The 55,993-nt window shown below is 47.5% G+C and overlaps 1 protein-coding gene across 4 annotated transcripts; it reads left to right on the top strand.

The window, feature by feature from the left end:
• Positions 1–3,116: 3,116 nt before the first annotated feature.
• Positions 3,117–55,007, top strand: LOC139593868 (protein HEG homolog 1-like). 4 transcript variants are annotated; one of them, XM_071435317.1, is made up of 21 exons: positions 3,118–3,603; positions 21,320–21,586; positions 22,613–22,831; positions 23,211–23,465; positions 24,614–24,922; positions 25,323–25,640; positions 26,192–26,509; positions 27,406–27,717; positions 28,404–28,955; positions 29,282–29,626; positions 30,583–31,941; positions 34,190–34,309; positions 35,928–36,022; positions 36,813–36,871; positions 37,299–37,459; positions 39,137–39,271; positions 43,923–43,965; positions 44,068–44,105; positions 44,601–44,688; positions 46,121–46,295; positions 47,916–55,007. In XM_071435317.1, exons 1-21 carry the CDS (start codon positions 3,432–3,434, stop codon positions 48,063–48,065), a joined length of 5,490 nt encoding a protein of 1,829 aa, XP_071291418.1. In that variant the 5' UTR covers positions 3,118–3,431; the 3' UTR covers positions 48,066–55,007. The 4 variants fall into 4 exon arrangements, with proteins under 4 accessions (XP_071291420.1, XP_071291418.1, XP_071291417.1 ...); XM_071435316.1 differs by having other exon boundaries at positions 28,401–28,955; XM_071435319.1 differs by lacking the exon at positions 46,121–46,295 and having other exon boundaries at positions 3,117–3,603; positions 28,401–28,955.
• The last annotated feature ends 986 nt before the right edge of the window (positions 55,008–55,993 follow it).

Below are 55,993 nucleotides of genomic sequence, written 5' to 3'. Positions count from 1 at the left end.
TTCCTTCTCCCACCACTGAAGCTTCTTTCCCAGCCCCCAAGGAGGGTGTCAAACTCATCACATGGGTGGCAGGGTTGATATCCCCTCCACACTGCCCTCTGCAGCTCCAATGGGTAAAATAGTATTTTTTGAATAAAAACCAACAAAGTGAGGTTTTTTCTCTGTTGTTTTCACGTGGCTGTTGAAACTGAAGCTTAAAAATATCAGTCATAAATTGACTTCTTATATTCCTTATGAAACCCTGAAGATAGGAATAAAAAATAAGATGGCAGGAAAACACAGTAGCTTTAAATTTACAGGCACTAAACCTTGACAAATCAGATACCTGTGGGGGAAGGGACTGCATTTAGGAAGTCTGAAACTGCCTGAATGTCGGTGTTTCCTTGCCAGGTGCTTGTAAATAATATGCTGCTCATGGAACCATGATGGAGAGAGCAGGGAGATTATTTTCTGATGGTGAGTACTGGTTTAGGCCCACGGGTTCACATCTGTGGGGCATTGGCTGGGGCTGGTGAAGGCAGCTCACCACTGCCATGGGCTTCAGAGGCTGCAATGGCATTTCTGTCCCAGCTGTACTAAGCCCTGCCAGGATGTGGCTCATCCAAGGGCACATGGGGTCCTCTGGCCAGCGTTTGCTGCTGCTGGCCCTGCCCTCGGGCACACGCTCCTCATGGTCACAAGTGCCCTGTCTGCTTCGGAAATGCAGCAGGTCAGGCAGGTTTAATGGCAGATTTTGGGACAACATCAGCTGCCCCCTTCCCCCACGCCCAGAGGGGGTTAATTCAGCCTTCCCTGCTTTCCTAGCTGGTGGCACAGCAGGGTGGGCCGTGCTGTGGGGGCACCATGGGGAAGGGTGAGACGGAGCCATTCGATACCATTCCACATGGGCTGCTCCTGCAGAAATGTTTGGTTTGCATTTGCCTGTGTCTGCTATGGCTCTCCATGGGCCTGTTGAATGAAACAGTAGGAAGAATTTATTGAGACCCTTTTGGAAAAGTATTTGATACTGTGCTTCCTGCTTGTTGGATTTACAGCTTGGAAGGATGCAGTAAGAGTGGGGAGCTGCTGTGTGGCTTAGATGTTAGGGAAGTCTCTTGGAAAAGGCAGGGGAAAGGGGGTGAGCTCTAGACTTGGTATTAGGGCCCTCAGGCATGACAGTGAGTGGACAGGAGAGCATCCATTTCATGTCAGGGCAAAGTTTGATTTTCATTTGCCCCCTGCAGCCCTGAGGATGCATCCTTGGCCTCAGAGAGGTTTCTGTGGCCCTGCTGTCTTATGTGTATTGCACAGTTAAAAGTGTCAGATTTGCTGGTCGGAAGGTGTTTCTTTCCAGGGACTAACAAAACTTTCTAAGGAATCACATTTATTACTCACTATCTTAGGAATTGGTAGCGTGGAGTCCTGTATTTTATGTATAAAGATATCCCCAAGTGTTTGAGCTGCTGTATTGCACGACCTGTGCCATCTCCCACAGTATCAAAATACTTCACAGCTCTTCCCCTGAGCTTTAGCTGTGCATTGGTCTCTCTGTCTTATCAAGACAGAAGCTTTGTTTTGCACATCTATTCCATACAGAATGTGTAAATACCTGGGCACAGAATGAAGATGCCTAAAAATGTCCTCTCTAGATGAGGCACCTTGGTGTTGCCTGTGGCTTCTGGGTCACTCCATTTGCCAGGATTGGGGTGCTTACCTGCATGACTAAAGCATAATCATGATTGGTTTGTGCTTCATGTCCAAAACTGAGCAGCTTAACTTGTTCCTTGGGTTTAGGCAAATTTGAAGCAAGAAGATGGCAAAAGCTGTAGGGAGTAGACTAGAGCATGGATTGATAGAGAGATGCCTCAGAGGTGGCCTTTCCCAAGGCTTTCATCCATGATTATTCAAGTACCAGAATGAGGATTTCTGAGTGTGCTTCATGGTGAAGTGGTGTGGGAAGGTGTGGGAAAAAGCATTCGCACATGGAGAGAAAAGCCCAAGGGCAGAGGAAGCGAGTCCTGTGGGGTAAAGCCAAGGCCTTAGAGTGCTGGTGTGGGCTCATCAGTGCCACCTCTTGGGTGGAAAGAGGCTTCCAGGAGAGTTTGTGCGCGTCAGCCACCGACTTCTGCTTTTGGTGCAGAGCAAAGCAGGCAGCGGGGGGCTGGGGACCGGACCCCGGGTTCGCTCGGTGCTGCAGCCGTCCGGACGCGGTGAGTTGTCACCAGCCACCCTCCCCTTCGGAAGGTCGGGTTCTGCTTGCCTTGATGAAATCAGGTCTGGTTCTGAAGCAGCTCGAGGGAAAAGTGCAGGGCCCAGGAGCGACTCGAGGGGAGAGGTGGGCCAGGACGGGTTTGAGCTCAGGGGGACCCTAAACCCGGCACATCGGGATGCCGGCAGCCCCGGCAAAGCCCAGCCCACTGCTCTGCGGCCTGCTCCCTCCCAGAGCTAGGAGCATGAAATTATGAAGGGGAATTTCAGAACAATGAAGGGAAATCCTTTGCCTCCCGTACAGCCCGGCCTGGGAAATTCACCACTGCCAGAAACTGCACCCTCAAACGCTGCTGCTGGCTTTCAGAAGAGAGTCAGCCTTATAACCAAGAAAAAAGCTGAAGTTATTTGTCAAGGACTCGATTTCGATGGGATTTAAGTTCGGGGCAGTGCAGGAGGAGGGGTGACCCTGCCGTAGTGGGGGCGGCCGTGCCCGCCGGGTGCGGGCCCTGCGCGCTGCCCGCGTTTACCCGCGGAACCGAACCGGGGCATTTACCCGCGGAACCGAAGCGGGGCGTTTGCCCGCGGAACCGAACCGGGGCGTTTGCCCGCGGAACCGAACCGGGGCGTTTGCCCGCGGAACCGAACCGGGGCGTTTATTTACCCGCGGAACCGAACCGGGGCAGCTCCGCGACGGCCGCGGCGGCGGGCAGGGGGTCACGCTCGCCCGGCGCGGCTGGGAGATGCAGCAGGAAAAATAAACTAGAAGTAAAAAGGAGCGTTATTATTATTATTATTACTATTGCTAATAGTCCCCGTGCTGCCGCAGCCAGCCGGGTGAGGGAGCGGGCGGCCCGACGGCTGCGCGGGGCGGGAGGGGGCGGCCGCTGGGGGCCGGGCCGGGCCGGGGTGGGGGGGGCCGTGGGGAGTCGGGCCATGCCGAGCCGAGCCGAGCCGCGGCTGGGTGATGTCAGGCTCGAGGAGGAGCCTCCGCCGCCTGCCCTTTTACTTTCGGGCGCCGGCACTTGGCCGCAGGCTGCTGCCGCTGCTGGCCGGGCCCCCCCCTCACCCCCTCCGCTATGGGCACCCCGCACTTTTAAGGCGCCGCCCCGAGGGGGGGGCACGGGGAATTCATTAAAAATCGCTATTTAGGTGGTTATTTATTGCCCCGCTCCGGGTATGTGAACAACCACCCCCCCGCCCCCCCCCCTCCCCCGGCTCCCCTTCCATCCACCCCCAGCGCCATGCCGGCAGCCTGCACCCTGCTGCTGCTGCTGGGCTTGGGGCTGGTCCCGGTCCCGCCGGCCGGCTCGCTGCCCCTCGCTTCCCCACGGCGTCTTCCTCCACCTCCCCCTCCTCCTCCTCCGTCCCGAAACCGTCTCGGCCGCCCTTCCTCGCTTCCCGCCGGCAGCCCGGGTGAGTGCCCCGCCATGGGGATGGGGATAGGGATGGGGAGAAGGGGAGGGACGGGATTTCGTCCCGGCAGCGGCCGGAGAGTGCGGGGGTCCGCATGGTGCGGGTCTCTCGTGGCACCGCGGCTGCGGGCTGCTGAGCATCCCGACATCACCCAGAGCTGGCTCAGCTGGGAAGTGTAACACTCCCCCCCCCCCAGTTCCTTTTCCTTTTTAACCTTGCCCAGCTCATCGTGCTACAGCTGCTTCAGAGGGTGAAGGTTTGGGATGGGAAAGTGTAAACACGTTGTGGCTGTGTGGACTGAGTGGAAGGCGAGCGGTGGAAACTTCACCGAGGAACTTGAGAAAGGTTTTGGGGGGCACCAGGAGTACTGTCCACATGTGTATACCCATCCAGGTGGGAAACGGGGGGCTCCTGTAGGTGGTCTGCAGGGTCTGGGTTGCCTCCTGCTTGTCTCCAGCAATGCTCTCATCTCACCAAAGGTGAGACCCCTATCAGGTGTGGGGACAGATGCTGTCAGCTCTCTGTGAATACCCTCTGTTTCTAGTCGCCTACAGACTGTCAGATTAGTCACGTATAGAGCCAAATCTTTCCTTGCATGCCACCTCTACAGTGCTATTATCACAAGCAATGCCTAGTTTTGTGCTTTACGGATTGTGCTGAATTTGGTTTCAGCACAGGATAAATCCTATTTTTCCCAGAACAAGCAGGGATGTTTCAAGTGTCGTTCAGTAAACTGGCTCACTTACTCACCAAAGAAGGCACATAGCTCTAAGGATGACTAATTCTCAATGAGTTTGGAAAGCACTGAGTGTCTGCAGGTGGTATAAGGAATCCAATATGTCAAATTAATCCTGCGTAGGTTTTAAGTGGGTTTTAGGATTCATTGCCTGCCTGAGCTGGACTGTCAAATTTCATCTTTTAATTTCTGATGAGGAGAGAATATTGTGCTTTGGAACTTGGGGTTAAGTTTAGTTGTATGGAGCTGTAAAATTTCAGGAAATGTGAGAAAGTACATTTATAACCTTTTCATTTTCTTCACAAACCCAAGGCATGCCTTTGTAGGATGTATCCAGACTAGACCAATGTATAACTGGGGGTATCAGCTGGAATGTAGCCTGCAGTGGATTAGAAAGCTCCTAACCAGCAGTGCTTGTGAGAGCAGCTTTGTGACTAGGATACTGCATGGAAATGAAGGAGATTTGGGTCTGTTCCCAGCTCAGCTACTTCTTTGTGCTACTCCAAGTATCGGTTTGCCCTCCAAACTGGGAGAATAATGCTGTCTTACCTGCTACCAACCTTGTGAAGATAAAATCTGCAACTTGCCAGCAAACTGCTCACCTATTATTTGTTGAAAGCTGTGCAGATTCCTCAGCGGACAGAAAAAAAATATTTAATTTCATCTCAGCTTTCAGTCTGGCATCTTTTCCTGTGACCTTGATGACTCCTGAGAGTCAGTAGAGGAATGCATTTCCTTTGTTAAGAGTCTGAAAAGCTCGGACTATCTGTCCACATGCTGGAGAAGCCATTTGTCAGCCTGGCTGGCCGGCTGGGGGGCGCAGGCTTTGCTCCGTGCAGCCAGGGCTCAGCAGCTACAGGTGCTTGTGAATTATGTCAGCCACAGCCAGAAGGAGCAGGGCATGCAGTGAAGGAGTGATAAATAGCCCAGCAGTAGCTCGCTCCCCAGCAAACGGCATCGTGAATTACCCTGGCTCCTGACAGCTGCGATTCACTCGCTGTTAGCAGCAGCTCCGTGCCTGTCAGTCAAGGGAATTGTCTGGTGCTACAGGAGCAGGCTGGGGATCTCCGGAATCACCCTCAGGTCGGGCTGCAGACTCCTGAGCAATCCCTGCTTGTGTCACCACCGCTCCTGCCCCTCGAGGCATGTCCCACCTTTAAAAACACTTGCTTGAAGCCAGGGTACCATTTCTTGTGAACCCATCACCCTGGCACTACCAGGAAATGAAGATTACATCTCCCTTTGCAACAGTCTGGGGCAGGGTGGCAAAAGCCCTTTCTCAGGCAGGGCTTAGTGAGCAGATGGTGAGGCAGTGGGTGTAGAAATGGGGCTTTTGAGTCTCTCACAAAGCGTGGGGCAAGGGAGCAGGGCTGCCCTCGCAGCCTCACTGCCTTCCTGGCTGGCTTGGGCCTCAGCCTGCATCTGCCACCCTCCCTGCCAGACCCTCTGAGGGCTTGTCTGCTGAGACATGAGGACAGATGGCTTTAGCCTGTGTTTATAATACAGTCTGAACCCAAGGAGAGTAACACAAGGAAAAAAAAAAAAAATAGGTGAAGTAGGAAGCAAGAAAGCTGGTGACAGTAAAGTTAAAGCATTATCAAATCTCTTCTGGCACTACCTCACATGGGCACTGAGTGAGCTGAAGGGCTCTGTCTGCCACCAGCCTGGGTCAGGTCAGGGTTTGGTTACAAGCCCTGTCCTCCTGCAGGTCTCAGAATTTCAGGTTTCCCATCTGTGAAATGGGAATAATTCCAGTGACACCACAGGACACCAGAGGTAACACTGAGCCCCTGACAAAGTCACTGTGGCTGGGATCTCCCTGTTCCTGCCATGTCCCTTTTTCTGCTACTTCTGCCCACACAGGTGCCCTGCCACGGTGCCCAGCACAGCATGGAGCCGCTGGCAATGGGCTTTCCCTGAGAAGCTGATCTGCTTTGCTGCCATCTGTGTCTGTCCTTCTGTCCCTGCTCCCTCTCTCCCATGGCAGGTGCCACCTTTCTATGTGGCTTCCCTGGTGGGAGCCCTGGCAATGAGGTGTGAAATTGCCTGAGAAGGAACCAGCTTTAGTTGCAGCAGAGGTTTAGGCTGGCTGCTGGGAGAAACTTTCCAAAACTCTTAGAAGGGATAAACAGTCTGTATTTATTTATGTATATTTTTAACTTTCTGTCCGAAACTTTCTGTGTGAGGAAGAAGTAAAGTTAGGAGCGAGGAAAGAAGATGCTGAGGATATTTGTTTGCACAAAGATACGGTGTTGCTTCCAAACCTGCCTCACATTTTGCAGTATGTATTTTGTGGCTCCTGGGGGCAGAGCCCAGCTCTCCGTGCAGCCACACTGATGCAGAGAGGTGTAAGATGCTGCTCTCTAGCTTTGATGCAGCTTCAGGTGACTGTGGGTGGTGCAGGAAGGATGCTCCCTCCCCCTGTGGTGCAGGGACAAGGAAGAATTGCCTCCTGTGCCTCAGCACTGCTATCAAAAGGCTGCAGGGTTTTCCTGTCTCGGGCATCTTTGCTGCTCCTCTGTGAGCTCTGAGTGGATTTGGTTGGTGGGCTGTGAACATGAACTCCCAGGGGTTGCATGGATTTAGCTCTGCTCCTTTGGGGTACATAATTTAAAGCAAAAAAGAAAAGAGAAGGAAGAAAATGCATTTCAGAAACAGAGGAAGATTGAAGATCAGCTTTCCTGCCTGTTCCCCATCTCAAGCCCTGGAAGGTAGCAGGGGTTGTCCACTGAGCAGCTGGGTTAGCATCAATTTGTGGAAGCACTTGATGTGATGTTAAAGTGCTAAATGAGTAGTGTGAGGGATAGCTGTGTGACCTGGCTGGCAGGGAGCACACAGTGATGAGTATTGATGGACACTGCCATGTGACAGTGTGTGTGGAGACGTCAGCAGGCAGGGGGTGAGGGGAGAGCTGCCCTTTGCTGGGCTCCCCCAAAGTCTCATTTCTCAGTCCCAAACCACCTGTGCCAGCCTGTGCCCATTCAGCAGGTGTTGGCAGCATGTTCTGCTCCAGCAGCCACCACCATTTTGGTCGTGGTGGCTGCTGGAGCAGAATTTAAAGAATTTAAAGTAATTTAAAGAATTTAACTTCCTTCATGTTTTTCTCATGTCTGGGGGGACGAGATGGGCTGTTGCTGCCACGTTTGCAGGGGCTGGTGCCAGCCTTGCTGGTGTGTGGGTGCATTCCTTAGCAAATATTCTTTTCAGTATCAGAAGTTGCAGATACTGATCTGTTTAGGGGAGTGTGGAGTTTCTGGGACAACTTTTTTTCCTTCACCTGCTCTTACAATTAGCAATTTTTGGGCTGCCAGTCAGAAACTCTCCATCACTGAACCCTCAAGCTCCATGTGCTCCATCCTCTCTCCATTCTCCCCATCCTGCTCATCTGCAGGGAGCATGTCAGAGCTGCTGAACCTGACTCCATCACCATCACATCTCTCAGAGGTGGCAGAGGATTTTGCTCATTTAACAGAGGGGTTATGATGCCAGGTTAGAAAGGCTGTTAGTTTTGGTGCTCATAGTGAAAATGAATGGATGCTGCTGACCATAGCTGTTCACCCAAAATGTAAAACATGAAACTTTGTAGCATCAGTCTGGTTGTGTTGGTTTAAATGAAGCATTCATCCATGCTAACAAAATAACCCCAACAGAATACAGAACTATTTCAAATAACAAGCTAATCAAGCCAATAAAACCTGTCAGTACAGCGATAGGGTTTCAGTGCTGTGATGTAGAGATTAAGGCACCACCAACGTCCACAGCACTTCTGGAGCTGCTGCCAGAGAAACCTCCTGGCTGGCACTGTGGGCTCCCCATCCATGGGAGCTGTGTGCCATTTCCAAAATAAGGATAGCTACAGAGTGGCAAGGTTCAGCTGTGGCTGAGCCTGCTGACTTTTTGCAGCACAGAAATACTGTCTTTCTGCCTCTCTCTGTGCCATTCCAGCCAGCTGGGGTGCTCCAGGCAGGGCTGCAACCCCTGAAATACCCCCAGAGAAATAGTCTGGAGCTGCATAGATTGTAGATAGTCAGTGTAAACCCTCTAGATTCTGGCTTTTCTTCCTCACATAGTGTCAAAAGGGTTTCTCTGCTATGGAGGGGTGAGGAGTCTGGGGGTGTCAGGATATTTCTAGGCAGACAAACAGCACTGCTGAAGCCTGGGCTGATCCTCTCAGATGTGCACAGAGCTCCTCTGGAAAGAGGCAGGGCCAGATCCTGGCACCTGCACTGGTGTCTTTCTGCTGTTGAAATGGTGCAAAGCAGCACTGGGGCAGTTTGACCGACTGGAGTGTCAGAAGGAGCTCCAAGTGAATCAAAGGTTGGTGGTTCAGAATATTCCCTTGAAAATGCTCAATGCAAAATCCATAGTCAGTAGCTTGTCATGAGGCCTGAATACCCCGACCACAGCCCCTGTTATTTACATTCAATTAAAGATGTAGGTCATACAATAGGCTTTTTCTCTTTCCTGAATGGCTGAACACAGAAGGCAGAATCCAATTTTCAGTGGCAGCAGACCTGATTGCAAATTCAAATTTTTACTTCTTTGAGCAGTTTTTGCAACATTTGCATTGTAATTTGCTGTTTCTGTAAATATGAGGGGTTCATTTGCTGGGATATTCATCCAGAGGAGATGCAAGAGGGCTACAAGCACAGGCATGGTGAAAGAATGAAGTCTGTGGGTGCCTCTCAGGAGGAAATGGTTTTGTCACATTTGGCACCTCTTCTTTCTCACCATTTTCTGCATACATACAGCTGATGTGTGTGCACCCATCACCATATATTTTTTAATGCCCAGCTGTTATATATATATAACATCCTGCTGCTTCAGCAAGGGGCACAGTTCATGCAGAGTCTGCGTTCATCCTTTCAGGCTGAAATCATTCACATCTGAGGACAAGGAGAGAATTTTCCCACCCAAAAGGGAAATGATGTTGCATTACTGAGCAACCAGCCCAAGTAATAATATAATCTTAGAAAAATGCAGTTCCCTTGAGTAAAGGAAGCTCTGTAAACTTCAGCTCCTCCAAGCTGTTAGTGTAGCTGTTGCCTGTGCTGTAGAAATGCTGCTGTCAGACCTGGTTTACTGAAGTGCTCTGGAGAGAAAAGGGGAAAAAGGGGATAGGAACCAGGTCCTATATAAAATGAGAACCTCTTGTAGGATCTGAGTACTGTGAGGTACATAATACAGATTTTAGGACCTTGGTTATATCCCTTATTTGCTGTTAATTTGTTTTTTGTCTCATCTGGGTGCTGGAGAGGGTGATGGCCACTCATGGTCATGAAGACTTGGAGAAGGGACAGGCAGAGCTGGGCTGAGCACAGGGATCAGCTGGAGGAAGGTAAAATAATGCAAGGTTTCCCCTCACTAGGCTCAAAAGCCTGTGGTTTGTTCTCTTCTGCTTGCCACAGGATGTGTGGCATTGGTGTGTGCTGTGGCTTATCTTGGGTTCTGTGGGTGCTGAGTGTGTGCAGGTTCCAGGGCCAGGGCATGGACTGAGTCATGGGGAGCCCCCTTGGTCTGTGCAGCAGCTCCCCAAGCTGGGCACTCACTGGAGCCTGCTCTGCTGAAGTGCTGGTCTTCACAAAACCTGTAGGAACCTGCTGTCTTGGAGGTGTCTGCCTTCCAGCCTAGTTTATTTTAATGTATGAGAACAAATAAAGCTGTCTCATCCTTTCAGAAACTAGTATGAAATGCATGAGATATAGAAAATATTTAAAAAGTGCCCAAAATGCATAAACAGGGTGTAATAACCTACAAACTGTTGCTGCTCCTGTGCTGCTTCCCCCATCCCTCTATGGCTTTGGATGGAGCTTTTACCAGTTGCCTGTCCTTTGTGCAGGCAGGGCTGTTGAGGAGGGTCATATCTGCTTTTGCATCTGCTGTGCCCTTGACTTGGAGTCATTTGATAAATAGGTTTGCAGTTGGTTACTTCAGCATCTCCCAAGCTGCAGTCAGCATCTCAGCTGTGGGCGAGGGAGCACTGCTGCCAAAAGTCAGGATCTGTGTCAAGAGCCTCCTAAGATTTGGCTGTCTTTCCCTAAAACCCCAACTCCTGGAGTTGTCATTACAGGAGAATCACTTAGAGGGGTAGAAAAAGAGCGTCTGGCTGTTGAGGTGGTAGATAAAAAAGCCTGGAAACTATTAGCTGCAAAGCTAGAAGTCACAGAGGAAGCCCAGGTTGGGTTTATTTAAAAATACCACTAGCTCAAAGCTGGTCTCCAGAAGCTTTTGTGTCCAGACAGAAGGGTTGTTTCAGACACCACTGCATCTGCAGGAGAAGTGCAGCCCTCTGCACTGTCCTGCTCTGCTAGGGAAAGAGAGGGAGCACAGCAGGAATGCCAAGGGCAAACCCAGTTGTTCTCTGTCCAGCTGTTTGAATACCTTGTGCAAGCACCTTGTCCTTGGTGGATTGCCTCTCCACTGGGAAAAACAAGCTTCATGTGCCTTGTCACTCTTTGCACGGCCATGGAGCTGTGCAGCATTCTGACTGTGCACTGGCCGAGGCTGATCGTGCCACTTGCACTGTGACCAAATGCTGCAGGTCCTTCCCTTTGCCTTGCACTGTGGACACCCCATCTTGGGCTTCCAATCTGGTGCTTGGAAAAAGTCCTCTGGAACTGCCATGACCTTTGCAGTTCTTTTGCCAAGGCAAACATGGAGATGTTTGAGGGACCTTTTACACAGCGGTTTGATGGCGACAAGGCTCTTGCCACTGAAGTTTGGGACAAAATAACATTTTCTTTTTAACTCTGAGATAAAGTCAGTGGGAAAGGAGTGAGAAGGAATTTTAAGTGGTTGATAGCAAGGCAGACTATGCACAAAGGGTTAAGTCAGCAGAGTTAGCTGTTGTCCCAGGGGTACAGCCAGGCTGCATTTCCCAGAAGACATCGAGTTGCACACACACATTTGGGGCATTTTTCTCAGCATTTTTCAGCAGGCTGTGATGGCAGAGGTTTTGAAGGCTGTTACAGGATCAGTCTGACCTCTCGCCTCTATAACCAGGCAGACACTGTGGTAATTTCTGCTACCAGAACCACCCTTAGATTCCTGTGAAATCTCCAGAGCATAGAAGAAACCCTGTGCAGGCATTTTGGACTGATGGCCAGGCTGTGTTGGTTACTGGTAGCAAAGGTGGGCTCTCTTTTTCCTTGAAGAGCATGCTAAAAGGCACTTCTGCATCTGGAGTGACAAGAGGAATTTAGATCTATGGAGCACAATTATTCACGTCACTGCTTGTTAGGATGCTGGTGTTAACACCCTTCCTCTTGTGGAAAATCTCTTAAGCCCTGAGGACTGATGTGAAACGTCACGCTCTGGTGAACTTTGCTGAAGCAGGGATGAATCACACTAAGTTTGGCTTCAATATATTGTCCAAAAGATGCCTTCTCTGATAGCCTAGGAGGAGGGTACTGCTGCCCACCCACCCAGGGTGTCAGGATCTGTTTTGGAGGGAGGACAGCACTTTCTGGAGTATGCATAAATTGGGGATTGATGTGGGAGTTTGGATATTTGAGGGGTTATTCATTTGGCTTTGGTTTTGAGTGCTCTATAAAAGCAAAAGGCAGGTCTGTAAGAGATCTCAAGACATTTCCCAAGGGATCTTGATATATCTCCTCCCTATCTTCTGGGATCACCCAGAATGGTAGAAAAATACCACTTTTTTTTTTTTTTTAATGAGAAGGGTTTCACTGCATCTCTGAATAACTGTCCTGCTACATCCATGCCACTATAGGTAAGAAAACACTTTCTTATCAGGGAAACTGAAGCAGCTGGTATTAAACCTTCTGCAAAGAAATATCCCAGACAAGTGTTGGCCAGGTTTGACCCTGCATTACTTGTAAGATCTCCCAAACTGACAAGGTAATTTAGCAATTTGGGGAGGAAATGCAGAAGGTACCCCTGTCTATTGAACTCCTTTCTGTCCAGTGATGGGAATGATTTCCAGGAGTGGAAGCATCCACAGACCAACTGCGCATGATTTGAGCTCCTTGTCAATTGGAATCAAGGACTCTGATTGTGGAGCATAATGCTGCTCTTGTAATTCAGCCTTTATCTTTGTGCTGGAGCTGGGTATAATTGTATCTGTGTCTGGAGGGACAAGGAGAAGGGTTTCAGTGGCTGGTACTCACAAAGGCATCTTTAGAAACCTCCTCATCCCTGGTACAAGCTTGGTAGGGCTTAAATGAAAATACCCCTGAGTAGCTTTAGACATTTGAACAGTCATCATTGTTTGATTCAGATTTGGTTACAGGACTAACATCTAAATGTTAATTCTTTTTAGGACATTATCAGCTCTTTCAGCAAATGCAGAATGGGGATGCAGTATTAGACTGTCAGCCAACCCTGCAGATAAAGGCCCTTTGAAAGGATGTTTCTTAGGAGGGAAACATAATCAGAGAATGCAGAAAATCATGAAGATGATCTCTTCTTAGAAACTTGTAGCAAATGTGATGCATGAAGAAAGCTAAATGAACCAGGAGGCTTTTAAATTGGGGAATGGGAATAACAGGAATTTTGTGGCCTCTGAGGACAGTCCCCAGCATGCAGTCAGAGATCCTCATCATCCTGTCCTGCAAAGTGCTGGTACACCTGGAGATTGGAGGGTGTTGGATAAGCTGTGTCACATGCTGGGTTAAGACTGAAGTTGGTGGTCACATGGATGTGCCAAGGCAGTTGATGTGTGGTGGCTCTGTGCTGGGTAATCTGTGTCTTTGTGTGGGCAGGTTTGGGGCACAGATTTCTGTCCTCTCAGTCTTCTGCACCGCCTTGCTCACCACCCCGTGCCCATATGCATCGAGGTAGGATGTGACCTGACCACGACTCCCTCTGAGCCCTCAGTGACAGCTCAGAGGGTGACAGCCCAGCCCTGCCCTTCTCCAGCACCCATTCCCACTGCTGCCCACATCTGAAAGAAGGTATTTACTTTTCAATCTCCCTGAAACATGTGCAGAGAGGCACTGGAAGTGGTAAATCCCTTCCCCCATTCTCGGAAAGGAAACGTGTGGCTGCAGAGGCACAGTGGTGGCTGTCAGGCAGGACCTCTGTTCCAGCTGCCCCTGGGCAGTGCTGTCCTCTGCTTGTCAGTGGTGACTGCTCTGCCAGTGCCAGGGGGAAGACCTGGCTCATCCCCTGGAAGAAGCAGGGCCGGCGCCATCCTGAGCTGCCACCACTGCTTCCGGGGCAGATCGGCGCGGTGTCATCTAGGAAATGTGATTTAGATCATCATCCTTTGGCAGCAGATGGGGGAAGGGAGGTGGGGCCCCTTGTCTCTTCTGGGGATTCATTTCTCTTTAAGCTGCTGTGTTTATTTTTTTGCCTGTTTGCCTTTTTCTCCATCCCTTCACAAGTCTCAGTGCCCCTTGCTGAAGGGTAGGAGCCACAAGAGCATACATGGTTCCTGCTGCCATGACATCATGCCCTGCATCCAACCTTCAGCTGGGTGTCAGGCTTGGGCTACCTTCAGTTTTCCCTTGGGATGGAGTTGCATTTTGCTGGTCTACATGGAGGGAAGAATCCACTGAGCCTTGTGTCTGCATGTCACCAAATGGCGCCTACCACTTGGCAGTCTGATGATTTTCCAAGAGGGCTCCTTATCCTTCCCACAATGCCCTTGAGAAGTTGCTCAATTCCCAGGCTGGTCATCATCCCTGGAGTGACTGCCAGCCAGCAAAGCTCTTTGGCATGTGCCTAATGTTAAGCACAGGGAATAGTTCCCTGGGGAGCCCTTAAATACATTGCTGGAGTGAGGCTCTGGTCAAGACACCTGGACCGAAGCCCACCTGCGCCACTGAGCAGCATGGCTTGGTCCCCAGGGACTCATGGCAGCCCCTGGCTGCTCCCAGCCTCACCTCTCAGCATTGCAGCAGCCTTTCCCTGCTCCTTCCTCCATCTTCCCAGTATTTATTGTCCCTTCCTGTGTGTGGGAAGCAGGCCCTGGACTCAGACCACTTTGGAGCAGGGACTTACGGTTTTGTTTCCAGAGTGGGATGTGAAAACGCAATCTTGTTTTCACCTGGGTCTGCAAAAGGCTGAGTCCTCAGCCCCTGGGGTAGATGTCTTTTGCCCCACATCTGCTTCATGCTGTCTGGCATAATTTTTTGATAGGCATTGAGGTTTTGTGCAGAAAAATCTGTGCTTCAGCCCATAGTCCTTGTGGTTTTGAGTAAAACCCTAGGTAATTACAAATACCAGTAGTCTGGGTGTTTCTTTCCCCTGCAAGATCTGTTTAAGTCAAATACAAGTCACTGAACTTGTATTGGGAGTAAATAAGCTTCATGGAATGGCTTTGGTTATCATGAGGTCACACAGAATGAGCTAATGCTCCCTTCTGGCCTGGAAATTAGACTTTCCAGACAGCAAAATTTCATCCTGCAGGTTCTAAGCCTCTAGCACCTTTCCTTACAGGGGAGCCCAAGCCCCAGGCCTGTGCAGTGCTCAGCCCATTGTAGAGATGCTCAGCCCTTCTCACCAAAGGCCAGCCCTGCCTGGGGGCAGGTTTCCTGTATTGCCAGTTTCAGTGAGCCTGGGCAGCTGCTGGGGGTGAAAGCCATCCCGTGGGTTGTGGGTCCCAGCTGACAGGCAAAATGCAGTGAATCTCTCTGCAGCACAGTGAACTTGCTGCCCTGGAAATATTGACCCCTGTGAGATTTTCCCAAGCTGCAAACCTTGCAGACAAATTCCAGGTTTCTGGAGGTATTTGTGTGAGAGGTCTGGAGAAAGAGCCACATTAGAAATGAACCTGTGTGCTTGCAGAAGCTGACAGCAGCCTGGTGCTGCTCCCTTCAGCCTCACCAGCCTGTTTCTTACTACTTCACCAGATCTGTGCACACCACCATGGATTTTTCTCTCCCCCCCTCCCATCTTTTTCACAGCCAGGATGTTTTTTCTTGCCTTTTTATTGTTCCAGTGACCTAGCAACTCCACTTTGGTGGAGTCCTGCCAGGAGACTTCCTCCCCAAGCCGTCTGATAGTCTCCAGCAGCACTGCCCTCAGATGGGAGCAGAAGTTAAAATGACACCAGGCTGGGTCCCTGAGTGGCTTTTGCTCTGGCCTCGTGAGTGCTGGTGAGGGCAGCGTTGCCTTCCCAACTAGAAAAGCTTCCAGAGAGCTTTAAAAACCTCAGAAAAAGGAAGGAGAAGCAATGCATGGGTGATACTTTCTGTAATATTTCTACAGGACGTTATAGAAAAGCCTGGGGGATTTCAGAAGTGAATTTACTGATGCTGGGATTTAGCATTTGGGATCTATGGTGCAGGCAGGCTAGCTGGGGACATTTCAGCATTGCAGGGTTGCAGGAAAGGGGATGGAGAGGAGGTGTGAGTGCTCAGAGAGCTGTGCACTTAGGGAGCTTTATTTTGGCTTGGTTTTACTGATGTTTACTAAAAACAGTAGAAAATGAATCCCTTTGGTAAGTGCTTCTGGGGCTGCCTCCACTCTGCCCTGGGCCTGCGGGGGATTTTCCCACATTAACGCTGGAAGGATGCTTCCAGAAACGAGCTGTCAAGCCAGAAAATATGGCTGGGTTTGGCTTGCTGCTCAAGAAAGGCCATCAGGACACAGGGCCTGGGACACTGGAGGTTCAATCTCCACTGCATGGATGGATTGAGATTTTACTGTAGCCTCAGCATGGTTATGGGTTTTTTAGCAGTATAGTAATTCATGGCTTATCCCTGTTGGAAGTGGAATTTATATAAATGTATTTTTGAAAGACTTGATGATAAACCAGGACTTTTTTTTTTTATTATTTTTTTTTTAATAATTCAGTTGCTAAAAGCTGTTAAAAAACCAAAGTGTACGAAAAGAGGTTTGAGGAGCTGCCCTGAACCACAGGCTGGTGGTTTTCGGGCAGCACAGGTGGTCCCATGGATCCATGTGGCCTCAGGGATCTGTGGATTGAACCAAACTGCCCAAGAAAGATAAGTAAGAAGCTTAGGATTTCATGGGCTTGTGCAGGTGATCTGGGAGCCTGCACCTCCCCAGGGAAATGTTTAGGACACCAAAACTAAGAGGCTGGAAACCTCTTGATAAGCAGAACAATATCCTGTCCCTGCACTGTGCAGGTTTTATCCTAGATGTGGGCGCTCCATATGCATATATCCTGTGCTTTTGGAAAGGATCACAGATATCTGTGTTAGGACAACCTGTTTCCTTGCTTTAGGGTACTGCTTTTAAGAGCAATAATTGGATCCTTTTTTTTTTCCTAATGGCATCTCTGAGCATCAGGCTCTGGGATGGTGAAAAAAGGTGTGGGGAGCAAAAATGGCCTTTAGCATCCTCTGAGGTTTTGCAGGTCCCAGAGGGGAGGCTTGAAGTGCAGAATGGTTTTGTGTCACAAAGCAGAAGTGCAAGCAAGGTGCTGTGGCGTGGCACTGGAGCGTCTGAGGATGATGCTGATGTCCCCCCCAGCCCTGCGGGCACCCATGGCTGGAAGTGGCCAGGTGGGCATTAACCATGTGGACCTTGGCATTCAGAGCTTGCAGGGGCTGCTGCTGCAATCAAACCCCCATCACTTTTCTTGAGCCGACATATGAAAGCTCTAGGCACCTCTGGTGCCTGCATAAATCCTTCCTATTATGGTTGAAATGGCTGAAGGTCCTGTGAATTGCTGTCCTGCTCTGCCTGGGGGCCAGTGAGGAGAGGATGAGGAGCAGAAGCACCAGAGCAGGGCACTGCCAGGGAATGTGTCTGTAGGGTACTGTATCCGAACCAACTCCCACAAAAGGGTGAGAGGCTCTGGCAAGCTTCTGCGCCTCCTCTTCTCTTCCCCATACACCCTCTCTTCCCACCTTTCTTAATCCAGACAGAATAAATCCTTGCATAGATATAAAAAAATTAGCAGAACAGGGTTGACTGCATGTGGTTAAAAACCTCTTGCATTTTTCCCGCACTTAGTGCACACGAGGGACCTTCCCCAAGCAGTATTATCAGCGTGTTTACTCTCAATTGACCCATCTCAAGTATGAATTTTTTTTAACCTCCATTTCACCCCCCCTGCTCACCCCCCCGCCTTGAACTTCTTCTTTCAGAGCAAGAACAAGGAAGGAAATTGAAAATCCCAGAGAGCCCTGGACGGTCCAGATTTAGGGCTTTAGCTTTTGTTCGCACAAACTCGCTTGGCTCCTAACCGGCCTCCACCCATGATCCCGACATCCGCAGCAGCAGCCGCTCGTTCAAAACATAGCCCCGAGCCCAGAGCCAGGGCCCGGAGCCCCGAGCCTGGAGCCCGGCAGGGCCCCGAGCCCAGAGCCCGGCCCCGGCACGGACCGGAGCCCCGAGCCTGGAGCCCGGCAGGGCCCGGAGCCCGGAGCCCGGAGCCTGGAGTCCGGCAGGGCCCGGAGCCCTGAGCCTGGAGCCCAGAGCCCGGCCCCGGCAGGGACCGGAGCCCGGAGCCCGGCAGGGACCGGAGCCGCCCCCGGCCCCGCTCTGCTCCCGCTTCTTCTCCCGAGCTGCCCGCCTTCCTTCCCACAGCCAGCCAGGAGTTTTCGAAGTCGGGATGAGTTTTTTCTCCCCTCCGCGAGCCTCGGATGATGTTGAGATTATGCAACGTTAACAGATGTGGGGTTTATAATTAGAGCTGCCTGTCCTCGGGAGGAGCCTCCGCGCACGGGATGCTCCCGCAGCCCTGGCAGGACAGCGGCTCCATGGGCGGCTCCATCCCCATCCCAGCGGGAATGCTCCCCAGGGAATGCCCACCCTCCCCACGAGGGATGCTCCGGGTGAAGGGCTGCTCTCGACAGCCAGTCAGCTGCTCTTGGCTTTCCTTCTGTGCAAACTCAGATCAAATTTGTGTTCCCCTGTCAAGAAAGTATTTTTCTTGCCCTTGAGGGGAAAAAAATCCCATCTTCAGGGGAGCAGTGGGGCTGGGATAGCTCGTGGCTTGCCTTGGCTGGCTGCAATCTCCTGACAAATGCTGCCTGTGGGGATGCTGCTCTCCTGGCAGCAGCAGGATACATCCCACCTCCCTCCCCGCCCTGTGTGTGATCACAGTCACTGCAGAAAACTTGCATTACTGTGCTTTTTGGTGTTGTGCTGACCCATGGTTGAGTTGTGAGCATCACCTAAGCCCTGCCTTGGTAGCAGCAACCTGTGAAACAGGGCAATGCCTGTGCTGTGTCACAGATGGAGACAGAAAATTGTTGGCCCAAAAGGGATTTTTCAGGAGTCTTACAAGGTAGATCTCCAGCTGGGCTGCCAGGGGCAAGCCCAAAGCCTTGAGAAATCAGCTGGAACTTGATCTGTTTGTCCTGGCTGAGCTGTGTAACTCGGCTCACAGCAAGCCTCGGGCTTGTTATGCTTGCAAAGAAAAAGTAACTCCGAGCCTCGACCTGTCTGGTGAGCATCACTGCTAGTTTTCACTGGGAAGGAAAACACCAATCCAGTGGGTGGCAGGGTTTTGTGCTGGAAGTCAAATATTTCTCAGTGGCTGTGGTTATGTGGAGTTAAACCGTGCAAAGCTGTTGGCAGCTTAGGATGTGATGAAATTGTTAGTGACAGATCTGTACCTCAGCTAAAGGGCCACTCTGCTTTAAGCCTTTAATGCATCAGGGGAGGCCAGATGGTCCAGTGGGGAATTTTTGGGAAGAAGTTTGATCTGGTCTGTCTGCTGCAGAGGAGGGTCGTCTTTGAAGTCTTAATTTCTGCAGGCAAATCAAAGAGGATATTGTGGTTTTATCTTGCACTTCTGGTAGGCTTGATGGATGTGAGATTTCATGTCTATTTTGTTGAACAACACGGTTTTTTTGGGGTTTCCTTACTACATGCTGTGGGTTGAATTTTCCAGCGTAGCTTATGCTCTGCACCAATCTGGGGAGCTGACTCTGTGCTAGCATGAGGTTTTCCTCCCTGCAGCAGGACCTGGTATACCTTGCAGGGCAGGGTTAAAAATGCCAGATGACTCTAAAAAGCCTGTGTAAATAATACCTTCTTATTCAGCCCCTCCACTGCCTGGCTGCACTCAAAGCCAGGTTTGCTGGCACCCACAATAAGGAGAAGGGTTTTGCTTCAGTTTATTCCCAGCATCTCTGCAGAGCCAAAAGAAGATAAAGAACACTCTGAGGTGGATTTGCAGGGGAAACTACCACCAGATAAGCAAAAAGCAGTGTTTTACTTTTGAACTGGTCTCATTCAATCAAGGAACATAGCTGAAGGCACTGCTTGCTGGCATTTCCAGGGTTACATTTTAAGAAGTGGCAATGAAATGCCTGCTGAAGTGTGCTGCTGTATATTTTAGCCTGCTTGTCCAGAGCCCTTGTTGACAAATGAGTTGGCAACCTGGGAAAGCAGATTTCCCTCTTCTATCCTCATACCCTAAGGGTTTCTTTAAGCATCTGCTGCTTTGCCTCCTCTCTGTGCAGCAAAACTGGCCACAGGCTTTCTGGTCAGCATGGGCTGCACAGCTGAAAGCTTTTAGTGAGAGGGGGATGGAGAGAAATTCAGTGCACAGCCACGTTTTTTGGGGTTGCTATAAATGGACTTGTGGGCTACGATTACAGGCTGGGTATTGGCTTGGAAATGAACACAGCAAGCATCCCCTGCCACTTCCCATCCCCTTGTCCAGCTGGTGAAGACCAGGAGCTTGTCCCTTGGGACAGGAGGTGGCTCACAGTGGGCTCTGGGTGGCAGTGGCTGCTCGGCATTGCAGCCACTGTGAGGCTGCCAGTGATGGTACCCTGGGGGCTCTGCTCCACCACAGCTCTTGTCTCCTTGGCCCACAGGGGGCTTAGACTCCCAGGATGAGATACAGACTGTCCTACCTACCCCTCTGTTTCTTGGTGAGTTCCCACTGAAGGTATTGCAGGTGTACAGAGGACACTTCTGAAATTGCCACCTCTGTTGTGGCACAGCAACTCCAAGGAAGACATACAAGACAAGTAGGAGGTGTCCCATAGGTGTTTGTTTTGGACACACAGTTTTCTTACAGAAAGTGTTTGGAGGTCTAGAACAGGCTTAACCTTCAAAACCAGAGCTTTGGGGCAGAGACTGACTGCCTTTATGTGCTCCCTGTGGATGTCATGCACATGACAGAGACCGCATTTTGTTGTAAGGAAGATGGACAAAATGGGGACCTTGCCTGTTCAGATTTGGACTTGCTTTTGACTTCAAAGATTGTTGTGGGCTTTGAGGGTCCTCTGAGGCTGCAGTGCCAGCCAAGCCTTGGGACTGTAACATAGATGGTGGCTACTGATTTTTGTGTGAACTGATATGCAGTGAAATCCTCACTAGGTGGTATCATAAGCTGAAGACCCTGATTCCCCGGACCACCACTCATGCACAATCTTCTTCTTGTTTCTCATATTCTGGTAGACATTAATGTTAGAAGTGCTAAAATATCCCATCACCTTGGGGTGCTTTGGCACCTGGGTGGGCCATGTAATCCACACCATGCACTGATCTCCCTGTCCCCAGTGCTGCATGGTGGCTGGGTGGGTTATACTGACCATCCTGGGTGCCCTGCAGTTCTCAGCCAGCTCCCTGCCAGCTCTCTGCAGGTGATGGGGTTTGAGATTGGGTGTCCAGCAAGCACTGGCCAAGTGGAGAAAGGGGGAGAGCTGTGGGGCCCTCTCCCTTCCCATCTTACATTCAGAATGGGGCACATGGGCTGTGCTGGGCTGTGAGCTCTGGAGACCTTCACACTCCTGCCATGGACCCTACACTGCAAGTATTTCCAGTTATTTGTTTAAGACTTTTCTTTTTGCTCTATTCAAAATTTATTTCTCCTAACACAAAAAAAAATCCTGAGGGTGCTGAATTGAATTAGTCTTTTGCACAGAGGTGGATTTTGGTATTTGGTCCCTCAGACCAATCTAGTTTCCACTGGTGCAAATCCAAAAATAAATTTCATGTCTGTGTTTTGATTATGCAAAATTTTTCTCTAGTGTAAGTAAATGAGCTCAGAGCCTGGCCTTGGTGTTACTGCAGTGAGCTGAGCCTGCACATCAGTGCTGATGGGATCTAAGTTTTTTTTCTTGTCTTTCCTTTTAGTCATTGAAAGCAGCCATCAGGAGAGAAGTTCAAGCACAGAGATAAGGACTGCTGGTGCTCCTGTGGAGTTGGTGACGATGCTGGCTGGGAGCAGGGAGTGGGCATCACTGCCTGCCAGGCATGGGGCAGTGCCAGCAGCAAGCAGGGTCCCAGGGCACACTGTGCCCCCTGCCAGTGACGGGGATGTCCCCCCTCCAGGAGCAGGATCCCCAGAGAACCCATCTGCTGGGACAGTGAGCCACCTGCTCACCCACAGCCATCCTCCCGGTGAGTTTTATGGATGTGGGAGTTCCTGTTAGCCATTCCCAGCCCATGGACTGAGCATAGCCAGTGGGCTAGGAAGTATTGCTGCCCCATAGCTAGAAATGCAGATTTTTGAGAGAATTTGAGAGAAATTTAATCTCAGGATTGGAGAAATCCATTCTCAGGAAAGCTGGGCTTTGTTTTTTAACGTTACAACACAGATGATTCTCAGGAGCTGCCGCTGTTTTTCACCACTCAGCAGTACCCAGGGAGTCCTGCCCATCCACTGAGCTCAGGGGCTGTGCAAAGAGCTGAGACCCCTGGGTGTCCCCACAACTTCTCCCATCAGGAACTGAACCCCACTGCAAGCCCAGCCTAGGTTGTAAGAACTCAGCTTAAGGATACCTGACCAGCTGTGATGATGATTTGTGGCTGAGGTCCTTATATGGAAATCCTGCAAGTGAGCACTTACTTTTGGGCTTGTTCATAATCTTCAGACATAAGTAAACCAATGTACTCTTTTAAATATGAACTTAAATCAAGGCCTGTTTCTCAGAGCAGCAAGGCAAAGCTGTGACGATTGCCCTGTCCCCACTTCAGGTTTTTTTCTTAATATCCCCAGCTGAAATGAGATATAAGCATAGAGGTTTTCTTTAATTTTTTTTATTTCTTGTTTTTTTTCTGCTTAGGGACTAGAACGTGGAGCTGGCATGCCCAGGCTGCCAGCTGTGGGCTGTTCTGGCACCAGCTCCTTACTTCCTTCTGCATTTTTAATATCTCTAAAAAAAATCTGTTTCTTTTGCCATGCTCAAATGAGGACAATATTTAAAATGCCATTATTTTTTGGCGACAGAAACCCTCTGTTCCCATCAATCCCTCCTGCAGTTAAACTGTGCTCTGTTAAACAGAGGAAACATGAGGGATGCAGCTGTGACTCTTCCTGTTGCATGTGGTAGGGCTGGGTACTGCTGCAGGTGATGCTCCTGCCACCCAGCTGAGACAGGAGAACTTTTCCAGGTGAACATGACCCCTCTCCCTGTTGCTTTCCAGACCCTGGAAGCCATCACCATGCTGCAGGCAGGCCAGGGAGAGGCAAGAGGGCTCCCAGCACCCCTGCAGCTGCTGAGGGGACACCACCAGGCTCAGAAGCTGTCAGCACTGATTTGGCTGAGGGGACACAGGGAGGGCACCATGGGGTCTGGAACGTGTCAGGGTTTAACACCATGAGGACAGCGCTGCTACCTTCATCTTCAGAAGCTCATCACCCAGGTGAGCCATCCCAGTTCAGCCTAGGAACACTGGGAAGGTGTTCAGGGACCTGGGAACAAGGTGAATGCTGTTCCCCAGAGCAGCCAGCATTGGTTAGGCCTGGTTCTGGTTAGCTGTATTGTACAGCTTTGTGGATCCAGCTCTCCATCCTCACTGTACACTCAGGGTGGTTTACTGGCTTGCTTTATGCACAAGGATGGAGAGAAGAATCCTAGTATTCAAAATTATGAACTACTTGGTGCAGGTTCCAGACACAAAGATCCTGTAGGCACAGTGCAGACAGGGGGCTGAGGGGCAGGGGAAGGGGGGATGTGGAATGGTATGTGGACAGCTGAGCCCATCTCTGGGTTCTCATCTGCTTTCCCCTGTTGCCTTGCAGGCACTGACAGCCCCTCTCAACCTGTGAGCAGCTGGGTGGGCACAGAGCTGGGCACTGCAGCTGTTTCACCCAGCCCCTTGGGGAGCAGCCCCAGCTCTGCCCTCCCTGGCTCCCTGGCACAGCCCCAGGCCTCTTCCCAAGCTTCAAGTACCCAGACTGGTGCAGAGCACATCATGCTGCACCCCAGGGGTGTCACAGGGAACTTGACCAGTCCTTTGCTGACAGCATCACCTCCCATGGACAATGCCCTCAGAGGTGAGCTTTGCTGGCCTTTGTTTCATAGTTTTGAAAAGCCACTTTATAGTATTTGCTTTCTTGAGGCAGAGGAGATGCTCTGTTTTGCATGCACTCTGTTTTTTATTATTTGGATGGTTAGCTGAAATTCCCTGCTGAAAGCAGGAAAAAGCAATGGAAAAAAAAAAATTGATCCAACCCCCCCCAGCATTTTCCACTTGAAAAAAAGTGAAGTTCTTTGGATGTTATCACAGTGTTTTCTGCAGGGTGGATGTCTGCAGCTGTGAAATATCTTCACTGGGCCAGTGCCAGCTGCAGAGCAAGGGCAGCTCTGAGCCCTGTCTGACCTGTGCCCAAGTGGTGACGGGGTGGGGTGGGAGGTTGGGAACCCACACTTGTGGCCACACGGGGTGGGTTTGCCCTCAGCTAGGCAGGGTGAGATGCCTGTGCTGAACAGCTTGCTCAGGGCAGCAAACCTGAGATCCCTGGGCTCCATGGCTTCCCCTTGCTTGCTCTGCAGCAGCCAGTTTCTGGAGCTCCCAAAACCAGAGACTTTGCCCAGCTCCACATGAACACTGAAAACCTCAGTGTTGTTAAATCCTTTTCCTGTGCCCAGGGCTTTTCAGGAGCAAACACATCTCCCAGGTTCTCACGCTGACACAGCTACACAGCTGTTGGGAGCACCCCTGGGCTGCAGGAAACCTGAGATCCACTGTCTGAAGGATAGTGCCTTGCTGAGCCCTGGGATGTGTAGTTAGCTGCAGGCTCATGTGGGAATGTGGCTGTGCTTAGGTTTCCTCCCTTTGCTGCTTGATGCTGTGCTCAAGCCACCAAAAAAAAAAAAAAAAAAAAAAAAGGAAGAAGAAAAAAACTGAGCCTATTTCCAGCAATATTAGAGCAAAGGTGGGATTTAAAGGCAAACCCCCACAGTCCTTGTCCTGTGGGGTTTCCTCCTGTCCAGTCTCACAAAGTCTGGCTGCAAGCCCTGGGTTTTATGCGAGGTCTTCCAGAGGTGAGGGGGGTCCTGCCTGTCCAAAGGAGCACTTTGTCCAGATTGAACACTTCCTATGCTTAGTATCTGTATGTGCACTGTAAGCATCTGGGAAGAAAATGGATCCATCTGCTTATAATTTCATGTGTATAAACCCATTTTTTGTATTGTACTGTAGGCGTTGGAAGCAGCCACCAGCCATCCAACAGCTCAGCCATGGAGAGGTTCGGTTCGGATTTCCCCACCACCAGCACCTCCATTTCCACAACAGCTGCCAAGGCTGGAGGGAGGACATTGAGGTCTCTGCCAGCCAGCACCAGGCTGGTCACCATGGCAGAGATTTCCACCTCTGGGACTGAAATCACCAGCTCTTCAGCCCAGAGCCAGACCCCTGGGGTGTCTGTGAGTGCCCAGGGTGATGGAGGCAGAGGTGTCACAGACCCATTGCTCTCAGGCTTGCCCTCCGTTTCAGGAAGTGCTTCCACAAGTGAGTTTTGATAGATAGCTCAAAACTCTTATTTAAAGACTCTTTATTAACAAAATATATCCTTTTTATTTTAAAGAAAGGAGGAATAATATTGTATTTGGCACATTCTGTACATTTAAAAACATTTCACAGAAATGAAAGTATGGATAAATATTATTCTTGTTGGAAGGGGAGGATAGATTTTCCTTGAAAACTTCCAGTAGAATTTTGCAAGCAATAACTTCAGCAGTTCCTATTTAGAGACCACTTTTCCCCTGTCTTAATGATTTCCCAGTATTAAACATTTCCGTATTGAATATTCACGCACACATTGTCTACATCTACTGACAGTGGGATGAAACCTACCCAGCAGTTTTTATTTATGTTTATGCAGTTTTTCCTTTCTCTTCTCCTTTTTCAGCTTCTAGCAGCAATTATGAACCCCCCAGGAGCATCCCAGGTGCAGAAGAGGCGACAGAGCGCTTGGACATCCAGGCTGCTGACGTGTCCAGCATGGCAGTGGGGACACTGATGTCCCCAGAAAATGGCCACACAGCTGGGGTGACAAGGGACTCTGCCACCAGCACCAACCCCACAAGCTCTTTGGGTGGGACCTCCTCTTCCTTGAGGACTGGGACACATCATCCCAACAGCTCGCAGGAAGCCACCGATCTCCCAGGCCCTCCTGGGGGTCCTCTGCTCACAAACTCCCTCTCTGCCTCTGAAGGTCCTTTCCCAGGTAAATTTGTTAGTCTGAAAGCTGTCTGCCTTGGGATGGATGAGTTTTCACATCCCTGCACTGTTTTTCTTCAGATATGGTCATCAGTCATTATTGGACACGTGGATGTTTTTGTTACTGGCTGCACTGAGCTGGCAGTGAGGTGGGTGGGAAGGGGGAGAGTGGAGCTCAGCTTTTGGGTGAAAAAAAAGAAAAAAAGAAAAAGAAAACATTGAAAAAGAAAACATTGATGGCCTCGTTACTAATGAAACTCCTGTCCTGGGAAGAGCATTGCTAAGAAATACATGCACACACTTTCCCTGCCAGAGACACTTGCTGGGGTTTTGCAGCTGTCACCTGGTGCTGTATCTACCATGCAGGCTGGTCTGTAGGATGTGGGTTTGAGATTTTTCATGGGTTTCTATAAGGCACATGCCTGTACTGAAGAGATTCATCTCTTCCCACAGAAACCCCTTCAGTTTCTCAAAGGGCAGTGTCGAAATGGGTGCTGAGCACACAGTTGTGTGTATAGCTCTGTATGCACAAATCAAACCTGGTTTATTGTACCCTAGGTGTCAGAAGCAGCCACCAACCAGTGGCAGAGAAAACCTCCCTCACTTCCTCTGCCACCAGCACTCCCATTCCAGCCACATCCAGCAGTGAGGGGAGGCCACCCAGGTCTGCCTCGGGCAGCAGCCCCTGGGCAGCAGCCAAGGGCTCCACGTCCAGCAGTGCCATGTACAGGACCTTGGGAACAACTCAATCCTTGTCCACATCTGCTGGGAGAGAGGCCTCCAGAGCTCAGGGCTCCACAGGAATGACAGATTTCACTGAGGTGGCAGACTCTCCCCTAACACGCTCTGGCTCTCCTTTGGAAGGTCCTTCCCCAGGTGAGCTCACGTTAGAATTGAAATTTCATTTTTCTTACAAGCCAAAGGAGGACTTCCTGCAGCTTGCACTTGCCTGACTCTTTCCTGCTATGTAGAATATACTGTTTGGAAGGATGCAGTGTGACTTTTTGCCTGAAATTATTCAGTTTTTTCTTGACCAAAAAAATGTGCTTTAGATTTTTTACAGAAAGGGTACATGTGTGGAAAGTTTCATTATGCCAAGAAAAATAATTAACTTTCAAATCACAGTCCTTTTTTTACTGTCTCCAGTTGCTATCTCTATGTTACAGACAGGAGAACTAAGCAAGTGAGGATTAGATCATGTCCCTGTGGTCCCAGGGATCAGACTTCAGTTCCTACCTTCTGTCCTACTACTTGGATCATACTGCTTCCCAGAATTTGAACCAGCTCAACAAATTTAAGGCAACTTTGAATGTGGTCCCTGAGGTCCTTCATGCTGCTGTTTGGTCATACCCTCCACTGTGGTTCTGAAGGGGTCTGATCCCCCTGATCCTGCTTCTTCAGACTTCTCTAAGACCTTCACACTGCTCAGGGTAGTGCCTTGTCTGAACTGATTTCCAGGCTTTTCTGGGTCATCACGATATTTGTTTTAGCAGCATGGAGTGCACTCAGGCACATAATGGTGAAATCAAGTGCACAGCATTAGTATTTCAACAGTTTTTATATAATAGCACTTTTGTCAGCATCACACTGTTTTTTAGAAGACAAATTTTTGTAGGGAGGATTTACATCTTTGGAAATTGACATCTTCTCATATTTTCTACTTGTGTTTGTGTACTGTACTTGCTGCCTCTGGGTGCTATTGGAAGAAGGCTCATTTTTATTTATAGTTCCATACGTGTAAAAATGTAAATTGTTTCTTTATCACATTTTAGCTACTGGAAGCAGCCATGTGTCATTCAGCATCCTGTCAACAGAGAGAAGAACCAATTTTCCCACCACCATCACCTCTGTCTACACAACGGGCACCAAGGGAGGAGGGAGGACGTTAAGGTCTCTGCCAGCCAGCACCACCCTGGCCCAAACAACAGAGGTTTCCACCACTGGTACTGAAAACATCAGCTCTCCAGGCCATCCCCAGTCTTCTTTGGGAACCCAGGGTGGTGGTGGCAGCAGAGGTACCACCGTGTCATCTGTGAACCTATTGCTCACAGGCTCACCATCTGCTTCAGAAAGCACTTCCCCAGGTGAGCTCTGACCACACATCAAACACCCACCTGCATGGAGAGGGAGGGCATGCTAGATTGTGCTGGATGATGGCATTGGATTTATGGATGAAAATTTCAACTTCCAGAGAAAAATGCATTATCTGTTTCTTACATTTAGGCACCAGGAAAAGCCAGCCTTACTGCCAGAGCAGTCTCAAGGTTTGCTGTGTTTTCAGGGACAGCACAATTTCAAGACTGCCCCACTGGCTGTGTTTATACCAGCAGAAGCAGCAGCAGTCATTCCTGACTCCACCCTGGGGTGCAAAGGCAGTATTTACTGATCCCATACAAACCTGCCATGCTTTCCTTCAAGTACCAGGGCTTTGGGTGCTGTGTGACCTCCCCCTCACTCACTGTGGGTGCAGAGGTGACAGTGTGGGTGTCTGGTACCCAGGTCAGGCCTGTGGCACCAGGAGCAGCACTGGAGGGAAGCAAACCCAAAAGTGCTGCCATAACTTGTTCCTAGTGCCCTAGTGTCCTGCTGTCAGCAGCACCTCCTAGCACAGGAAAGAGCTGTGCCTTCACAGTTAGCATTTTCTGCAAGCTTGGATTTTCTGCCACGTTCTCTCTGTGCCCTCAGCCTGAGGCTGGTGATGGAAGAGAGAACACCTGCTTATTTATAGTTTAGGGTGCATAAATCATTTTGCTTTGCTCTCTTTCAGCAGACAAGACCTCAGCAACGGGAGGACACCTGCCTCTCACCAGCTCACCCAGTGTGGTGGGAGCTGCCACCAGGGAGGAGAGCAGCACAGTGCCTGTGTTGGACACCCATGGAGCTTCCAGTGCCACAGGGAGCTCTGCTCCCTCTCCCCCCAACACCAGCACCCTGGACACAGTCCTGCTGTCCTCACCTGCAGCACAGCCTGGGAAGCAGAGTCACGTTTCACAGAGCGGGGCAGGACTCAGTGAGCTCCCAACAAAGCTGCTGCCTGCGTTTTCTCCCAGCGTTTCAGTGCCTTCACCTTCAGCCACACTCTTCATCCACAAGGAAGGGACACCTCAAGCCCCAGGTAGCCGCAGCACGTTGAGCACAAAAGCAGAAAGCCTCACATCTCAGCTGGACACAGCTGGGGACACCCACACCGGCCCTGGCCCGTCCTCCACGGCATGGCCTCCAGTGAGACATGTGTCATCTGGCCAAGCAGGGTCCCCAGAGCCCAAGGTCACCCTCTCATCCAAGGCCTTCACCGACTTCTCAACTGCTGCTGAACCTTCCAGTGAGTTTTTCTGAACTCTGGGGTAGTGTTTGACTGCCTCTCCCTTCCTTTGTCTTCTCTGTGGGATTGGTATGACACAGCTGTTGCAGGTGTCATGGGCAGCATTTATAAGTGGTCATGGTGCTGCCCCATGGTGTTGTATATCTCTTGAGACATGTAGCTTGTTTCTGTAGGACACATCGACTGCCTGTCTGGGTTGGGGTGATAATTACAAATAACATAAACGTACCATTATGACTCTAATTATACTGATCCCTCAGTATTTGGACATTCCTGTCTGCTCTGAGATGATAAAATCAGACTCCTGCTGTTCAATCCTTTTCCAGCTATTGGCAGCAGCAGCCATCACTCCCTAAGCAGCTCAGGTGCTGAGGAGAAGCTGTCCAGCCCCATCACCGATCCTGTGTACAGTTCATCCACGTCTGCGGGTGCTGAGGAGAGGATGCTGCTCTCAGTGACAGGTGGCACTCTGGCCAGTGGCATGGAGAGCTCTTCTTTCCATGCTGGAGTTTCCATCTCTCCAGGGCCATCTGAGCCAGCATTGGTGGAGCAGGGCAGGACACCCAACGCCTCCACCAGCAGCGGGAGTTTCACGGGCTTTGCGACGGAGACGGTGTTTGTACATTCTGCCAAGATACCCACTTACTCTTCTTTCCAGAATGATCTCACAAGTAAGTTGATGTTCTTTGGTGTACATTTGGGGGGAATTCACATTGTCTGGTGTTTAGTAAGTAGTACATAAGGTTTTTGTTCATTGCTACGTTCAATACCACCTGTGGGTTCACTCAGAGGGATGTTTCCATCAAAGGACTCAAAACCAGACCCCACACAGATGGGAAACTATTCCAGAAGTGGAGCCATAAACCCTCCTGTTTTGATGGCTGCATTTTTCTTTTGCACCGTAACTGGTTTCTCTTGGATGATGCTTTCAGAACTGTTTCACAATGACCTAACTAATTTGTAGAATTAAAACAAATTTTCAATACAATTTTTTTTTTAAGTTGGCTGAACTTAGCTGAACATCCTGAAATTGGTGCTATAAGATTGATTGCACCTTTTGTGCTAAATAATCTGAACTTTTTGCATGCTGATGTTCATTTAGGTTTTCCTGGCTGCAAAGTTTTGAATCACTGGGTTCATGATAAGCTACAAATTAACATTATGTAATAATTTCATCCTGCAGAGGCATTGAAGTTCACAGTGTCTAAAAACAAATTGACTGAACAAGATGGATATTTTATAGATGGGAATGGAGGATAAGAGGGAGAGAATATGAGTTTTGTAAATTATGAGTGATAAAGAGAACAGTAGGGTTTTCCTGCTTAGCTTGCCACAAATACCATGGAATGTTAAGATCTGGATCACTTTAGGAAAGCAATACATGAAGAACAGTGATTTGGAAACCTACATTCATGGGAGTCCTGTGTCTGTCAGGGTTCATCATTTTACAATCAATTAAGGAGTGCATAAGGCTCCCAATTGTATAACCATGCTTGAATGGTGCTTGAAATTCTTAGAAAATCATGGACAGGTTCACAGACAAGAAAATCTTATTCAGCTTTAATGTGACATCAAAATGCTTTCATATTACCCTGTCTTTCTAATATTTTTTGTCCTTTTACTCCAGACTTTTCAGGTAGCCATCAGCCAGTCAGTGGCAGTGATGCTGAGAAAAGGACCTCGGTTTCTCACACAGATGGCACATACATTTCAACCACATACACCAGAGGAGGAGAAAGGACCCTCCTGTCTATCTCCAACAGCAGCACCTCTGCTGACTCCTCAGAGAGTTCCACCTTTTTTTCTGAAATTTCCAGCCCTTTTGACACCTCACAATCATCCGTGGCTCATGACAGGCAGACCAATGCATCAAACAGTAGCAGTTTTGTTGAACCATCTACGGAGCCGTTGCTGGTGCACCCTTCCAAACCATCGACATCTGCTTCTACAGGCAGCATAGAAAATACAACTCTATTCAACACTGCCTCTGAGCTGTTCACCACTGACAGATCCTCTCTGCCTTCATCCGCATTTCCAGCCTCTTCCTCACTGTCGTCACTGCAGCACTTGCTGTCATCAACACCACCACCAACTCATCTGTTTACACTGTCAGAATCACCTGAGCCACGCTTGCCCTCTGTGATGGCATCTTCACCCCCTCTGCAGGCTTTGCCATCCTCCTTGCCCACTTCCTCCTTGTCCTCCCCATCTTACTCATTAGCATCTTTACTGTCTGTGTTTTCATCCCCCTCATCCATCTCGCAGTCCAGTGAGAGTGATCAAGCAAGCACCACTGTGGCTATGGTCAGGCAGGTGCCCTCCACAGCTGCCACAGCCAGGAGCTCGCCCAGAGAGACCAACAAGCCCAGTGTCACACACCAGCCCCAAAAGAGCACCACCTTCACTCCCACCAGGTCACCTCTCCCTACAGAACCCATGGAGCTGCTTGGTGGACGTGTCGTGTCCGTGTCCGCTCCCGTGACAGTAACGGAGACTGCCTTGCCTAGAGATGCCACCACCCAAGGGGACAGCTTTGGGAAGGCAACACCCCTGCTCACCACAGCCAGTGTTGCTCCACAGGCTGGTCCCACAGATGCATCACTTAGTCCCTCAGCAAGTGCAACAAATCAGGGCAGCATTGTCCCCACAGTGGCAGTGACCACGGTGAAACCTCCTGTGCTGACAACGCCGTCCGGTCGCCGGCCCAGCCCAGGTGAGGCCAGCACCATGCAGGACCACAGAGTCCAGACACCCACTGCCACTAAGCACAGTTATACCACTGCTAAAAGCACAGAAGCCATGGGACCCACCACTGCAAAGCCTGGTAAAGCCACTGAGGAAAACATCCCTGTTACAAGTCCTTCTGCAGCACCTCCAACCATCAAGACCACTGGGAGCATTGCAACGACTTTGGCTGCTACCAAACCAACGACTGCTCCTCTGCCAAGCAGCACAGTCAGGCTGAGGACATCAGCTCCAGCTACAGGTAATGTGTGCAATGGCTCTCACCAGTGGAGGGGCCAGGAACAAGCAGGCAGGAATGCTGGGGTCCCACTTCAGGGATTTTCAAAGAGTTGTGTGTGCATGCATGTATGACAAGTCTGTTGTCAGCAGGGTTTGAGGGCAGTAACTCATCTCTGTGTTGTTTTTTTTTAAGCTAAGTGTTTAGCAATCAAGTTGAATGGGTGAAATAAGGGGGAACACTTTGGTGAACGTTTCTGATGGAAAGATTAAGCTGAGATTGGATAAAGATAAAGCTGAGTTTTGATAAAATAAAGCTGATTGGCCTTACAGGTAAGCTCAGGATGCGCTATATTTCTTGATGGGTTAACAATAACAATAGATAATGATTGATATCTGTCTTATTATTGAGAAAGGACAGTTGGCCAGCACTTGGTATTTTTGTTGAAACTGCTTCTCATATTACAACCTATGGTTGTTTTCTCCCCACCTCACTAAATATTAATCTTCTTAGGGGCCTGATGCTTCTCCTGCTAGTCTTGCTGAGAATGTTGTTATAGAAATTTATTACCACTGCCAGTCTCCTTATCTTCTCAAGTAAATATATTTGCTGAAGTCTTATATAAAAGGAAATTGACTTTGTGTTTGAAGTTCACAGCCCGGCCATCATGCCACTGTAGGATATTGTGTGTGCTAAAGGCATTAATCTCAGTGAAATACTGGCAATAAAATATATTCCATCCAATAATTAAGTATTTAAAGGTTACTTCTCAGGCTGATTGGTTTTAATTATAGCTATAGCTTCATGCAAAAAAAAAAATACTTTACTGGAATGATTTTTTAATTGAAAAATTAAGATAATGCATCCTTTTTAGAAACCGATTCATGCTTTTGCCAAATTATTCTCTCATTTGAAAACCAAGATTTGCCATTCACCAGAATGCAAAAGATCCTTCTCCTGTCTTGGGCGTGGTGCCTTGTACATGGTCACTCACTGCCCTGAGAGTGGCTGCCCTGGTCTCTGCTGTACAAGCACAGACTGAAGGATGGCAAAGTGAAAGCCATGGTTTTAAATCACACCCACTCATTTCTGCCTGCTTAGATTAGAGTCACCAAATGTGCTTCTCACTGATGCTGAGGTAGCTGTGCCAGGCTGGTCAGGCATGAGATTGCATTGAATGGTGTGTCCCAGGGCAGAGTTTGGCTGGGAGCTGTCAGGTCTGTGTGGTGCTGTGGGTTACTGCAGTGCCACCAGAAATACACACATGGGTTTGGTTCATGTGCTTCATGCTTTAACCACAGAGCCTGTGCTTCCTGCCTCTGCTGCAGCACTCAGCAGCAGCCACAAGATAGGTATGAGTGGGGTGTAAGATGTCTTGCTGGTCTTGTAGAGCCTTGTCACTGACAAGTCCCCAGCCCTGCCTATGGCCTGCCCTTGTGAGCGTGTGTGATGTGTGTTTGTGCTCATCTGAGTCATAGATGCAGCAAGAGGAGCTTTTTTGACCAGGACATATTTTTTCCTTTTATTTTTCCAAGAGGAAATATTGGATATATTCTTCAGAATTTGCAGTTTGAGTTGTGTAATCTATGAAGCATCTGAGATTACAGTCTTTAATCCCCTAAGACACTGTTTTATCACAGTGGTTTCTGCTCCCCAAGCTCTTGCCCACGCAGCAGCAAGGGCACTGGGAGTGGTGGCACAGGCAGGAATCACTGCTGTGACCATCCCCCGGCTGGCATGGAGGAGCTCTGGAGAAGGAGGTGATTGCAGCCAGGGCTGCCTCCACCATTACTGGGTAACCTACAGACTGGATCAGTGCTCAAGCACTGCCCTTGGAGCAGAGAAACAGGGCTTGGATGAAAAGGGCAGGACTTTGGTGAAGCAGCCCATGCCCACATGTCTAACTTGGGCTGTTGAGGTTTCTTCTTTGGTCTTCTCATGCATAAACTGTTGGGTTGTTTGTCTTTGGAAAGAACCTTGAGATCTTCTGATGAGCGGTGCTACAGATCAGTTGGATGTTCATATTAACATGGATCCGTGCTAGACCTCAAGGGCTTTTGAATGAATATTCAAGTGGTTTATATTTATTCTCTCAGCTCCAACAGAGTAATTAGGAACAGCATAAATAGTAAGTGCAAATGATGCAAAGAGGCATCTGATAATGCTCAAGGAGTCACAGATGGGGAGTTCATCTCTTTTACAACAGTTGATGATTTTTATGATTCTGTAAGTATAATGTTTTGTTGTTTTGTTGGGTTTTTTACTTTTATAGAGGTGGATAAATGTCTTTCCAACCCTTGTCCTGCGCTGGCCACCTGCAACAACACCCATGGCTCCTATATCTGTCAGTGTCCTCTTGGATATGAGCTGGAAAAAGGAAAGTGCAATTTAGGTAAGAAAATAAAAGTGAAAAACCAGGGATGGAAATAATTATCTTTAATCTTCTAAAATAGATTGACTTAGGCTCAAACTAGTTCAGGAGCTTAATGTTCCTCCCAACCACCTCTTTTATCAGAGCCTTTTAGTGTTTATACAAGTGTGGTGTCTCATGCCTGTTGTGTTGGGCTGCCTGGGGAGCAGGCAGAGATATCTGAGTTCTTCTTAAAAAACTCAGCAGTGGAGCAGTGGGCTCAGGCTCGTTAGTAAGGACAGATGTGCCCCTTCTGTTCCTGATGTGTTTTAAAACTCCCAAAAAGCATTCAGCAGCTTATCAGCCCTGCAAACTCTGGTGAAGGCACTTGGCTTGGGAGAGGTGAGTGGGGCTGTTGTGTAACCTGGCTTCAGTGGGATCAGCCATGTGTGGAAAGTTAAGCAGCTGTGGTGAAAGTCTTTGTAGGATCAAGGTCTAGTTTCATACCTTTAGCATTTTTTGAGCAGCACAGTTATTAGCTGGAACTCAGGTTCTGACCTCTTCCTTTCTATTAGAGGACTCTCATTCTCAAGGACTTACAATATTCCATTGTAAAGGGGAAATTGTTTTCATAGATTTTCTTTTGACCCTTAATCAACAAGGATTAGAGGCATGGAAATTTTGCTAAGGAAGCATGGGTGAGGTGTCCCTGAAGAGTGTTTTGGAACATTTCTTCAAGTTGGAATATGTCAGCTTCTAATTTAGAGACTTGTTTTGATTATGCCTTGAACTGGAGTATGGACAGATTATATAAACACCGTGAAGGTGATTCTCATCATAATTTTTGTCTGGAGTTGTTACATTAGAAATGTCTGATATACATTTTGGTGAAGATAGGTTCAGTGGATGGGAAAAAAATGGGAAAGAATTGAGGGCTTTATAATGTTATCTGCAACTGTATTTGTTTTTCTGGTGGAACATAAAGCTGGAATTCTGAGTTCTCAGTTCCACTGAGTATCTCATGACACTTAATACAAGATTTAGGGGTATTATCTCTGCAAGTCTGGGCAACTCAGATTATTGCATTCTGCTGCTGTGAATCAAATATGAATCTAAGCACAGAAAAATGCGTTTTTTGGACTTCTTTTCAAATGTCATTGCTCATTCTCTCCAGCAGTTTGAAAAATGAAAATATCCTTTCTACAGTGCTTTATTTTGACTTGCTGATTTGATTTCCTTCCATTGCAGGGAAAAGTAAGAGATTTGACATAATTTGACCCCCAACTATCATAAATAGTTTTGGTACCTGACATTATCTTCCTACTCAATTTACCCATCTCTCTCTGTGTTCAGGGATCTATTTAAGTTAGTCTGTGCTTCTGCATGAAATGTATGAACACTGAAGTGAAATGCTGTCTGTTCAGCAGCACTGAGCTCTGGAATTTGACTGGGACTGTGGGAACATTGCAGCAACTCTTGGGAAAAAAACCCAAGGCTGTGACTTTGCTTTATTGGGGCAGTGACTCTCAGATATGAGTTTTCTGCATGCCTTGTAAAGGGATTTTCCATGCAAACAGCCTCTCATGTAAGGCAGATGAAACCACATCTACCCATGGCACAGAGATGTGTTCCAACTAACTTGTCTTATTTTACTTTTTAGTGAGAATATTTATTGGCCAGGTTCCCCTGAAACTTAATATCACCCACGGGAAGTACACAGAGCTCTTCCACGTCGAGAGGGAGATCCTGGAGGTGGTGAGTGTTGGACTGGGACTTTGGCAATGCTGGTGGCACAAGTCCCCTTCACTCCTCTTATGATTGTCACATTTCCCAGCCATTCAGTTTTAGCCATGTGGCTCTTGGTCAGTTGAGAGCCAGTGCTGGTCAGGCTCTTGACTTCCCCAAAGGCTGTGCCATCAATAGCTCCAAAAGAACCCATGGGCTGGGATCATCTGCACATCCCTGTGCAGTTCTTATCCAGATCACTGCATGCACAAGTTCATCCTGTTAGTGGTTGCTGGGATGGGTGCACTTCATTCCAGCTCTTTGGAGATGGATTTGGAGATGCTGCCAAAGGAAGGAGGTGCTGGGTGGAGTCACTGTGATGCTGCCTGCACAGCTTGTGCTGGGGAGTAAATACAAACCACTGCACAGATACAGGGTCAGGGAAGATCTGCAGGCTCCAAGGGTGCTGCTTTGAGGTTGGCCTTGCATGGGGGTCTCTCCCTGCTGACATCTGGCTCAGCTCTGACCTTTGGGGTCATTGCAGCAGGGCCACAGGGAGATGCTCATGTCAAAATCCCTGGGGCTTTGTTCTTGTCCAAGGCTGTGCAATGGTGACTTTGTCCACCCCTTACTGACAACAGGGCAGTGCATCTCTCCTATAGAGCATATGAACCTCTGGGATGCTCAGAGCCCCCTTGGTCTCAGCAGGCATCTCTGGGAGACACAGGGCATGGTGTCAGTGATCCAGGAGGACTGTCTATGGGGCTGCCTCCTTCCATCATGCCCTGGGCACTAACAGCTGCTCTCTCCCTCCTTGCAGCTCAATGCATCGCTGTCAGGCTTGCCAGGATACCACCACTCCACAGTTAAGGCAAGCAGGTAAGGCTAAGGCTGCCAGGGGAAGAATGAGAAACTTGATCATTTGGGATCTTCAGCTTGATAGCCACACTCTCCATTTTGAGTCAGTGCTTGATGCAATCCAGTGGTACAGGGCATGAGGAATGCCTGACCAGCCTGCCAGGCTCACCTGGTACTCTCCTCTTGTCCTGAGCAACTTGGGGATGGCCTGCCCAGGAGGGACTTATGACTGGTTCCAAAGTGAGCTACCAGCATCCCTTCCAGCTCCATATTCTCCTCTCTGGGTATTGGTTAGTGCTGGTTTTAAGGTCTGTCACGTGCATGTAGTGCTGTGTCTGTGGTAAGCATCTCCTGTATTAACAGCAGTCCTATGTATGAGGTGCTAATGATGATATCAAACTGACCTGTGATACTCAGGGCTGTTTTGTTTTGGTTTTTTTTTTGTTAGGGAGGCAAATTTTGTGCACGTTTCAGTGCAATCCACGTTCTCTTTAGCATCCAACGTGACTTTCTTCGATGTTATCAGCAGTGTGAAAAGCTACATTCGAGCTTGCAAATCCCCCACTGAAGCCTGCCAGTTCATATCAAGCCTGAAATCACTCCACAGAGGTAAATAGCATCTGGAAGGACTGTGGCAGGAGGGGAAAGGGATGTTTTATTTGGCTCCTTTCATAAAAGGGGGACAACATTTTGTCATTTGGAAAAATCCCTCTGTATCTTTTTATCTTGCTTAAATGGGAGTCATCTTAAGAAGCTCCTAGTACAAAAGGGATGCAGATACCAAGCCTTATCTTTGCCACATGTGTGAGAAATCTGCCTCTCTGTGAAAATATTGTGCAGCACAGGATTAGAGACGTTGTAGGGTAGCCTTTCATCTCTGGGATGTGACACTGGGCCCAGCCAGATCAAAAACTGTAACTCTTAATTTCACACGTGTGGCTGGGAGCCAGGGAAATGGTGTGAAAGCCAAGAGACAAAACCCCACTGGTGAGCTCAATTAGAGCTGCTGGAGGCTGCACAGCGAGCTCTCCTCTCCTGCCTGCCCAGTTTCAGTGCTGCAGGTTGTAAAATGGTTCACAGTCAGTGAGAATTGTGATTTCTGTACTGGATCCTCCGTCTGCCCAAGGGCAGTGTGGATACAGCACAGAAAGATGTGGGGGAGGACACCAGTGACCTTCTCCAGGTGAACCCCAGTGCTGTGCCCTGGCATCTCTCACCTCCTGAGGGAGTGATGGAGGAGATTTATCTGTGAGAGATTCCTGCAAGGAAACGGCTGCACATGCTGTTTTGTGACTTTTGGGTTCAAAGCTTTAAGGTTTGGCCTTGAGGAGGATGAAGGGTGGCAACACTTAGCCTGGCTTTAGTGGGAAACCCCCAGTATCATTTTGGCAAAGTAAACATGCAGATGAGAAGTTCAGTGTGTACTTTTATTGCAATGGGCTGTATTTTAAAGACATTCTCTGACCATGATTTGCTTTAAATTATTTGGGTAAACTTGCTTGTATTATACCTACCCATCACCTCTGATACCTTCTGTAAAGTCAACTTCTAACTTGAAATAAGCAGAGTAAGAAACAAGTTATATTCTTGTGTAAGTACCTAAAAGAAAACATGTCAGATAAAAAAAAATTGATCTAGCAAGGAAAGGTTTATAAAAGGAGAGTGCCAAATGAGTGACATATTTTCCATAAAATCCCATTTCTCACAAATATTTATTAATTCCATTTAGTCTGACCTCCCAGTAAAAATGTAAATTTGATGTCACAATTTCCATCATTTATCCACAGTTTTGCTGAATGCTCATTGTAACAAGTCTGACTTTCTAAATTAAAACACTACTTCCAAGTAATGTAAATGAAAGTACAAATTTTTTGTTTGAAAAATGGAAAAAGCCAGTGCTTAATACTGAAATGGAAAAGAATTGGTTTGGTGTAATGTTTTGCTTGATATAAACTTAAAAATTGATTTGTTGAACTGTGTCAGGGGATGAATGTGTTTGAGCTTGAGCCAAACCAGATTTCTCTTTTTCATTTCCCCTTCTGCTTCCAAACTGAAACATTTATTATTCACCCCCTCCATTTGCCTGTACAAATGATGGTAGATACACAAGAAATGGTGACATGGGGTAATGTTGACTCCCTCCTAATGGAACAAATAGTACTAAAAAAAAAGAGATTAAAGCAGCCCATCAGCTGAATGGCTGAATGGGATGCCTAGGAAAAACAAATGTGCATAATGGTGGGTTCAGAGAGAACCATGCTGATGTTGGCCACCTCTTCCCAACAGCTGGCAGCTTGTGCAGACAGAAGGACCCTGAATGTGACAACGAAACTTCAGAATGCACCGACTTTGATGGGGTCGCTCTCTGCCAGTGCAAAAGTGGGTACTTCAAATACAACAAGATGGACCACTCCTGCAGAGGTATTGCTCTTTATGTGGTGTACTTTGCCTGAATTTTCCTCCAAGTTTTTGTTCCAGTGGAAACGAGTGTGTGCTCGTAGTGCTGTTCATGCAAAACCCTCAATATTATGAATAAATATTAGCAGCTCAAGTTTCTTTTATTTAGTTAGGGGGTTTTTTAGCAGACACTGAAGACACAGTGTCTCTCTAGGAATAATATTATCTCTTTCTGGAGCATGCTGTGAGTCTCAGTGATTGAGGAGAGGGAGAGAGGGGCCTGGCTGCTTTGGGCTCCAGTTCAGTGGCACAGAGCAGAGATGACGTGTGTCTCTGCCTGTTTTGATTTTGTCTGAACTCTCGGTGAACTTAGGGGAAGTGCTTTAAACTCAAAAGCTTATATTAATATATCATCAGTATTTTAAAAATTTGTATCTGAAAATTATTATGAATTTATTTTTCAGGTGAGTTCCAAATTGAAATTTTAAGCTTAAAGATTGTGTTATTTTTTAGCTACTCCTCAGATCAACAAATCTGGTTTTGCTGCATTTTAAACAAAGTCTTTACATGCCAGTGTTCAAAATGACTTCTGGAGGGTTGGGGTGTCCATTCCCTAGTTTGTGGTTGCTGTAAGGCTTTTCTGATGACATATCAATAACAACTGCAGTAGTGGTAATATATTGCTTCTGGCACTGCCTGCTGGGTTGCTCTTGAAATAGGCGGAGATGTTTTGTCGGTTCCAAATCTGAGAGTGAGAAAAATGTGCCTGGAAATAACTCATGTGCTACAGACTCTGGGAGGGACAGCTCAGAGATGGGCATCTCTGCTTGCCAGGTTGTGGCCCTGCCTCTCCTGCACTCTGTGGCTCCTTTGTGACAAGACCTTTCCCTTTGTGTTTTCCTTCATTCCCCTCATCTTGTATGTTGGAGGAAGGATTTCTTTTGGGAAATACTGAGCATCTCCACCAACCCTAGAGAGTCAGAGAGGGGTTTATGTAGTGAGTGAGGAGCTAAGCTGAAACTTGAGAGGTTTTTACCCAATTCTTGTTCCATCATGGACAGTGGGGACCCAGGGAAAGTTACTCCACTTGTCTTGTCCGTGTCTCTTGCCAAGCAGTGAAGATAAATACCTGAAAGGCTGTGAGGCACTTGGGTGTGATGGTTGCAGAGGGCTAAGAGATCTAAGACCTTGTATGTATGATTACTCCATACTTATGAAACTTGTTTGCTGTGGAAAATATGAAAACCTTATCTGTACACAGTGAGGCCTAAATGCCACCTTCATCTCACTGCTGTCAGTAGGAAACATCTTATTGATCAGCTTGACAGTGTCTGAGGGACAGGGCTGATGCTGGACTTAGGCTGCAGTGCAGAGGCATGAGGGCAGCACTGACTGCATGGTGCCACTCTCTGACAAGATGCCAGATTTTCATTATCACTTGGGCCCATCTGGGCAAGCCAGGTAGTTGGGGTTTTTAAAGGCTTTTCCAAAAGCCAAGCTATGGGCCCCATTTTGATATTTAGGGCTATTTTGCTGATAAATATAGCATACAATATACCAGCCTCTTTGAAAACCTCTGCCCTTTTAGTGCCTAAACAGGAACCAAGGTCTCGTGAGCATCTGACCCTCATTGTGGGCTGTGAAAATGTGGTCTAGGAGCTCCAATTATAGGATTTGCAAAGGGGGAAATGGCTATTGTGCTGCCCTGTCCGGTCTCCCCCGTGGGAAGGCTGGGAGAATTGGCTGCCCTGACCCACAGGATTTGTTCTGTCCTCCTTGTAGCATCTGTCCCCAGGGACACGCTTGGGAAAGCATGCCATGGGCCAGGGAAGGGTTGGGTCTCTGAGACACAGGAGGTCCAACATGTTGGCCAGGGGACCTCTTGCTGTGCTGTTCAGTGTCTCTGGGTTGCTGCTGATTTTCAGCCTTCTCAGTATCTTCAGGGCTATTTCAGTACCAGAGCAGCAAACCCAATGTGCCAGCCTTTCAAGGGCATGCTATTTTTACCAGTACAGAGTGTTTCTGGAGTGAAGCAAGGAGCAGCAAAGCAGCTTTCCAAAGAGACCCCTGAGTGTCTTTTGGGAAGGCAGAGGAATCCTAGGTTGAAGAGCTCAACTCAACAGCTTTGTTTGGCCCCTGACACCTAGGCCTTTCCCCTGTTCCCTGCTTGTGTTTGGAGTCTTGCCAAGTGAGTGTGACAGTGAGAGCTCTCCTGGGAACGTGTTCAAAGGAGCAGCAAAGATGCCAAAGGAGAAAGCAAAGTGGCAGGAAAAGGCACAGAGAGGAGAGAAAAATACATAAGCACCGAGTTTTTAAGTAAGACAGAGAAATGCATATTCAGGATCTTGCTTTTCCTCTTTTCTGCTCCTATATCCCCCTGACCTGAGAGCTGTGTGCCAGCGAGGTGCCAGGGCTGCTCCTGCCCATGGCACTGCTCCAGGTGGATGTGCCTCACACACATTGCTGAGCTTAGGGTGGGCTCCAGCACCTTCTGCCTGCTCCTGCAGCCTTCCCAACATGCAGGGGGTGGGCTGGAGCTGGGATACACTGGGCTGCTCATTGGAGAAGGAAACTCCAGTGAGCTGTGAGGTGATGCTTCCCTCTCTCCCTCCCTCCCACTGCACATTTTGTTACTGCCCAATCCAGTGGTGGAGCATTCACTCCATAATGTTTTCAGCCTGCTTTTTTTAGCAAGTGGAAGGAGCAACCCATCCAGTCTCCTTTAGCTAAGGCCCCAGTGAGATGAATGAGCCAGGCAAGGATTCTTTGGGATTTACTATCCTTGCCCTGGCTGTTTGCTGACTGGGGCTCTTAACTCTTTCACAGTTACCTCTGCTCTCTTCCTTTACTTCAAAGAAATCATCTTAGAGGGAGAAAAATATATCTAGTACAAAAAGCATCACAGTGTGATGCAGCAGGAGGGCTGTGTAATGAGTTTCACCTTCCCCATCCCCAGCTCTGGAAAAATAAATGGAATGAGGGAGGTGGTGAAGGAGCAGTGGGGGCCACATAGATCAAAGAAAGGTGTGCAAGACCAGGTATTGTGGGCATCAGCCCCCCACCATCACTGGTGCCACTTGCTACAGCAAGTCTGTGTCTATAGCCACAGAAGTGATGTGAGTGCAGCAGTGGTCCATATCCACACATCCTGAGGATTTAGGGAAATTTTGTTATCCCTGGGCTTGCAACATCTATTTCTGGGAATTAGAAATCAAAAGGGTCAAAGAGAACCCGTGAGTGTTCAGAGAAAAGCTGCAATAATTAGGGAGACTCAAAGATCTCAGTGGCCTTCGCTTTATTAAAGATAAAGGAGTGATTTGGTGGTGAGGAGGAGAAATCTGATCATATAACCTTTTCCAATCTAATAAATAAACATCCAAAGTCTGGAATTTGACACTGGGGTAATTCAGACCAGAAAGAAGGTGAATGTTTTTAATGGCTGAAGAAAATTAACTTTGTGAGCTTCTGACCCAGTGCTGTGGTTGATTGTCTGTCATTGAAAATATTAAAATCAGTCTTGGGTGTTTCTTTAAAATGTAGCTCCAGTCCAACTATTTGATTTGAAACTGAAATTTAATTTAGGGAAATTCTGTGACAGTTTTAGGCAAAAGTGTTTGATGGAGGAGAAATCCATGAACATTTTTGTTTTCATTGAACAGTTCCCTGTGGAATGTGCTACAGGGGGTTTCCAGACCCTTGGGTGATGTCTTGCACACCCCTGAGGGCTGCTGCCTGTGCTAGCTCTGGCTTGCCTCTCTGCCCAAAGTGACTCTATCTGTATCACTCCTGCCCAGGCCTTTGAGTGACCACCTTCACTGCCTCTGCCAGAGCTCTGGTGGGACTATTGCTGAGAAAAGCAGTGATCTTATCAGTAGTTTCAACCTTATAGTTGTGTGTCCAGTGTATCATCCCCTTTGCTGTTCATCAGAAGGGTAGTGTAATTTCCTCAGATAATTTCCTCAGGATAGTTGTCCATAAGCATGGAAATTATTTTATTTTGAAGTGATGGTTCCAGTTTTTCACCAACATTTTGCACATAGCAGTTTTCTAGATTATCTAGACCTAATAAATTCAATTTCTATTGAAAAAAATTCTATTCATATAGTAAAATATGATATCTCAAAATTTGACTTAGCTGCAAATTTGAAAAATCTGAAAAAAAGGTGACATGAGAAAAAACATTAGCATCCCACTTCTGGTTACCCTGACTGTGTTTGCATAACGTCTTGTTGCAGTACTAACACTTAAAATTAATTAATAACACGTGCCAATGCTAAAGTAGCATAGTTTAAGTGGGCTTTCAAAATGGAAACTGGAGGCACTTGCACATTTTTTACATTGTTATTTTGTGTGAAGCAGTACCAGTGTGCAGTGAGTTTTCATTTGGGCAAGAAGCTCTGCTGGGAATGCCAGCAGCCCTCCCTGTGCCAGGCTCCAAACTGGCTCTGCTTGGAAGCCCTGAAATGGTTCCATTAAAGTCAGCAGGAGGTATTATTCAGCCTATTCACCTCAAGTGCCCGATGTTTTCCCCAAGCCAGAGGACATCCAGCCGCCCACCCGAGCGCACGGCGCTCCGGCAGCGCGGTCGGGCCGGGGGCGGCGCGGGTGAGGCTGCGCTGGGCAATCCCTGCCGGCTCCACTGCGCGGTGCTCACGGCCCTGCTCTCTGCTTTCAGCCTGTGAAGATGGATATAAGCTGGAGAACGAGACGTGTGTGAGGTATGGTGACTGTTCTGCCCTCCTCCCACCCCACCATCCTTGCTCTGGTGACCTGTTGGCACAACTGAGCTGCTGAAACTCCCTGTTGTTCTTTGTTCCCAGCTGCCCCTTTGGCTTGGGTGGATTCAACTGTGGAAACCGTGAGTACCAAATTTCATTCCTTTCATTTCCTACTGTGTCAGAAGTAGGAGATTTGAAACAAATAATTGCAAGTGACTGTGTCTAAAGTGCAGTAGGTACACGCTACTTTTTTCAGTGCTTTTTGTTCCTTCATTTTCTCTTAAAAGTTATTTTGTGGACCTTCTTTTACAATGCTGACTTAATGTCATCTAAGGAAAGGAGATCTCCTTTCCCTGTATAGTCTGTCAGGGTAGCACATGTAGTGGGTACTCTTGAAGCAAGGTATTTGAAAGTGAATCCATTTGAGTTACTCTGATATATTGGTGAAGTTAATCTGTTCCTTAGGGAAACAAGAACTTGTTTCTATTTCACTTGAAAACTTAAGGCTATATTGCTTATGGGGAGGTGGGAAGGTGGAAAATAAGCCGCTAATCCCTTGGCATGGGAGCTGTGGATATAAACTGGGGTTTAAAACCACACTGCTGTTTCTCAGCCTCTGTCTCTCCTGTCTGCAGCCTATCAGCTCATCACGGTGGTGATTGCAGCGGCAGGAGGGGGACTGCTGCTGATCATGGGCATAGCACTGATCGTCACCTGCTGCCGGTAGGTACCGCTGCCAGCCCGCCTCAATCCCCCCCGTGGATTGCACCACACCCAGGGCTCCCCGTGTGAGCTCTTAAGGACTAAAACATAGCATAGCTAAGGACCAAAACATAGGTGAAAACATAGGCTAAGCAAGTGGGGTAATCTGAGATACTGAAGTATCACACTGTGCTTTCATTTGGAGAATTTTTAATTTTTTTTCCCCAGCAGCCAGGCTAAAAACGATGGACTGGGTGTCTCTTAAAGGTACACCTGGAAATCATGTCCTCTAAGGATGGAGAGGCAGGAGAGTCCTTCCCATGCAGAGCTGTGAGGCTCTGAAGCCAGGAAGCAGACTCCAAAAGTGCAAGCTAAGTAGAAAGGAGCAGTTTAGGCAACAGGAGAGGTTACTTGCTGTGGCTCAAGTGGTGTTTGAGTGTATTTAAGGCTATTTTCATTCACCTTTATGGATAAGACTGCATGTACTCTCACTCTGTGTGTCTCTCCCTCTCACACACACACTCACACACGTACACACCTCATTCCCATGCCCACAGGTGGCTTTGGACAAGATATGTTTTCCTAGGAAGCTCTATTTCCTGATATATGTAATCTGAAAAGGGATGCCTTGCAGTAACACCCTCTCCTCGCTATTCCAGTCCCCAAATCTAGGATTTCAAAGCTCTCTGATAAAGATGGCAGCTGGATTTGTCAGTAATATAGATGTGGCAGTGGTTTGGTTGTGCCCCTGTTACCCCATATTTTCAGCCAGGGGGATGCCAGCAGGAGATGAGGTGGCCCAGAGTGCAGATCTCCACAGGGGTGGACTGATCTTCTCTTGAGCCCTGGTCTTGGGCAGCTTATGTGACTTCCTGGAGGATACTCTGCTTTGAATTGGAAGTGTCACCAAAGTCCACACATTAACCATTATAGTCCTGGAGGGACATTTGGTGTCACTCAGGCCAGCTCCTTGCAGGCCTTCCTTCTTAGGAATCAACACAGTGCCTACAAGTGCTATAGTTAATAGCATGGGGACTTCCATATGTTTTTATTCATCAATTTCCTTGATTTTTCATTGACTTAGATGAACACACATGTTTTTAAGAGACAAGGGGCATAGCTGGAACAGGAGGGGATCAAACTGAATGTAGGGAAATATTCTTTCACCAAGGGAGCAGTAAGGCAGTGGAACAGGTTGCTCAGGGAGTTTGCCATGTAAATTTGGAGATTTCAAATCCCACCAGATAATGCCATCTGAGTTGCGTGACCTGATTTCATATCTGACTTGGCTTCAGAGCAAATGGCTGGACTATAGTCCTTCTGAGGTGATCTTTGTTCCCAGTCAAGATTCGTAACATCAAGTAATGATCTCTCCTGAGATCATGCCAGAAGTGTATACAAGACAGCAGGATAAGTTGTAAGTTTTCACTTTCCCTCATTCTTTTATAAACAGGAAGAATAAAAATGACATAAGTAAACTGATTTTCAAGAGTGGGGATTTCCAGATGTCACCTTATGCTGAATATCCGAAGAATCCCCGGGCACAGGAGTGGGGCAGAGAGACCATCGAGATGCAGGAGAATGGAAGCACCAAGAACCTGTTGCAGATGACAGATGTGTATTATTCGGTATCTATCCATAGATTAATTTTTAATCCCTTGTGCCTCGTACAGGAAAGAGATATTCCTTTATTTTTGGAAGTGCAGATCCCTTTCCTGCAAGATTAAAGGGCAAAGCAAATGTCTTCCATAGCAAGGCATTTTAGGAGTCCTATGGGCTCTAGCTATTACCTGTGGTGAATATCACAAAGAGATGTCATTTGGAAGAATGATGAGGAAATGTCTAGGAATAGTTTGGTAAAAATGCTCAAAAATCCCAATCCTAGAATAGGGAATGACAGTTAAAGGTTTTGGATAAACTGCTAGGGTTCCCTGTTAGCAGTTTTCTCCTGTCCACCCTCACTGATTAAGGGGAAGGTTGAAACCTCTGTCTGGGGAACTTTGCCCCAGAATAGGAAGATGCTGGTCACTGAGGATCCCTCTTTTCCTCCATTCCTTCCCTCTCCAGGGTACATAAGGAGCATCCCTTCAGCTCTGAGGAATTAAGGAGTAATAGGCTGTGTAGGGCACAGAAAGACACAAGCTCAAGTTGTTATGGCATGGTTGGTACCATCTGCTAATGGCTGTATCCAGAGCTGTGGTGCTGCTGTATCATCTGTCACTCATTTTCAGCAACATGTCCTTAAGGTGTGTGTGGGCTACTCATGAGAGTGAAAGTCATAGGATTTCACCCAAATCACACATTCTGGTCTCCTTGCTTTCCAGAGCAGAGAGCTTTACTATTTTCCTGGCTTATAGTTTAAGCTTTTCAGTGAGCAAATTTATTGGGTTGCACGGCACGGAGTCGAATTCTCCTTCATGCTTCCACTAAGAATGAGATATTTGAAATGAAGATGCGTTTCCTAATTTTTTAGACTAAATAAAGACTCTCATTATGCTGGTAATGAGAAATGGAAACTTTTTAGCAAGCAGTAGGTGATGAGGGTTTTGCATGGATCTGCTCTAGAACAGATTAAACCCAGAGGCTTCATGTTATTCACTGGGTGCAAGGATTGTACAGACTTGATCTTAGGCATCAGTGTTCCTCCACCAAGTGTCCCCAGGAATCTTACTTAGTTACAAGAAGGGGAGAGAAAGGAAGATCAGATAGTTTTGTATTTGACATATAATTCAAGGGACTGTGTTGGGAGAGGAGGTACCTATGGTAAATGGGGAGAGAAGTGCCCAGGTAATACTCAGAGCAGGAGACTACCTTTGATTTTCTGTAATTGTCTCCTTTAAGGATGGCTCTAGGATGATATCCTTTTAATGAGAGTTGAGCTCAATACCTGAGCTCAGCAGTTGAGCTCAATACCTGAGCTCAGCAGTTGAGCTCAATACCTGAGCTCAGCAGTAGATTTTTTTTTTTAATTAAAAATTAACTGTATACTTGGACCGCATTTGGCAGAGTCAGGTAAGTTTCAAATCTGTTCATTGGCCAGATGTTGGAATTAGATTTCACAATAATAATCCCTTCAGGCAATGCAGCAAAAATCATTCTAGATTATAGAGATCATTAGAGATCCCATTGTTCCCTCTAGCTACTGATCCAACAGCAAAGAAATGTGGTAATGCTGTGCCTGAAGAAGGATTTGAGTGTGAGAATGAGACCCTTTTTTTTCAACATTTTTTTTTTTTTTGCTAATACAGCCAACTGGACTGAGAAATCCTGAACTGGAAAGAAATGGACTTTTTCCTCCCTACACTGGTTTGCCTGGATCTCGACATTCGTGCATCTACCCTGGACAATACAATCCGTCCTTCATTAGTGATGAAACCAGAAGAAGAGACTATTTTTAGCAAAGAGTGGAGAGGGAGTGGAAGATTGACACAGTTGTGTGGCCCTTAATTCCCAGGTACAGTCTGTCTCCTGGGTAGTTGAGGCCACATCAATCTTACTCTTCCCATTTAATAGGAAGGACTTTGAACTTCATGCTGAGCATTGCTGCCCTGAGGGACGGTCACAGTTGCTGAGCATCAGAGAGGAGGAGGAAGAGGAGGGAATGGCTCAAGAAGCACATCACTAAAAGACTCAGTGGGAAGCTAACACGTGTACTCCTTATTCATTCTTCACTCTTCGCGCTACACGGGCAAGCATGGATCAGTACAGGCAGATGAACTGTGCCCAGCACTCTGCATTGAATACCACTAGGGAGTGTCTTGTTTACAGATCTCGTTCACTGTTGACTGTGCTTGTCTTCCTCGCCAGCCTTCATGCAAAGATTCACTGTGCAATTGCTTTTGGTCAGGCAAGTTTGGCCACTCCCTTTTAGATCACTGCCTCGCTGTTGGTTTCGTGCATGACAGGGAAGCTGACTTGTGTTCACCTTCATACTGGTAAAAGTTCTCCACATTTCTGTGTCCTTGCCAAAGCCAGGTGTCTGGCAATATTGGCTGAATTTGTGGGTTGATTGTCTCCTAGGAGTGCAGGAAGGTTAGTCACACCACTGCAATTTTAACAGAAAAAAGGCACAGTTGTTCCTCTGTGCTGCTTTGAAAACCTTCTGTATATAGGGAATGTTGTTGTTTTGTCAACCAATATTGTTCAGAACTGATGCCACTACATGCCATCGTGGTGCTTCCATGTGGGATCCTTTGGGGCTCTGTTTCCCTGCAAGGAATTAAATGCCTGTAGACACAGCAATACAATATTAAATAATTACTCACAGGGAAGAAGAGCTGTGAATTCAGAATGCTTTTTGTGAGGAATCTGTGAAGAAGTAATAATGCTGTAGCCTTGGCTAGGTAGAGGAACCTGAATTCTGGGCGCTGAAGGTCAAATATATTTTCAAACTTCCAGAGTCCACCTTGAATTTGTAGGTGCTGTGGAGACTTTCAGTACATTGGAAAAGAGAGGGCTTACTGCAGTCAGTTGCATTTAAGGAAGAGAAAAACATGATGCTTGCAATCCTAGCATAGCAAAGATCACTTATGTTGAAGTGTTTTTCTTTCTTCCATCCTAGTTTTGAGTGATTCAGACCAGGCAAGTTTCCTCACCCAGGTGTGTTCGTTCATATTAGCAGAAGCTGAAGAATTTAAGTTATTGCATTTCTCACCAAAGATCAGGTTGAAACTCATGGACTGTATTCTGACCTAGAGTGAGTGTGGAAAGAGATCTTACTAATCACAGAATCCTGGAATGGGTTGGCTTGGAAGGGATCTTACAGATCATTTTTTTCCAACTCCTCTGCCATAAGCAGGGACACCTTCCACTAGACCAGGTTTCTCAAAGCCCCATCCAACCTGGCTTTGAACACTTGCAGGGATTGGGTAACTTCTCTGGGCAACCTTTTTCCATTCTCATAGTGAAGAATTTCTTTCTTGTAACTAATCTAAATCTACCTTCTTTGCTTTAAAATAATTTCCCTTGTCCTTTCCCTACATGCCCTTGTGAAAAGTCCCTCTCCAGCTTTTTTGTAGACCTCCTTTAGTTACTGGAAGGTGCTCTAAGGTCTCCCTGGAGCCTACTCTTCTCCAGGCTGAACAGATCCACCTTTCTCAGACTGTCTTCATAGGAGAGGTGCTCCAGCCTCTGACCACCTTTGTGGCCTCCTCTGGCCTCATTTCTTCAGATGGGAGCACTGAACACAGCACTGCAGATGGGGCCTCAGGAGAGCAGAGCAGAGGGAGAGGATCCCCTGCCCACCCTGGCTCTGGTGCTGCCCAGGACACAATTGGCTTTCTGGGCCGTGAGAGCACATTGCTGGGTCATGTTGAACTTCTCACCAACCAACACCCCAAGTCCTCAGGGTTAGTTTCTATTCTCCAAGAGCCTGCATTTGTGCTGAGGATTGCCCTGGCTCAAATGTGGGAAATATAATTAAATATCATGAAGTATATTTACCACTTATCTTTACTGCACTGTTAATCTGAGTCATCGAAAGCCTGTTTAGATACAAGGTCCAGATGCAGTTTCTCCTCTTGAATGTGAATGTGCTTTTAATTCAAGGTGGCTGCTTGTATAAGGATAACAAATAGCACAGTTCCATTGTCGCTAACTCACCATATCTGTGGTGTGTGCATAATGTGACATTCCCTTCTCCCCTACCATGTCCCTACAGCTAAGTTCATTAGGTAGCTCAGCTGACTGAAGCACTGAGGATAATGGGGTGCATCCCCCAAAGTGCCTAACCCCAGTTCAGATGCTCATGTGTTGTGTGGCTGCTCACTGGAGGCAAGCCTGGGGTAATGAGGAGCTCTCCATCAGGAAGGAGGTACTTGCATCCTACAGGTGGTGTGAGTTCCCAGATCCTTTCCCAGCACTTCAAAGGCTGTTGTGTTCCCTACCAAAGGTCAGTAACTGGTATCCAGAGGGAAGTGAGACAGAAACAGGCAATTATAAGCTGTGTTGGCTTAGAGGTTTCTGGTCCCTGCTCACAGTTGCTTCTCTTTTCTTAAAACTTCAAGACAGGAAAGGTGCCACAGATGTGCCTGAGAAGGCACAGTTCAGTGCACCAGCCACAGCACACAAACACAGTGTCTTTTTTATGCCTCAGCTCTTGTCTTTTATGTAGAAGCAGCAGTGTGAGCTTGCAGAGAAACAGAGCTTTATGGACACCTAGGGCGGTACCCTTTGCACTTACATGAACTTTTGGTGACAATGCATGCAACTTCACACCTATCTGATCCATAATCAGCCTTGCAGCTGATTGGGATCTCAGGTGTAGGGGGAAAGGAATGGATGCTCATGGGAAGTACAGCTGCCTAAGGAGCTGTATTTAGGGAAAGCTTTACTTACAGTGTCCAAAATATTACAACAGGTAAAGCACAAGAATTAGGCAGTCTCTCCCACTCTGATTAGAGTTTTCATCCAGGACAGAAAGGACTGCCTTTCCCCTGGTATGGAGCAGAGCTATGTTTTTGTTACAAAAGAAAAGAAGAAGATGCAAAATCTAAATCTAGATCTTCTAGATCATCAAAATCTTCATGCTAAATCTAAATCCAAAGTCTATAGACAAGCACTGGACTTTGTCCCTTTTCAGTAAAGTAGCTTGTGATAAGGAGATGTCCCAGCAATGATGAGAACCCCATGATTTGCCCATGTGCCAGCATTTCCTCAGATGGGGAAGCATTTAGGCCTATGCTTGTAGGCAAAGATGTTTAACTGCTTGGTTAGCTCAAAGACTAGGAGATGAACTTCTACGTGTCAGGTACAAAGGGCAAAGTGTGGCACCAACTCACAACTTCAGATCAGTCCTTCTGCAGTAAGAGTATATGAACAAAACTTCTGGTCTGTATCTGCCAGCACATTGCAAATTGCAAGGGATTTGAATGGAATTGAGATAGGACTATTTCTAAAGAGAGCACACAAAAGTTTGCAAGTAGTAATTTTAATACCTTAATGGTCTTCAAATTCTTCTTGAATTGTATCTGGAGAGAAAGAGTCTTACTAAATCCAGCAGGATTTTCTGAGTGAGGACTGCAAAACTTGGAATTTTCTGAAAGAGTGTTATTGCACTGAAATTTTCTCTCTGCCAATGGAGGTAAACGTTGGGGCATTTCTTATGAGGCTTTATCCCTTGCAGCCTGACCTTCTATGTAGCTTGGATAAGGAAGGAGTCTCAGAGCCAATGTATAGTCCACAGAAGGAGGGGAAAAAGGGTCTCTCCTGGCTTGCCACACCTTCTCTGGGTGTCTTAGGAGGCCCTGCCCAGCAGGCAAGAGAGGGGTTCAGGCAGGAGGAGTCAGCACCCAGATGAATGCAGGTGCTTTCCCCAAGTGTTCCAGGAAGCTTTTGGGAAGGTGACAGAAGCAGCCTGGGGTGATTCAGCCCCTGGGTTTCCACCAGCCCAGCTGCAACCTGTGCTGCAGTGCTCCTGTCTCTGGTGCAGAGCACTGTGTTGTGTCACAGTTTATGGTGCTTGTTTTAGTGCAGTGTTCACTGCCTCACCCAGCAGCACAGACTCGCCCAGCCCCAGCAGGGATGGGGGCAGTGTTTCAGTGCAGGTTGTCTCTCTGTAAAGCTGCCACCAGGATCCTCTCTGTGTCTGCCATGAACACAGCTCCCTTTGGCAGTGGAGTGGGGCTCGTCACTCCTCTTGCGTATAAGAAGGGTCTCTATGTGCCCTCAAGCCCACTTTCAAAATCAGATTCTTCTCTGTTCACAACCTAACTCCCTGTAGGATGTCTAAATACATGCACCTTATTTCTCATCTTTCTTTTAGATTACTTCTAGCTACCCCAAATTGAAAATTTTGAGCACACTGGATGTTTTTGCCAAGGGGAATCACTCTCCACTATGCGAGAGGATAGGAGGGAAGTGGCATGTTTTTGGTATGGAGAATGCAAGTGGTTCAGCCAGATGTGGAGAAAGGAAGAAAAACTACACCAACACTGCTCATAAATCTGCTATTGCTCCTGGCTGCTGTGGAAAGTGTGGGGAGCAGTCAGCAATGACCCATGGGCCGTTGTGTGGGTGTGTTTTTAATTAAATTTGGGAAAAAAAAATGCTAATTCTGTTGCTTGACAGGAAAAACTGTGAGAGGCATGTGTTTGCTGCTATGGTGCTCTGCCAGTTATACTGATAAAATTTCTTACCCACAAAAATACCCTCTGACAGTCAGCATAGGAGAGGCAGTCCCTGAACTGATCAGCAAAACACAGATTTGAGGAATCTTTCAGAAGGCATCTTGCACATACAGTCTTCCTGTGTCCTGCTGCTTGCCCTGGCCAGTCCTTCCAGCTGTACTGGGAAAATCAGGCTTGTTTTTTCACACTGTTGAAACCTCACAGCACTGAATTGGGCTATAAGTGGAAAAAATGGGCCAGGTTTTCCTCCACAGTGGAAGTGTTAGGTTTTATGGCAGCAATGAATCTCATTGCTCTTGTGGCATTTCCCATAAGACCCACTGGCACAGTCATGTACTGAGTTACTGCTCATGAACTGCTTTATGAAAGTTACCTTTCTCCACACTGCAGGGTAGTAAAAGGCTTTAAAAACAGCAATAAATTGCAGTGAGAGAGAGGTATTTATCATTGTGAGATTGTTTGTGCCAGTGCTTGTACAGGTTGTTTGCTGGGACCTGAGTGAGCACAGAGTGGGTTTGGACACTGCTGCAGATATGCTGAGTTGCTTTCTCAGGACTTGTCTCTGATGCTGGTCAATGGCCATATCCATTCCAAATCCAGCTGGAATTTTCATTCCCTAATAGTAATCTTTAGCTTTCTTCCTTAAATTAACAAGAGCGGATGCATATTAGTTAAATGCTCTTCCTATGCTGACTAATGTTTTTTCCTCTTTACACACAAAGGATGTAATCCAGCATCCCTACAGTGACTGGGGTAACTCTCCCATGGACTGTAAAGAAGTTTTTTTTAGGACTGATTTACTCCACCACTAGGGTCACCTGCATGTAGTACATGCTTTCCCATGGCTCTGTCTGCCTATTTCTGTGATACTGTTCCTGCCTTTCCATGTTGTATCTTTTTTTCTTAAAGCATACTTATTACTGTAGCAGGACCTGTGTTATGTGAGAATGAACAAAACAGCTTCAAGATTGGAAACAGTTTCCTGGGAAGAGAGTGAATGTGAATTTTGTGTAGTTGTTTTACTGGTCAGCCAGCCTCTTTCCCATCCTGTAATATTGAGGGATGTAGAGATGCTTCCTGCTGTCACACATATCAACTGCTCTGCAGATTACTCTTGCCTGTCCCTTTAGAAATTAAGCAAGATCTCCTAGTTTCAGAAGGGGTATGTCCTGTGCTTGTAAGAGTTTGGGACCTTTTCAATGTACATTTAATTCTTCATTCCCTTGAGCTGCTGAAATTGAAAAGCAGGAGAGAAATTCACGAAGGAGTAAGAAGTACCAAAATTAAAAAAAAAAAAAGAAAAAAAAAGAATATGCTTAATTATTTTGCAGAAGTGTGACTTCAGCACTGTGAGATCAAGTGTAGGATGACACCTTTTCTGTGTCTGGTCTATGTTGCATAATATCCTTGTTGAGGGAGCACCTAGCAAGGGTACCTGATGTTCCTCCAAAGTGGTATTGAAATGCTAAATTGCTCAGTCTCTATTTCAATGAAATGCTAGAAGAGATGGGAGTCTTACTTGGGTTAATGACTGCAGCAGGCAGCCCCCAGTTCAGCAAAACCCTGTATGGAAAAGTCCTGTGGAATACAGTAAATACTGATTACTTCCCTTGAATACGGCTGTAGAATTTGCTGGACATAAAAAGTCTTCAATAAAATCTGCTAGGATGGGTTTAATTTAAAGAAAAAAAAAAAAAGAAACTCAACAGGATAAATATTTACTACCTTCATTTTTCAAAGGAAATCCTGTTCAACTCAGTCATTTGCTTTAAACCCATTAAATTCTACAGGACTTTCTCGTAGTCAAAGGTGAATCTTGGTGTGTAAAATCATAATGATTTATTTAAGCGGCTTTTAGAATTGCAGTAGTAAAGCTCACCTTTTGTGAACTCTCTTCCAAAAGATAAATTTTCAGCATTTGTTTTTGCTTCTTTACAACCTGAATGTAAACCTGCTTTATGTTCTTGACATTGCTCCACTCCCTTCCCTCTATCTCTGAATGTTTGCTTCCAAGTCTCTGGAGTTCTGAGGATGTTTTCCAAACCAGTATTATTTAAAGTTGTATCATATTTTCAGCCTCCACTAATTATACAGTACTGTAGTAGCAAAATATAATTTTTAAGGATTGGATTATTTTTATATCTGCATCCAATATTATTAAATCTGGCGTTCTAGTCAGTATCATAAAAGGATACAATAAAACAATGAATATTACTATGTCCCTGCTTTTTTATTGTATTTAGCTTTTCCTGTAAAGGGAAACAAAAGCAATTTTTAGGTGGTCTTTATTATTATGCATCTAATCCAGAAAATAAGAAATTGCATAGAAAAGATTGAATAACTAAATTGAAAAGCAAAGAGGAAATGAGTATGTTCTGTTAGTTGTGCCAAAAAAAATTCTGCTCAGCTGAAGTACAAGTTGTGTTCTGATACATTTATCTTGGTCGCACCAAGCAACTCAGTCTAATTTTAATTTTTCCTCAGTTTCATTTTTGCTGAAACTGGTAAAGCTGTGTGTTTACATGTGTGAGTGCATGTTGGAGGGGAGGAAAACCTCAGGAGAGGGTGCAGCAGGGCTGTTTGCAAGGGCAAAGAACTGGACCTGACCACCATGAGATCAGTCCAGTCCCAGTAAAAACCACCAGGGACAGTGAAGAATGCCCAGCTGAGGGTCGCTCAAAGGAAGAAGGAGGGCACCTTGAATCCAGAGGAACACCAAGTCCAACTCAGGCTGCTGAGAAGAGGCCTGATTTGGAAGAGCATCTGGAGCAATGGCAGGTAGGTTCATTTGGGGCAATTTTTTTGGTGCTGCTCCAGAGCAGTACAGCTGTGACAAAAATCAGATGGGACTAAGGTGGGATTCATCTGTTCTATGGAAAGTTAGGTGGCCACTTTGAACACGTGATCTGGCTCTCCCAGTAGCCATGAAAAGAGACACACACCCACAGAGAGCACCTCACCCCATGGTAAGAGACCACTTACCATGACTGTCTCATGTTACTCTACTTTCTGTGTGAGGTTGGTATCTTTTAGGAAATTGGCAGTGTAAAACCACAGGTCACAACATTTCCATGGGACTAAGTAAAAGGTCTTTGGGGTTGTGGAGAAGCACATGATTTAACAGCCCTGCCCACTTCAGATTTGCACACTGGGGCCTCTGAGACCACTGAATGCATCCCTAATGTGTGCCCTCAAACTCT

The sequence above is a fragment of the Agelaius tricolor genome, unplaced genomic scaffold (genome assembly GCF_023055355.1).
Source record: "Agelaius tricolor isolate 1412-34295 unplaced genomic scaffold, bAgeTri1.0.p SCAF_10, whole genome shotgun sequence".
NCBI lineage: Eukaryota > Metazoa > Chordata > Aves > Passeriformes > Icteridae > Agelaius > Agelaius tricolor.
The sequence above is the reverse complement of the archived record's forward strand: the minus strand, read 5'-3'. Positions and strand labels throughout refer to the sequence as shown.

Coding starts and splice junctions, on each gene's coding strand:
- LOC139593868 (XM_071435316.1), top strand. CDS start 3,432: ATGCCGGCAGCCTGCACCCTGCTGCTGCTGCTGGGCTTGGGGCTGGTC. Junction 23,466..24,613: donor CATGGACAATGCCCTCAGAG/GTGAGCTTTGCT, acceptor ATTGTACTGTAG/GCGTTGGAAGCAGCCACCAG. Junction 44,689..46,120: donor CTGATCGTCACCTGCTGCCG/GTAGGTACCGCT, acceptor TTTTATAAACAG/GAAGAATAAAAATGACATAA.